At 33.2% G+C, this 60,948-nt stretch overlaps 3 long non-coding RNA genes across 3 annotated transcripts; 1 reads left to right on the top strand and 2 right to left on the bottom strand.

The window, feature by feature from the left end:
* Positions 1 to 236: 236 nt before the first annotated feature.
* On the bottom strand, positions 237 to 39,076 carry LOC127732111 (uncharacterized). The gene is made up of 4 exons (XR_007996064.1): positions 38,850 to 39,076; positions 8,010 to 8,085; positions 3,670 to 3,693; positions 237 to 314 (listed from the first exon to the last, which is right to left on the bottom strand). It is a non-coding gene; the product is annotated as an uncharacterized LOC127732111 (long non-coding RNA).
* On the top strand, positions 21,501 to 25,982 carry LOC127732112 (uncharacterized). The gene is made up of 2 exons (XR_007996065.1): positions 21,501 to 21,891; positions 25,338 to 25,982. It is a non-coding gene; the product is annotated as an uncharacterized LOC127732112 (long non-coding RNA).
* Positions 39,077 to 43,566: 4,490 nt separating the features above from the next.
* LOC127732105 (uncharacterized) lies at positions 43,567 to 55,808 on the bottom strand. The gene is made up of 3 exons (XR_007996057.1): positions 55,752 to 55,808; positions 47,496 to 47,802; positions 43,567 to 46,330 (listed from the first exon to the last, which is right to left on the bottom strand). It is a non-coding gene; the product is annotated as an uncharacterized LOC127732105 (long non-coding RNA).
* Positions 55,809 to 60,948: the final 5,140 nt, after the last annotated feature.

The following is a 60,948-nucleotide window of genomic DNA, read 5'->3' as shown; positions in this document are numbered from 1 at the left end:
ATTATATTCAACTGACAGGTTTTGAAGTAGCATGCAATTGTATTTCATTCTATTATAATTTGCTGTATTTTGAAGTAACATGTAGTTATGTGATTTATATTGCTCAAGTAAGATCTACTATGTTCTGAAGTTATCTATAGTTGTATGTTATTTTTTTACTGTACATAATTAATTTCCTCTAGTACTGATTTGGATATTACTACTGTACCTAATGAGACTATTTTACCTACCCCTTGATAATTAATGCCTGCTTTATTCTCTAGGCAAATTTTCACATCTTTTACATTTCCAGTCTTAGAGGCTGTAAGAAGTTTCTGCAAGTAAAACATAGGTTTTACATTTAAATGATTGTAATGAAAAATGAATGAAATAACTGTTAAATAAAGCAATAATTATTTATTCTCCTGCATGGCAAATAACTATATAAATCGGGGGTATCCTCACCTCAAATAACATCCATGGAGAGAGGATTTGTACCGATTATCCGGTTGTCTATGTATTGATATTGTTAAATATCAGCTGTGAGTCACAATATGAAGCTTTTTTTCAAGGGAGCACAGTGAATGAGTTCAAAAAGGCTTCATTCGTTCATTGTGTGTTAATTTACGTTTTTTGATTGAGTTAAGCCTTCCAATTGATATTGAATAGTGTGTTTTTCTATGTTGTGATGTTATACTATTGTTTCAGAAAAGGGAGAAGGTTTGGCACCATTAAAACGTTTAATCCCCCTGCAAATATTTGCACCTGTCCTAAGTCAGGAATCTGATTACAGTAGTTGTCGTCTGTTTATGTAGTTCATACGTGTTTCTCGTTTCTCGTTTTTATATAGATTAGACCGTTGGTTCTTCCGTTTGAATGGTTTTACACTAGTAATTTTTTAGGGCCCTTTATAGCTTGCTGTTCGGTGTGAGCCAATGCTCCGTGTTGAAGGCCGTACCTTGACCTATAATGGTTTACTTTTATAAATTGTAACTTGGATGGAGAGTTGTCTCATTGGCACCCATACCACATCTTCCTATATCTATTCATATTGTATAAAACAGCTGATATTTTACAATATAAATATGATGACAATCTGATAATTGATTTACTGGATTGTATTTCTGTATTTTCTTTGTTTCACCAGCAAATAGGGAAATGACTTGATAAGTTCAGGTTAAACTTATCAAAGTCGGTTCATTTATTAAGCATTGTTATGATATTGGTGCTATGTAGTTGTTTTTGTCATTCATTAACGCCTTTAGTTGTCCCCTTTGTATTTCTCCTCATTTTTCTTACTAATTCTATATCAGATAGTAGAACTTCCACCATGCTTACTTAAAAATAAAATTATTTATGTAGACTGAATAAAAAGAGATGTTGATAATACAATAAAGAGACAGTAGACAAAGTGGTGTCTCCACACGCCACTCTGAAGTAACTGTATTAAAACAAAGTCAATGTAGGACTTTCCTGGAGATATTATGGTGTCTGGGAGACACAAATGATGTCCCCACAGATGCAAAGTGTTATTTTAAACTACACAAAGTTGAGCATGGGAGCACATAGGTCTATGGTTCACTGTAGGAGGAGTTATCTGGAAACGCTAAGCACCTCTTAAATATGCAAGTATATACCAGGCCTCTACAATAACTTTTTTTCCAACTTGTCCAGTAGGACAAGTACATACCAAAACTTACTTGTCCGAATGAAATTGTAACTTGTCCAACAAAAATCTTAATAATAACCTTTTTTGCATTTTAAGTTGATTCAAGGAACAAAATGAATTAAAACAATAGAACAGAATTCGATTTATATCTTTTGAAATACCTTTTAAAAATATGAGTCGAGAACAACTGAATCTAGTCATGTCACAGGACTTATGTTCTAGTTTTCATCAATGCCAAAGTCTCATCAGACTCTACACATGAGGCACCGTCTGATAGGCCTGTCAATTTCCACTCATTGGATTTGTATCCTGGGTTTTTAAGTTGAACAGAGTTTCTTCAAATTCAATCAATAAAAAAAAAGAAGATGAGGTATGATTGCCAATGAGACAACTCTCTGCAAGAGACCAAATGACACAGAAATTAATAACTATAGGTCACCGTATTGCAAGTATTGTTTTTTTCTTCTATATATGATCAAATATGATTTGGGAATTTTATGGTAAATAATTTCTTCATTTTTATTTAAAAAATATTTTTGTTAAAAAAAATACGGTATGGTATTTATTATAAAGGAACAGAATAAGGTAGGAAAACGAGGTACTGATTTGTCTTGGTCCCGAAATGTCTCCTGCGTTGCCAAACTGTCTATTAATCATGTCTATTAAATATGTCTCCTACGGTGCCAAACTGTCTATTAAACTTGGAGCCGAATCGTTTCCGAGCTGGTGACGAACTGTCTTGTAAAGTTACCTTATCTACAAAGCGCATCGCTGATTCGGATCAGTAAGACTGGTTTCCGAGAATAGTACATGTATGTCTTTTACCTGTTAAAAAGTACCTGACAAAGAACCAGTTTTAAATTATCGATTGCAAGTAAACATGTCAAATTAATACTTGTGTTTATCTTCTTTTCTTGTTTTTTGTTTATAATTACTTTGTTCATCAAAGTTGGATTAAATTTATTTGTCTGCATAATAATTTAACTTGTCCCGACGGACAAGCTTGATATAGCTTTTACTTGTCCGACCTTTTTTTCCTCTGGTACCGGACAATCGGACAAGCGTTATTGTCGAGCCCTGTATACTCCAAAAATGACAAAGTTCAACTATCTCCCAAAAGAGCAAAATATTAATAAAAATCAAAACCCTGACGACATGCACACCTTCAATATATGTACAAACAGCCAGCAAAGTGAAAACTTCCTAGCATTCAAACTGTAGGAGGAGTTATCTGGAATAACTATATACCAATAATGGGACAGAAGGACAGACAGGGGTAAAACAATATGCCCCAAACTTTCAGTTGCAGGGGCATAAAAAAACTTTTGGATAGAAATGGTGTGTTGTGTCAGTTTACACTTTATATCCTAAAATAGATATGTTTTTTTTCAACTAACATGAACTTAACAATGGCAAGCTTAAGGGGAGAGAACTTCTGCATTTTTTATTTATTAAAAATTGTCCAATATTTTCTCTAATAACTCAATAGGGTTATGTATTTGACATTGTAAACAAGCATTCTGAAGGTACTAGATATAGAATAAACTTTATACACTTTATATTTGAAAAACGTTAAATTTGTTAGAATCGCATTCATTTTATCACAGAATGGTACAGAATTCAAACAGGGAAATTAATTGTGGTGCCGATTGCATTCCTTAATTCAAAAACATTATAAAACACTTCACATCAAATAAATCACATTTATTTTGGTAATTTTATATGACAAAATATATCTACTTTATGATAAAACTTGTATTTATTTGCGATTAGAATTTATATGTGGTTAATTTATTGAGCAGTTCCCATAGTTTTTCAGTCAGACGCCACCAAAATCCATAAATCTCGCGAATTGTCTCATGGAGTCCGAGATTTTATCAATTTTATACTGAAAAGCCTATCAGATTCATTTCCCATTAGATATATTGTTCCAAGATTTCAAGTATCACATACTTGTATTTTCTGTCAGAAAATGGAAAACAAAAGGTCACATGACAATTGGACTTAAAAGTAAATCTTACCTCATTCCAGCTTTCCATTATATCCTAAAAATAGAAAAAACAAAAATTCAAATATTTACTGTTGCATTATGATTGAGTTGTCATTGTTACTGCTAATTGCATGAATTGAAAATACATGATACTTATGGACTTGAAATTAACTGACCTAATATTTTAATCTAATTGAAATACATGTATCGGTAATACTAACATTTAAAAAGACTTATCTCAAATTTTTTGCACTATTTGAAATTAAATGAAGAGGTGCACACCTATGCCTGTATTGCTCACCTTGTGAAAACTTCGCCAGTTTGCAAATTATGATTTTTATATGCACATACTAAAGTAAGTCTTTGTGTTGCTGATATTTTTTGCAATTACATGTTTAACCTAGCTTCTATAAGTTTTTAGATAACAGCCCAAACTGATACACCTGTAAAAACCAACATTTCAGAGGCAATGACTCCAAAACCAGTTGTCAAAAATATCTGAGTAAAAAAATCTTGTCATGCTGATCATTTAATTTACACTTTTAACCTTTAGCTAGCTCCTGTAGTTTTCCAGATAACCGGAAAATTGCAAAAAAATATGAAAAAAATGTAAATTTCAGGGGCAATAACTCAAAAACACAGGTTGACATATTTGTTTTTTTTTTTTACATTTCTAGGGTTAATAGATCTTGTCAAGCTGGTCATTTTTACAATTTACACTTTTAATCTAGCTCCTGCATGATTATCAATAACAGCAAAAACTTTGAAACAAGAATATTTCAGGGGCAATAACTCAAAAACAGGTTGACAAGATTTTTCTCAAATTTTTAGGGAAGATACATCTTGTTGAAATGTTGTGCTGAACCTTTATGTACTTTATCATGTTTATACTTTTAACCTAGCTCTATAGTTTTTATGATATCAGCCAGCATCTGTGAAACTAGAGGCTCTAAAGAGCTTGTGTCGCTCACCCTGGTCTATGTGCATATTTAACGAAGGAAAATCTCCAACATTGTTCATGAGAATAGAATTCATGACAAAAATTTATGTTTTGTTGATCTTGTATTACTGATCCTTTAGTCTGTTTAGTTTCTCTCTATCTTCTTTTGTTTTTGCGCAAAACACAAAAGAGGGTAAAAAAAAATCCTCATTTAAGGGCAACAACTTCTTTAAAGAGTGACAGTCTACTAACTATATCGGAATGATTTGACTTGTTGGTAGATCTTGCCTTCCAGATCATTTTTGTGATTTAAAGTGTCTATCTATTATAATTTTTATCATACAAGGCAAAACATGGTCAAAATCATCATTAAAGGATAATAATTCTAATATGGAGTCGACTGACGATTTAGACCATGCAGACTTATTTGTAGAACTTGTCTTGCTGATCATTTTCGCAACTTAAAGTTTCTCTCTATCTGTCATAGTTTTCAAGACAAAAGGCAAAAAATGAAAAAAATGGTAAAATTAGTCATTTAAGGACAATAACTCCTAGAATTTTCAATAGTTTATAATGAAATAAAAATAAAGTGTAATTCTAACATGATAAAGAAGTTTTATTCAGAGAAAATGAAAAAAATGACCAATCTCAAGATGAATAAAATGCTCCGCGGGGCGCAGCTTGATACGACCGCAGAGGTCGAACCCTGAACAGTTGGGGCAAGTATGGACACAACATTCAAGCTTGATACAGCTCTGAATTTGGATTGTGATTAAATATTTGACACAGCATAGGTTTCTGACACAGAATGAATGTGGTCTAAGAACTTTAAGTTTAATTTTGGACCCTTTGGACCTTAATGTAGACCAATTTAAAAAATGGGACCCAAAATTAAAAATCTAAATACACGGTTAGATTTGGCATATCAAAGAACCCCAATAATTCAATTTATGATGAAATCAAACAAAGTTTAATTTTGGACCCTTTTAACCTCAATATGAACCAATTTGATAGCGGGGCCCACAAATAAAAAATCTAAATACATGGTTAGATTCAGCATATCAAAGACCCTCATATATTCAATTTTTGTTGAAATCAAACAAAGTTTAATTTTGGACCCCAATTTGGACCAACTTGAAAACTGGGCCCAAAATCAAAAATCTATATACATGTTTAGATTCAGCATATCAAAGAACACCATATAATCAATTTTTGTTAAAATCAAACTAAGTTTAATTTTGGACCCTTTGGACCTTAATGTAGACCAATTTGAAAACTGGACCCAAAATTAAAAATCTAAATACATGGTTAGATTCGGCATAACAAAGAAATAAATGTGGTCAAAGATTTTACAAATCTAATGCGCCATATACTGTGCAATTAAAGATTTCTCTCCATGTTTTTGCGTTTTCATAACGATAGAATTTGTTGGAAACAACGGGGTTTGATTTTAATCCAACCTTTATTTGTACTAGACGGTAACATGTTGTTTTTCATCCGTATCAATTGAAGGCCTCAATACATAACACAAATTGTCCTGTGATAAAGCGCGGTCAATTTGGATCAGGTTATTCTATGCAACAAACTGAAGACAGATACGGATACGACAAAACTCAGCAAAAAAAAAAAACATCACGAATTTTGATTAAAAAAAGATTTTGACTCGGGTGCTTTTATATGGGTCGGTTGGGTTAGAGCAAAACAACCTATTCTTTTTTATGGCCTTATTGACGGTCAGAGTTGTCTTCATAGACGGTCCAAGTTGTATAGGGCCGACTTGTCTAGCACCCATTTCAGATAATCAAAACTGTATGAATTTCATAGATTTTTACTTAGTCTTTAAACAAATCTCGCTTCAGGGTAGGTTCTCCTGCTTCGAAAAGAGCTACAGTAGATACAAAAAAGTTTTCAATTTTCACTACCAAAAAAACAGGAACTTTACAGTGTTGTCTCCCCTTAAAACATGTATATATATATATATATATATATATATATTCAATCTAATCTATGAAATTATTTTAATCATTCAGCCTGTTTTAATTGAAAAATTGAAAGCTAATCAACTAATTTTTACCATCAAATACAAAAAGCATGATACTGTTTCACCAGTTATGTAAATAAAAAGGAATTTCCCTCCATCGCTTTTTTTAGTCAGGGAATAACCCCTAGTTTTTTATATGAAACTGTTTATAGCACCTGTTAACCTAATTTCTATAATATTTAAACAATGGCAAGGAAATGCCAAACAAGGGAAATAACTCCTACAAAAGATATCACAGGGATATTCAAACTCTTAAGAGGTCGATTGACAATTTCAACCATGTTGACTTATTTGTAGGTCTAACATTGCTAAACATCTTTGCCATTTAACGTTTATTGGTATCTATTATAGAGTCTACAAAAAACAAAAACAAGTTTGGTACAAATAATCTTTCAAGGGAAATACCTGCTATAAATTTAAAGGATCAATCGCCATTTTGATCATGGTAACATTTTCGTACATCTTACTCTGTGGAACATTTTTGCCACTTAATGTTTCTCTCTATCTATCACAGTTTCTGCAAAAAACTTGAAAATTTATCAAAAAGTGTCTCTTAAGGGCAACAACTCCTTTAAGGGATCAATTTACAATTTTGGTAAGTAAACTTATATGTAGATCTTGACTTGCTGAATATTGCTGTTGCAATTTTTCTTTATTTATAACAGTTTTCAAGATTTTAACCAAAAACAGAAAAGTTCATTTTTTCAGGGCCAACAACTCCAAATAGGGTTGTACAATTGGTCTTAAAATTTCATGGCAGATAAATAATTACATGCTTATTTTAGTCTTAGATACATGATTTTTTTTATTAGTTGTTATTGGCTTTGAACTAGCTGTCAGTAACTGTGAGTACTCTCAGATCTGTACTTAGTGTCTTTTTGTTGTGAGGATGTATAAGTACCCTGACACATCCGCTCTGTGGTTTTGTTACTTGTTTTTGCTTTGTATCTGTCTGATGAGTTAAGCCCTTTTTAATTGATAGTTATAGTCATAGTTTGTTCATATGTTGTACTTTTACACCACTGTCCCATGTTAGGGGGAGGGTTGGGTGCCCGCTAACATGTTTAACCCCGCCACATTCTGTATGTGCCTGTTTGAAGTCAGAAGCCTGTAATCCAGTGGTTGTCGTTTGTCGCTGTAGATCATATTTGTTATTCGTTCATAATTTTGTACGTAAATCAGGCCGTTAGTTTTCTCATTTGAATAGTTTTACATTTGTCATTTCGGGGCCTTTTATAGCTGACTATGGGGTATGGGCTTTGCTCATTGTTGAAGGCCATACATGACCTATAGTTGTTAATTTCTGTGTCATTTGGTCTCTTGTGGATGACAAAAGCTCACATGGCTAGAAACTAAACTCAAAACCTTGTATATTTGTCTGATTACATACCTAAATGAACTTATCTACAAACAGGGTGTGATCTTTTTCCATCAAACACCAAAACATCAATTGCACTTCCGCAGACCTAAAAATTATAAGTTTTATATACAAGTATTAAGACAAACATATATATGTACAATATTAAATTCATTAATTTTCAGCCTCTAAAAACTGTCCACAAACAAGCAGGACAATCATATTAAACAATTATTTGTGACTTTAATGCAAGTTTCTTTAAAATAATTAACTTATTTGAAATAATTTAGATTTCTTGTCCCTAAATTTGTTTTCTTGTCACTAAATTATTTATTTAAAAGAAGAGTGCACACGCTTAAATGTCTCGCCTGCCTAACTAACAATAATTGATTTTATGTTGATCATGTTGATAGTCCGTTGATAGTCCTAGAGAGAAAGTTTTACTACATGTACCACATAAACTTAACATTATCAATGATCCATGAAAATGAGGCTAAGGTCAGATAAACCAAGCCAGACAGACATTTACACCTTACAATCATTCAATGCATCAAATGTAGTTGACCATATTGCTTATAGTACATGTAACTAAGAAGCAGACTTAAACAGAAAAACTTAACACTGACCAATGAACCATGAAAATGAGGTCAAGGTCTGATGAACTCTGCCAGACAGATTAATACAGCTTATAATCATATCATACACCAAACATAATTGACATATTGCTTATACTACATGTACTTTAAGTGATTTTGCTAGTGCTCGTCATTTTCGCCATTTACGAAACAATTTTCGAAATGACAAAGTATTTCTAATCAATTTCGTCACTTATACATGCATATATATGCTTTGCATACCTTTATTTAAACAACATACCATTCTATATGTGCCTGTCCCAAGTCAGGAGCCTGTAGTTCACTGGTTGTCATTGGTTCATGTCGGTCATATTTGTTTATCATAAACTGTTTTGTTATAAATTAGGCCGTTAGTTCTCTCAATTGAAATGTTTCATATTTTTCATGTCAGGGCCTTTTATAGCCAACTGTACGGTATGGGCTTTCTCATTGTTGAAGGCTGTATGTTGCCTATAATTGCATACATCCACTTCATTTGAACCTTGTTGGATAGTTGCCTCATTGGCTATCATACCACATTTCCTTATTTTTATATCACATCAATTATAACTTACATCAAGCATGGATGCCTGCCTGTTTAAAGCTGTTGGACTTTTCCATGTTCAGGCAGAATCTTTATTTGAGCAGACTACACGAGGTTGTAGGTTTTGCTACTAGTTAATCTTATTTGTACTGGAAATGTTGTGAAAAGAATTCAACAGGGTGTCACAGAACAAATTGATAAGCAAAGTAGGGTAATATAAGAACTAGGATATATATATAATAAAATGCTCCGCTGGGCGCAGCTTGATACAACCGCAGAGGTCGAACCCTGAACAGTTGGGGCAAGTATGGACACAACATTCAAGCTTGATACAGCTCTGAATTTGGATTGTGATTAAATATTTGACACAGCATAGGTTTCTGACACAGAATGAATGTGGTCTAAGAACTTAAAAATTTTGAATTTACCTATTATGGTCCAATATCCAAAATCTAAATACATACACGGTTAGATTCAGCATATCAAAGAACCCCAAGAATTCAATTTTTGTTAAAATTAAACTAAGTTTAATTTTGGACCCTTTGGACCTTAATGTAGACCAATTTGAAAACAGGACCAAAAATTAAGAATCTAAATACACGGTTAGATTCAGCATATCAAAGAACCCCAATATTTCAATTTTTGATGAAATCAAACCATATCATTATTATTTGCTTGTATATATAAATAAAAAATAACCAACTTAAAATGGAAAATTTTAAAGAAAAAAAAAAGGAAAAAAAGGAAAAAAAAATCCCAACCTCCAATTCTTTGAACCCCCTTATGATTCATCTACCCCAAACTCAATCCCAGCTTTCCCTTTGGGGTATGGTACATTGCAGTACAATTTCAGAGAGATCCATACACTTGAACACAAGTTATTGTCTTGAAACTGTAAAAATGCTTGTTTTTTTATCCCTGTTTGGCCCCAAACTCCTAAACATTTAGGGCAATTACCCCCAAACTCAAACCCAGCTTTCCCTTTGTGATATGGAACCTTGTAGTACAATTTCATAAAGATCCATAAACTTACACACAAGTTATTGTCCTGAAACTAGAAAAATGCTTGTTTATTTACCCTTTTTGGCCCCTAATTCCTTAAATTTTGAGGCAATTACCCCCAAAATCAATCCCAGCCTTCCCTTTGTAGTATGGCACCTTGCAGTACAATTTCAGAGAGATCCATACACTTGAACACAAGTTATTGTCTGGAAACTAGAAAAATGCTTATTTTTGGCCCCTTATTCCTAAATGTTTTGGGCAATTACCCCCAAACTCAATTCCAGCTTTTTCTTTGTGATATGGAACCTTGTAGTACAATTTCAGAAAGATCCATACACTTACATACAAGTTATTGTCATGAAACTAGAAAAATGCTTGTTTTTTGCCCCCTAATTCCTAAAATTTTGAGGCAATTACCCCCAAATTCAATCCCAGCATTCCATTTGTGATATGGAACCTTATGGTACAATGTCAGAGAGATCCATAAACTAACACACAAGTTATTGTCTGGAAGTTACAAAAATGCTTATTTTTGGCCCCTAATTCCTTAACTGTTGGTACCATAACCCCCAAAATCAATCCCAACCTTCCTTTTGTGGTATTGAACCTTATGGTAAAATTTCATAGAGATCCATTCACTTTAACTAAAGTTATTTTGCGAAAACCAATGTGTCTTCGGACGACAACGATGCCGCCAACGTCATACCAATATACGACCGCAAAAATTTATTGCAGTCGCATTAAAACATGAAGCACCAAAACAGTGTAAATTTCTGACCGCTCGCTTGCATAAAATGCTTTTAATGGATTTTTTTTTATATATGAAAAATAAAAGCGCTCGCTAGTGAAAAATTCTTTCGCCTGATAAAAATCAAATTTGAAAAAAAACAAATAAAATAATTTCGCTCGATCGCTACTCTTTTTGAAAAGAAATAAACTGTTAACACAGAGATATGTCTTGCCTTTTTGTACTTTTGATAATGCAAATGTTGAAATTAAAATAGCAAAACTTTAACATGTAAGTTGTGCAAATATTCAAAGTCAATGAACCATGACTGAAGGTACTCAATGGAAATGAGATGTGCCAATGCTAATACAACTGCATACCAAATACCATTGACTTATCATAAGTCGTTCCCTTTAAACAAACCTAAACACAAACATTAACTTGTAAACTATGTAAAAGTTTCAAAGTCAATGAACCATGATCAGGGGTGGGGCTATATAATCCATGGAAACGAGACTTGCAAATGCCAATGCATTTGCATACCAAATATCACTGACTTAACATTAGCGGTTCATCTCAAACTGATCTAATCACAAACTAATACATGTAAACTAAGCAAAAGTTTCAAAGTCAATAGACCATGACTGAGGGGGCGGGACCAAATATTCTCCATGGAAATGAGATGTGCTAATGCTTATACAACTGAACACCAATTATCATTGACCTACCACTAACAGTTCCCCTTGAACTGACCTAATCTGATGACGGTGACGGTGACAAACTAATACATGAAAACGAAGCAAAAGTTTCAAAGTCAATAGACCATGAATGAGGGGGCGGGACCAAATAATCTCAATGGAAATGAGATGTGCCAATGCTTATACAACTGCATACCAAATATCATTGACCTACCACTAGTGGTTCCCCATAAACTGACCTAATCACAAACTAATACATGTAAACAAAGCAAAGTTTCAAAGTCAATAGACCTTGACTGAGGGGGCAGGGCCAAATAATCTCCATGGTAATGAGATGTGCCAATGCTAATACAACTGCATACCAAATATCATTGACCTACCACAAGTGGTTCACCATGAACTAGACCTAATCACAAACTAATACATGTAAACAAAGCAAAGTTCAAAGTCAATAGACCTTGACTGACGGGGCAGGGCCAAGTAATCTCCAAAGTAATGAGATGTGCCAATGCTAATACAACTGCATACCAAATACCATTGACCTACCACTAGTGGTTCACCATGAACTAGACCTAATCACAAACTAATACATTTAAACCAAGCAAAGTTTCAAAGTCAATAGACCTTGACTGAGGGGGCGAGCCAAGTAATCTCCATGGTAATGAGATGTGCCAATGCTAATACAACTGCATACCAAATATCATTGACCTACCACTAGTGGTTCACCATGAACTAGACCTAATCACAAACTAATACATGTAAACGAAGCAAAGTTCAAAGTCAATAGACCTTGACTGACGAGGCGGGGCCAAATAATCTCTATGGTAATGAGATGTGCCAATGCTAATACAACTGCATACCAAATATCATTGACCTACCACTAGTGGTTCACCATGAACTAGACCTAATCACAAACTAATACATTGTTGACGCTGCCGTCGGCGCCGACACCGGAAACAGCATAACTATGTCTCGCTTTTTGACTCCGTCAAGGCGAGACAAAAATCCGAAGAACTAGAAATTAATTTGGTGTGGCCTAATAAGGATTGTGGCCAAGTTTGATTCTATTTGGCCCAGTAGTTTCAGAGGAGAAGATTTTTGTAAAAGATAACAAAAATTTACGAAAAAATTGTTAAAAATTTACTATAAAGGCCAATAACTCCTTAAGGGGTCAATTGACCATTTTGGTCATGTGTAACTTTTCTGTAGATATTACTTTGCTGAACATTATCGCTGTTTACGGTTTATCTCTTTCTATAAAAAATTCAAGATAACTACCAAAAACTGCAAAATTTCCTTAAAATTACCAATTCAGGGCCGGGGCAGCAACCCAACAACGGGTTGTCTGATTCGTCTGAAAATTTCAGGGCAGATAGTTCTTCACCTGATAAACATTTTCAGCCCAGTCAGATTTGCTCTGAATGCTTTAGTTTCAGAGATATATGCCAGAAACTGCATTTTACCCCTATGTTCTATTTTTAGCCATATCAGCCATGTTGGTTGGCAGGCGGGGTCATCGGACACATTTCTGAAACTAGATACCCTAACGATGATTGTGGCCAAGTTTGATTAAATTTGGCATAGATAGTAGTTTCAGAGGAAAATTTTTGTAAAAGTTAACAACAGACAACGACGGACGCCAAGTGATGAGAAGAACTCACTTTGCTCTTTGGGCCAGGTGAGCTAAAAATAAATTGTGCATGTATGTCAAGTTGACAACCCCAAGCTACATGTAATCAACAGACACAACAGAGATCATACTTTGCGGTTTCAGGCAATCCGCTTATCTGATGGGTCATTAATTAATGATCATCAAAATTAATTCATACGTCTAGGTTAGTCTATGAAAAGGTATATACTATGAAATTTAGAGCAAGGGGCTTGCCCCTAGCTCTTAATTTCATAGTATATACCTTTTCATAGACTATCCAATTTAGCACATATTTACAACTGGAGCATTCTTTTAATTGGTCTATTGATAGTTTATTTTGGCTGACTACTTGTATCACAGGTGTTTGTAAAACGGGGCTCATTAACGATGTTTTGTAAATCTACTCACTAGTATCATTGTAAAATATGTGATTTCAAAAGGCCCTTGACTCCAGAATGAAAAGATGGTAGCTGCTGGTGTTAGTATGTTTATTGATAAAAAGCGATGTTTTACTCTACATGTACTTCTTTACATGGTAAGATGACAAAATAAATTGACCAAAAGCAGGCAATAATTAAATTGCAGTGGAAGCTTTTCAATTTCACAGTAAAACTAAAGCTATAATAAATTTGAAACATATAGATAGTATGCAAGGGTGGATCCAGGGGGGGTTGGAAAACCCTCTTTTTTGGAGGATCAATGCTTTTGAATGGGGACATATGGTTGGAACCCCCTTTTAAAAATGGCTGGATCCGCCCCTGGTATGTCCCAATAGGTAGTCTAGCGGATAGTCATTAAAAAGCAACTACCAATAGATCAAAGATACTAGGGTTTATGTTTTTTTTTATTTCAAAGTAAAAACTAAGATTTATCAGAAAATGTATATATATATATTGGTGGCACATTCTCTTCAGACATTATCACGGTTTTTCAATTCATGACATCGTCCTGAACATGCATGAAATATTTGCCACTCGACATTAAGCAACCAATAATCAATCAATCAATCAATCAATTCATGAGGAAATAGATCAAGTTGCCTTAATTTCCCTTCACAAGGTTTCATAGTACAGACTTTTTTGTGTACAAAGTTATTGCATGGATGATAAATTATCACAATTTTAAGATGGCGTTGTACTCTAATCAAGGTATAAAGAACCATATTTGTTACTCTTTATTTAAGTGAAAGAAACTTGCAATCGTCAAAAACATTTTTTAGATCCAAAGATTTTAATAGCAGGATATTTAAAAATCAATGTGAAAACTAATTACAAACTATTTAATTTAATCTGGAACACAGCATTTTATTTCAAAATAGCCAGTGGCAATTTTTGTTTTAATATCTTGATTACGATACAATGAAATCTTACCCTTGTGGTCATTCATGCATAGTTACTTAGTACACGGAAAAAGTATGTACTATGAAAATTAGAAGGCAAATTCGAGCAATTTGATTGGACGAGAGGTTGTAAGTATGTGCTAAAAATATCATAGAATTGGTCATTTCGTATGAATTGTTCATTACACACTTTTACCGTAGTTTCATAAAGAAAACGTAATTGACAGAAAGACGAAAACCATAATGAACCTATTCAAACACATTGTTTTTCTTGAGTTCCCTTAAAAATGTTAAATTCAGACGTATTTCGTCTTAGCCTGCCCTCACTTTTAATATCTATTCTATGTAGAATAACAAAACATGCGGCCATTTTAACTTTATGTGCCTCTACTGTGTATATTCCTCGGAAGAGTGGAAGCACATCGAATACAAGAAAGATAACTCAATTATATGTTTCCTAGTATTGAAATACATGTACCTTCTCCTGATCCGTCTTTTGAGTTATGGTGCAAATTAGGGTGTTAGGGGAGGGGGCTTGGGTCATCATTTTCTGGATTCTTTATTTTTCTTACAAATTTTCCCTATTCTAAATATTTCTAAAGCACCCATTATTCTCTCTGTTTCATTTTTTGCCCATTTTTCTCTATTCTTTATTTCTAATATTAAAACATTTTCTCTTTCTGTATTTTCTCTTTCAAGGATTTTCTTTTTTTTTTCACGTCCAAGCCTTTTCCTGGCTGGGAGAATTTCAAATAAAATTCCCTGCTATATCCTGTGTTCTAGGGTGCATGGCAACCCTGGGACAGTGTATTACTTCCTATTTTTTTTTAATACCCCTTCCAAATTAATTTTTTCCTTCCAAATTAATTTTTTCATGTTTTATTCTTCAAATAGCAAGTAGGGGGATGAAATTACACTGTAACAAAATTTGGATCATGAACTGTAACAGTTGTAAAGTAGAGATTTAGTCCAGCTAAAAAAGGTAAAAAATTATTATGTCTGAAGCTGTCAAAAGAATTCAAGAACCTCTTAGCATAAAATTGTCCATAGTTAGTGTTAGACTTAGAGCTGATGAAGTTTTCTACAATTTTGAAATTACTTGTCCCAAAAGTAGTACACATATGGTCAGATCATGTTTTCGTTCATCATACATGTCATATGAATTCGTACTACGCATGCCTTTTCAATGGAAATTGTGACGTCACAATGCATTCTTACAAAATGTAATAGCATGAAAACCCAGGAGACGAGGATATCCTTGCTCATGGGTTTTCATGCTATTAAGAATGGCCCAATACATTGTGACGTCACAATTTCCATTGAAAAAGCATGCATAGTACGAATTCATATGACGTACGAAAACATATCAGACCATACCTCTTGCATACTCTAATTTGTAAAAAAATTATAAGAGCAAGCGCAGGTGTGATGTTTTTTAAATTTTCATTTATTGTCTAAAAGAAATGCACTACGAAATAACTGTGATTTTGGCAGGGACTTTCTATACCTGTACTAAGTCCCTGTCTTGGGTCAGTAAAAAAAAACTTCATCAGTCATCACCCTTATGGAGAGACAACTCATATAAATGTAGTCTATTGATGAGGGTATGAATGCGCTTAACCGTCAGGCGTCAAACGATCAAGTTAAGACTACCGTTAGCGTCAAATTGGTTAAAATTTTATCGTGAATCGTCAAAATATCCTTATCGTGATTCGTCAGAGGTCTCAAATAATTAACCCTTATCGTTATTTTTGGCAAGAATTTAAAGTGATTCGTCAAAATCAGTCGACTTTTTTATCGTCATAAATGAAGTGTACATTTTATCGTCATGCACCAAAAATTATCGTTAACGTCATTTGGCAAAATTTTTTACCGTTATTCGTCATGAAGGTACCCCCATTACGACCCTCATTGATATCAGATATGAAAACTTCTCGCACATTAAAGTCATTTTGTGCCTATCTGAGATATCTCTAGCCTGGCATCCCGGCCCGATCTAGCTGCGCGTCGCAAGGGCCAGGTGGGGAACAAATACCACATGATCGATTCAGTGCCAGTTGACTCTGAATCTAAAGTGAGGATGAATAAATATTTGCATAAATTTTGATGTTTGATGTAAACCAGAGATTTCAAACCAATGATTAAGAAACATTGCTTCTGATTCAATACATTTTGCTCTCAGATTGACGAGTCCCCATTGTCAGTAATATAATAAAATAAATATATATTAAACAGTATAAATAAATACTAGTATGTGTAATCAAAAGAAACTTTGAAAAATGTTGTACATTTAATATATATTTTATCAGGAAGGATTATATGGGGTAAGAGTCAACGAAACAACTCTTTATTTATAAAAATCAAATTTAATAAATATTGTAATTGTCTAATGTAATTATAATTTAAAATAGATGTACGATGGTGTATCTTCGCACATGTACACATCATTTGAAATGTAACCCCTCTCCCAAAAAAAAAATAACTGCAATTTTTGTTGGCCTTTACTTTTTATGTTTTTTTTCCATATATATTTTGCCCTTTGAGATACATGTGTACATGTAAATTAGGTCGTAAAAGTAAAATCCAATTCACACCTTGTCCTTGGTCATGTGAAATCTTAAACTTTTAACTTTCTCACCAGTTGATTACGGATAAGAATTAACCCTTTTCTGCTTACCAATTATCATCATACTAACAATTAGATATGATAACACTGTACATCAATTCATAAAGAAAAATAAATACAGTCTAATTTTTACTAATTGATGTTAAACAAAAATTGATTGGATACAGATGTAAAACAAACATTGCGCGACAAAATTAGTATTAACTAATCATTGACATGCAGGACATTGATACACGCCTGGCTATACTGACAGATTAGCAAGGACCCCAGGCTAAGATATCTCTGGTCATATACTGGTAAATCATGATATTTTCAAAATGCACGTCTTACTTTGTTTATGTAGTCACAACATCTTGGATATATTTCTGAGTGTGTTTCACTGAAACCGTATGTTTTTGCCATTTCTTATGTAATCATTACAGGCCTACAGGAAACATATTTTGAAAGGGCGGGAAACTAATGCACATAACATTCAAATAGTTTCAGGACTTGTTTCCGGATTTTTTTTATGAGAAAAGTCAGATATAAGGTTGCAGCCACAGTGGCGGATGCAGGGCAACGCCGAGGGCGTACGCCGACCATTAATTGTCAAAACATTTCCAATTTCTAACATTTCGTGTTTCTCACGATTTAGATGATTTTTTAACATAAAATCGTTAAAAAAATGTCGGCTCTTAATTTCCGCGGTAAAAAAATCCTAGGTCCGCCGCTTAGTCTTGTAAGAGGGTCTGGATTGTGGGGGTGGGGGGTCCTTCATTTCTGTATTCTGTAATTTTCTATACCATTTTTCTCTATTCTTTATAAATTTGCCTGATATTCTCTTTTCTCAGTTATCTATAAGCACCCCATTATTCTCTATTCTTAATTTATTTGGCCTATGTTTCTCTATTCTTAATTATATTTTTGGCCCTTAATTCTGCACGTTTTGTCCATTATTCTCTATTCTGTAACCCTATCCACATCCCCTTGTATATTGAATGCTCCACTAGTAAACAGCTAATCTTCAAAAACAAATAAAAGAATCTTCATATCAAATATCCATAATTTACAAATCGTAATGTACCGTGATGATGTCTACTAACAGAGACATATTGGTTTTTTTTCTCTCAAAAAATGTCCACTTTCCCTGTCCAGGGGTTAAATTGTGGTAAAATCATATATATATTTATTTTTTTATTTTTTTCTATTTTTTTTTTTATCTCAGTCTATAAATTGTACTTATTTAGAGACAACGAAAACACTTTTTGTCTGCTTTTTGGGACCGTGACTCAGAAAATACCAGACCAAAGGGCTCAAAAACAGCAAACACACTATGTCCACATTTGAACGTTTATTTAAATTTTCCAATTTTTTTTTGTTCCTTTTACAATGTTTTTTCATAGAGCTACATCTGAACATTACGTAACAAAACGTATTCAAATATTTAGATAAGTTCAAATAGATTTGTGCTAGTAACTTTTTAGATGGCGTCCATTAAAAAATGTCCACTTCGCAACAGCAACAAACAATTGGCAAACATGTGACCTCTGTGGTACGGGAAAAAAAGTGCCACCAGCCACGAAGATGACAAAGTTATAAAAACTACTGTATGCTGTTTTTACTGGTCTGCACCGCAGCCAGTAAAAAAGATACCCTTCCCCGGGCGCTTTCCTGATATTATCTTCCCAAATAGTGCATCTTTTTTTTACAAAAAAATTTAACCAAGCTGAACATATTGAGTTGAGAAAAAAAAATCTGAACAAATGGAGTATTTCATTTCACTCCATGCATCGCAAACTGCAATTGTAATACAAGACTGGTACCATAAGGTACCATATGAAGGCAGACAACAATATAATATAAAGATGTCATAGACATATGGCAAGTCATAACCACTTTTATTATTAATCCTAGTTTGTCTGACTTAAAATAGGATTTTTCTCTGTTTGATCCCGGATTATATTACTATCTTTCATTAAATTTAGATAATCCAGAAATTTGGAAATTTGTTAATGATGCAGGATATTTTTTGAAATATCAATAATTGCAGATAAACCGGGATAGTCTCTACTACTACGTTTTATCAGTAACTGCTGTGGATAGTAAACTAGCAATTGATAACAATGCTGTTTCTAGTATATTTATGTAAGTAAAAGACAGAAGCTTTCGAAAAAAATCGAAATTAAAAGAAAACAAGAAAATAACGAATTTGGGAAAAGGGGGGGGGGGGAACAAAAAATTTCCTGTCCCCAAATACATATGATAAGATTAATGACATATAACACTCTGAGTGCTGATTTTCTAAACATCTTTACTAAGCATACTATGTTGTTTCTTTGTTGTTTACTTTAATCATTTTGTTAAACAAACTTTTTTTTCATACCTCACTCTCAGAAAGAAACGAATGATTTGTGCCGAAAGTTTTGATCAGTTTTACTTGTTGTCTAATGCAGGTGTTTTGTCATGCATAAAAAGTTTATAATTTATATCTATGCGACGTGACTGGATCATTTAAATGTGTCCAAGGCGAATATGCGCCACCCACTCTAGTAACTCTTTAAATGGCGTCCATTAAAAAATGTCCACTTCGCAACTACAACAAAACAATTGGTAAACATGTGACCTCTATGATACTGTGATTTAATTGCGGGAAATAAGTGCCACGAGCCAAGCAGATTACAAAGTTATGAAAACTACTGATTGTTGTTTTTACTGGTCAGCACCGCTTTCCTAAAATTATCCTCCCAAAAAAATGCATTTTTTTTTTACATTTGATAGATAGATATTTCAATTCACCAAAAGCTTTTAATTAAGCTGAACATATTGAGTACAAGAAAAAAATCTGAACAAATGGAGTATTGCCTTTCACTCCATGCATCGCAAACTGCAATTGTAATACAAGTCTGGTACCATAAGGTACCATATGACGGCAGACAACAATATAATATAAAGATGTCATACACATGACACGTCATAGCTACTTTTATCAATAATTCTAGTTTGTCGGACTTAAAATGTAATTTATCCCTGTTTGATCCCGGATTATATTGCTATCTTTCATTAAACTTAGATAATCAAGTGTTTATTTAGAAATGTGTTGATGATGCAGGATATGTTTCGGAAATATTAATGATTGCAGATAAACCGGGAAAAAACTTGTCTAATTCCTTATTGATCCTATTTTTTTTATTCATATCATGGAACTTACATTTTTAATTCAATCCATAATTTTTTATGGTAATGTATTATTCTGACTTTGAGTACTAACACATTGTTGATCCAAATAGTAACAAACACAAATGTACTAAGTATAAATATTGAATATTACATTTATAAAGTTGGTACTTCGGATGCGATTTTCTGGATTTACCTTTACCACGTTTACCAGGAACGCCCAGACCTTAACATGTAAGGCCAATAATTCGTGATCAACAAACCTGACCTTTAAAAGTACATTGTTCTTCTCAATTGGAGGTCTAAAGATAGGAGATACAATGAGATAAGTGTATATAAAATAGTTTTACAGAATAAAAATATTAAAAAGTACATATCTCTTTAACAACCGATTTTTATTGTGAGCATATAGCGCTGTTATATAATAATTCCCTAGAACCATCGAAAGAAAATGTTTGAAATCTTAAGATGTAAAAATGAAGACAAAAGGACAAAAAGTATTGTTTTCAACAAGCCAATCAAAATAAGTTCATAATGTGATCGCATATTGATTACTAAATAAATAGATCGCACCAATAACCAATGGGGTTCGGGTGGGGGAGGGGAACGTCAAAAGTGAAGGGGTTCGAGGGATACTCCGAACTCACTGAAATATGTTTGTTATTAAAGTCGAGATTCAGATTTAGGTTTTAGTATTAAAGTAATAGTGTCATGGCTAAAATTACCCCATCAGACACATCCTGGTTACGGGCATGTTATACTAGTCATCATTACTTTAAAACAATATTGTTGAATACGCGTATGTGGAATGCATTTTTTGTGAATGTCATACATTTGTATTTTGAATAATTTCGATTGTTTTTGTAGTTTTATTAATTTATTCAAAAGGTGTATGATCCTGATTTCTCATGTGCCCCTTTATTACTAGCTTCGGGAATCATTAAGATATGACTATGAACCAACAAAATCTAAAATGACGCACAACAACCGATTTCTAATTTATGTTTGGACCAAAGAAGAAACATCTTACATGTATAAATAGTTTACCACAAAAAAGAATTCTTAAAAGAACATAAAATTGGTCAAAGATTAACCAAATTAAGTCCACGCCAAACGAAGTTAAGATAATCTGTTCTTGAGGAAAATAGATTCTCCCATCATTACTAGAAATTACCACTATTCCAAGTTCCCCCTTCGGTACCTCGAATGTATAAGATTGCACCCTCACTCTTAGTCTCATCGTCGCTCGATTGAAGGTCATACGATCGTGCAGACGCATAATGGATCTCCTAAAAATAATTAAGTGATATCGATCGGACAAGGATCCTAAACTTCAAAAATTTTACGGGAAGTCAGTAGAGAAGTCTTATTGCAAGTACCCACTAATATAAAGTTGCATTTAAATGACATTCTAGTGCTTCTTGATATAGACGACTCCAGAGAGAATTTATGCAAAGTTGTGAGTTTTGCATTGGAGCAGAAAGACGAATTGAAGGAAGATACGGTTACACAGGAACTTCGTAAGAAGAAAGCTAAAACATCAGAAAACAAATCGTCAGGGGTGAGTTTTCGAATCTTATTTGATATAGCAACGGTTCATGAGAAGAGAATACGATGAGTGTAAAAGTTAATTAATACAGATATTAACGTATTATGCAGTCATAGTATATGGGTATATATTGTGTATATAAATGGCATATATTTTAGTTAATTTTGAGTTTGAAATACAAATTATGAAAGTGTTAGAGGAAATTTCCCGGAACGCCAGTTGTACGTCTGTGGTATTTTCATACTGAATATGGGACGGAAATGTTACATATTAATTAAATAATTTGTTCACATTTGAACGGGCACATATAGGCCTATTTTACGGTTTAAATGTTTGTTTAGAAAAATGAGAACGGAAGAATGGAAAGTTCTTTAAGTTAGGCTAAAAAAATGTTTGTTTGGATACTTGAATCTGAAGACAAAGAAAATCTAGTAATTTATTATATTTTTATGTTTCTATAAATTTTAAGATTCAATGCAATTTGTCTAGAGTTTGGGTTAAATGCTCGAACGTGAATAGAAAAGATAAAAGAAAAGTGTTCAAGTTTTTGAAATATAATAAGGAAAGAAAACATATAAGTTTTGGATATTTTATTTTTTATATAACGATTATTGTTCGAGTTTTTATGCCGAATGTAATTTATTGTGTCTTGGCATGCTGCTTGGATGTAAAAAAAAATGATGTAGATAGTATTAGAAGAAAAATGTTAAAGTTTTGAACGTGTAAAAGTATTTGCGGTGAAATTATAATACGAAAAGAAAACATATGATTTAAGATATTTTCATTTTTCATATAACGACTATTGTTCGGGCTTTTACGCCTTAACGTGAATATTGTGCGTGCTTTGATGCCGAACGTGAAAATTGTCCAAGCTTTGTACTGGACGTTAATATTGTTCGTGCTTTTATGCCAAACGTGGAAATTGTTCTAGCTTTTATACTGTACATGAATATTGTTCGTGCTTTTATGCCGAACGTGGAAATTGTTCTAGCTTTTGTGCTGAACGTGAATATTGTTCAGGCTTTTATGCTGGACGTGAATATTGTTCAGGCTTTTATGCTGAACGTGAATATGGTTCAGGCTTTTATGCTGAACGTGAATACTGCTCAGGCTTTTATGCTGAACGTGAAAATAGTTCAGTCTTTTTTGCTGAACGTGAATATGGCTCAGGCTTTTATGCTGAACGTGAATATTGTTCAGGCTTTTATGCCAAACGTGGAAATTGTTCAAGCTTTTATGCTGAACGTGAATATTGTTTGTGCTTTTATGCCGAACGTGGAAATTGTTCAAGCTTTTATGCTGAACGTGAATATTGTTCGTGCTTTTATGCCGAACGTGGAAATTGTTCAAGCTTTTATGCTGAACGTGAATATTGTTCAGGCTTTTATGCTGAACGTGAATATGGTTCAGGCTTTTATGCTGAACGTGATGTTGTTCGGGCTTTTATGCTGAACGTAAATATTGTTCGGGCTTTTATGTCGAACGTGAATAGAGAGACAGATAGAAAACATATTTTGATTTATTTTGTTTGGGCATGGTGCTTGGGAGCAGGGACAGACTATAGTATAGACTGTCCCTGTTGGGAGTGAAAGGAAAAAGGATGACGAAGTTGTTAGTAATTTTTCAAGATTATTGTTTCTGTACGTGTACGGATTATTTGTAAAAGGTTAAGATAAAATGATCGGGAATGAGAAAAAAAATGTTTTCTATAGAGAATTACACAATTACACACATTTGTGGGTTCAGGATTCGTGTTTAAACGTGACAAGGAAGAATTTACTTGGTTGTATTATGTAAAGTAGAGAATATCACAAAAGAAATTTTTTCAGGATCATGTTTGAATGTCAATAGAGAACATGATTTTTCAAATGTTCGTCTACATGATGTTTGTACTTTAGAAAGGGGTTATCTTTTAACTAATAATGAGAATTTAAAAAATGCTAAATATAAAGTTGGGACACTGTTATCGGGGTAAAATAAAAATAGAAAGTAAGATAAGTGAAAGAAAAAAAAAACATAAAAAAAACTAAAGAATAAAAGCTTTGATGATAAGGGACAATTTACATGTTTAAAAAGTAACCCCCCTTAAGTTGATTAATGGTTGATTTATATAGCAATATAATAATTGATATCATAATTGTTCTGTTTATTTACATTAAGGATAAACAATTTGTACACTATTTTGTAATGCGTGTAGGTGGGAACAAATGTCCGAAACTAAAAAGTTAGAAAATAATTACAATTTGGCTACAGAGCTTGAGATTGTATCAAGTTGTTAATGACGCTAAAAGAAGAATTTATAATTACAAAATTAAAAAAAAGAAAAAAAAAAAGAAATAAAAATCAGAATAGTCTATAAATTAGAGTATATTTAATTTATTTAAATATAGATGTATATCTTGTATATATAACTTACAATTTAGCTCTTAAGAAAAAAAAGAAGATATAGAGAGAAAAAAAAGACAAAAAGAAATAATAAACAACACATGTTAATTTTTGACACATAATAATTTACTGATTGAACATGTTGATAATGATAGTGGTAATAATAAATTGTTTACAAAAAAAACAACTTTCTAGTTCAGACACTAATTGGATGTTGTTTGATGATCAGCTGTGGATCAATAATCTGAATATTATGTTCGAAGTTCACATCAGCAGGGTGTATGTTTAAACATGCGGTCAAACATAGACACTTGACAGTTACATGTTTTCAAAGATATCAATATTTTATTAGCACCAGGTTTCAGTAACATGATTGCAATAAAATTAAGCCCTTGGGTTGCATTAAAGGTTAATTTGCGTGGGAAGGTGGCATTTGTTAATATGTTTCATTTGAAGATTTATAAACTTGTTATTTACGTTTAATTATTAATAAAGGAAATTAAAGGAAAAGAAAAGAAAAGATAAATAAAATATTAATATAAAACAAATACATGATAGTACATACACTAATGTACGTATGCATGTTTCATTAATTTAAATCACTGCCTCAATACTAATTAACAGGCATGTGCAGTTTCAAGTTTAGATGTGTGTGATGTCACCACAAATACTAGTAATGTGTTTAAGATTTTAAATCTTAAGCAAGATCATTGCATGTTTTATTACAAGTCATGTCAATGGACGTGAAGCAAAGGGCTCTTATGATCAATTAAGCTAATTGATAATTATTTCTTGATAAATATGTGATTTATTTGTGTAAACTAGTTCATTTGAGTGGAGTGGGGTATATATGATCATAAATTTATATAAAAAAATAAGCATGCCTAAAGGAAACGGTTATGAGAAACTCGATATGTGTGTTACTAGAAGGTATGAAATATTAGTTTATTCAAAATATGATATGTAAAGAAATGTTATTAATAGTTCGAGGTGATTTTTGCGTGTTGAATATAAACCATGTGTTAGATCAATGCTTGAAATTAAAAAAAGATAACTTTGATTTATTTGTTTAGATGAAAACTTTAGAAGATAAAATAGCAGATCTTGAGAAAAAGTTAGAGAAGAAGCAAGCTGATGACGAATTATCTGAATTTGAAAGGGTCAAGAGAGATGTTAAAGATATGAGGCTGCCAAAGGAAAGTTGGATATTGATGTCTTACATGAAAAATTAATATTGCTAGACAATTTAGCGCGAAAGCAAAATCATGATTTGAAGGAAAAAAATAAATTTGATTTTAAGTAGATTTCATATTCACAAAAATAGACCGAATTTTGCAGCAGCGTTAGTACTAAAACTTGTGTGCAACAAAGAAGAGGAAGCGGTGCTTGATAAAGAACAGAAGTTACTCAAGACATTTGGTTTACATGCCAAAAAATCCTCGCTAAAAATTCCGGTCGACCTCCTACGGCACCCATTAGTAGTTAAAGATTTGATTTCTTTCAACAAATTAATTTATGACCTGCATATACGTGTCGCTTAGAACACAGCCATATACCAAATGGTCAATATTAATCACCCGTGTAATTTGCTCTATGGGATGTTTGCAAAATTTCAACGGAGGCAATTTCTTGGCATAGGAGAAAGGAAGAAAGACCATTCACAATTTGTTTAACATTTTTTTCTCTCTTTTAATTAAATTAAAAAAACAAAAAATAAATCTTTCAAATGTAGAGCTCATAAATAAAATTATTCCCTGTGAAACCCCCCTCCCCCCTTTACTTTTTTTGGCGTTCTCCATTTTGAACACTCGATTTAAGCTTACCAATCTAATTAAAATTAAAACCTTGCTTTCTAACTGATCTATTCATGTACCGGACCGGCAACTATCTTTATTTAATAAGAAAATCTACAGTTCCGTTATACACGTGAATGTTGTCTGCTTGGAGTCCCCGCCTAAAAGAAGGAAATAGCCTAACTCCAAGATAATGTATTCCTGCATCACGTGATTTTTACCACGTGGAGCTTACATTAGAATAAATACCGAATATGGAAAATGAAACTACAATTCAAAACTTAAAGTCTGAAATCACAATGAAGAAAAAGTTCGTTTTATTTTTGCAAAGGGTGCCTGGGTAATCCTCTCTGTGTTCAAACTATATATGAAATATTTGCCACTGCCCCTTGTCTGTTCTATGAATTCTAACCCTGAGTTTTTTTATCTGTTACATGCCAAGAAATCCTCGCTAAAAATTCCGGTCGACCTCCTACGGCACCCATTAGTAGTTAAAGATTTGATTTCTTTCAACAAATTAATTTATGACCTGCATATACGTGTCGCTTAGAACACAGCCATATACCAAATGGTCAATATTAATCATCCGTGTAATTTGCTCTATGGGATGTTTGCAAAATTTCAACGGAGGCAATTTCTTGGCATGAATGATGTTCATAGTTACAATTATTATATGCAGTCACATAATTTTAATTTGCATGGGCCTGGTTTTATGGGAGGTTCTTTTGGACAAACACAAGGTCACACTTACGGAATGCCTCCTCGTTTTTCAGGCTTACCTCGTCGCGGTAGGCCTCGTGGTAATAATCACAATCTGTGTTTTAAATATAATAAGCCTGGTCATTTTGTTCGTGATTGTACAGCTACACTGGTTCCCACAAGTTTAAATTAAATCGTTTAACGTAATTAGCAATTTACAATAACCACCTTTCATTCTGTTAGTTAACAAATTCCTATTTATTTCATTTCAGGATAAATTTCGTTTAAAACCATGGGAATTTGATATTAATTTGGGAACAGATCCTACGTCAGTTACAGTTAGACAACCGACTTTCGTTAATTTTGAAAACACAACAATTGTTAATGATAGGGAGGTAAATTCAGCAGAGGAGGTTTATTCAAAAGCTACGGATGGTGTATCTTCAGATATACGAAACGTGAATAAAATTCTTTAATCCGAACCCTTTGGTAGCCGGACAAATTAACACTAGGTTGCATCCATGGCAAAAAATATTACCTTGTTCACATTCTTCAGATGAAATTTTGGACTGGCTAGTTCAAAGTATAAATATTAATAACTATATTGTACATTTTAAAGGAGATTTATGGGGGCATTTTTATGATGATAAGTTCCCACCTTGCAGAATATTCAATAATTCGAATAAATGCAAAAAGTTTTCTACTTTCATAACAGAAACAGTTGTGGAAAGATTGAAAATGGTTCCATTGAATGTATAGGAAAAGTAGGTTTACATTTAGTAAAACCACCCCACATTGTCGCACCGTTAACCGTAAAGCCGACAAAACCTAGACTTTGCATTAATCTAATGTATTTGAATAATTGGATCAAAGATATACCTTTCAGTTTAGACACTTTAAAAAATGTACCTCGATCTCTCAGGTTTTGATAATGTTTCGTTATCCGAGGATTCTCGAAGGCTAGTGGGTTTCAAGTGGGGTGGCTTTTATTTTATTTTCAAAACGTAACCGTTTGGTTTCAAACTATCTAGCTACATTTATCAAACTTTAAATCTGCAAGTAACATCTTATATTAGAAGGAAATGTTTGATTCCTGTACATTTGTATATAGATGATCGTCTTAAAGAGGATGTAAGAAAACCTGGTTTAAAGGCAGGGTTCAGTTGCGCTTAATTGGCAAATTACATCGTTTGTGAAGTGGTATCTAGATTAGGATATTGCATTAATTTAGACAAAACCGTGTTCCTCCCGACACAATCAGTAGTATTTTTTGGATTTGTAGTTGATTCTGTAGCTAGATGTTTCAGAATAACTGAGTCGAAAAAACCAAAATACATTATTTTACGCGAGAATTGTTTAGAAAAAAGTGTTGGTACGGTGCTAGATTTACAAAAAATAGTGGGTCGCTGTATTTCTTTTATGTTAGCTGTTCCGGCAGCAAAACTTTACACTCGAGAGATGAACAATGCAATCTCATTAGGAATCCGCAAACAAACAAGTATTCCAATGACAAAAGATTTAAAAGACGAGATTATCAATTGTCGATTTTTGGATTCATGGACAGGAAAGCTGGAATGGATAAAAGAACGGCATTTAGTTGTAAACATTTATACAATTGCTTCTATGTACAAATGGGGTGGATATTTCAAAATAAACGACAGAGAGCACAAAGTCGGCGATTCGTGGGCACAGGAAATGTTATCGCTTCCTATTATGGTACTAGAGGCTAAAGCTTTGTTAAATGCATTAAGGTCAATACGGGAAGACATAAAAGGTAGTCGGGTTGACGCAAACGTAGACAATCAGGCCTTGATAGGTGCTTGGAATAACGAAGGTTCCATATCTATGATATTGAATACTACTCTCAAAGACATTTTTCAATTGACTTTAGATTTAGATGTAATGCTTAATTTACATTTTGTACCATCTAAATATTATTTCGCTGATGAGCCATCGAGAAAACTTATCAGACGCGACTTTAGAGAACGAGATATGGAATAAAATACAAGAGTATTTTGGTGGAAATACAGGACATACGATCGACTTGATGGCTTTAGATTCTAATAGCATTACAGACAGAAACGGTGGGATTCTAAAACATTTCCCGCCATGTTTTTCTCCTTTGTCAGCAGGTGTAAATTTGTTTGCTCAAACTGTGGATACAAATAAAAACTGTTATGTATTTCCTCCTTTTGCGTTATTATTACCGGTGTTATCTTTTATCAGGGAGAATATGTTAAATTGTACTGTGATACTGCGTGTCGATGGAGTAATATCCGCATGGGTTCCAACATATTATGAATTTATACAAGATGCTTTTGTTTATATAATAACCCAATGGTAAATGTTTCTTCACAAAGTGGTGCTCTACTGTGTGAAATTGCACCAAAACTTGAGAGGCTTATTAGGACACACCCGCCTAGGCTTATTTTCATTCATATAGGTGTTAATAATGTTAGCAAATATATCTTGTTTAAGAATGAGTTCAACCAGTTATTGATAACAACACAAGAATTTGAACATTTAGCGCAAATATATACATGTACAGTGTATTAATACTGCAAGTCCAGAAGATATTAGAAAATTTCTCATTTTCAAAGAAAAGGGTGGGAAAACGCAGTTACATGTAACCAACTGTCCTTTGCGCACTATACACGGCCTTCAAGTATGCAAATGCCCAAGGACGTTGGCATCAAAGTCTGTTGATTCTTTACTAGGCAAAATCAGAGCATTATTCAGAGATGAGGGTCGATCAGGCGAGTGGAATCCTATGCTTCTTACGGGTAACCCGGCTGCCTCACATTTGTTAAAAAAACATTTGCAGGTCATAAATCAGGAACAGGCTAACGCTAGCATTTCTGTAAAACAAGCTACTCCATTAATGTTTAGTAAGTTAGGAAAGCTATGCAGACATTTATCATATCGAGTTTCAGTAGAGGTAGATCCTATTTCGAAATTTCTGTATGCAAGAGACCTGGCTTATTTTTCAATTCTTTGTCATTCTGGTAGTAGAGGGGGAGATCTTGGTTTATTGACTGCAGATATATGTTTTCAAATACCCGACTCGGATGGGATTTTTGTGTCCCAACCGGCTGGTAAAGTCGCTACTTTAGATAATCCAAGAAATTTCAGTCCTTCCTTCAAAGGACTCTGATATTTGTCCGGTCAAAAACTTTAAAAAGTACATTACCAACGCTAAGGAGTTAAGCAATACTCTTATGGAAGGATATGTTTTCCGTATACGAGACAAAGGGTCCCGCAAAATTGTAAATGAACCAGTTACTTCATCTTGCATGACAGAGAGACTTAAATTGCATTTAAATGTGTTAAAATTATACGAAGGGGAAACTTCCCACAGCAGTAGAAGAGGATGTGCAATTACATTACGTATGATAGGGGTTAATGATGAAGCAACTTATCAACACGTAGGGTGGGGCACAAAACATATGGTTGATCATTATGCCAATGTAGGGAAACTGATAAGTCCTAAATCAGAAGGTCATTGTATTTGTTCTTGTTTAGCGGTGTTCGGACGTTATGGGATATACAAATTATATATTCATTAGATATCAATATAGTCAGTTTTGTCGCAATCTGCGGAAAATTTGGATAAGGGAAATTCTTCGTTTGATAAAGTTGCAAATCAATATACTGATTTGAGCAAATTGAAAAGTTTCAGTTTCAATTAATGATGTTTATGTTGAAACAGTGAGGGCAATATAGCAAATGTTCTGACATTGGAACATACTTCTATTTATAAATATTGGATATGTTTTAGAATGAGTATTGTTGTATGATAATGAAGTTTGAACATTAAATACGGTTTTGTATTTGGTCAGTTATGCAATAATATTTCACCGAGCTCCGTTTTACACATCGTTGGTTTGTTGAATCCAATATCTTATATATGAGAGGAACCGTTGTGAACTTGTAATATTCCACTATTCAAGTTCCCCCTTCGGTACCTCGAATATATAAGATTGCACCACCACTCTTAGTCTCATCGTCACTCGATTGGAGGTAAGAAGTAGAGCATGATCGCTATGTGGATCGAATACACTTGCATTGTCCATTTAGTGGTTATTATATAAAAAAAAAAGAAAATAACAAACAAACAACAAAATCAAAAACAAAACAAATAAGCAGAAAACGGAATGAAAAAAAAATAGTTTGTTACTAGTTGTTAGTTGTCTCATTGGATATTTACCATATCCTTTAATTTATGCGGGGTCGTACTAGGGAAGATGCAGTTAAGAAAAGGTACCAAAGACATGCACATATAAGTATGATGAAGGTGTTGTCCATGTAAAACATTTAGGTTAGCCCCGCCACAATGAACAACAATGGTTTTCAACAGAAGGTCATTGTATTTGTTCTTGTTTAGCAGTGTTCGGACGTTATGGGATATACAAATTATATATTCATTAGATATCAATATAGTCAGTACTTGATCTATTCGTTGGGTGTGACTTTTGCTACTGCTTGTCTTAATAGATGGTAAAATTGCTTAACATAGTCATTTTGCTCGAATACATAAACGTGTTTTATTTTTTCAAAACATGATGGACTGAAATGTTCATCACGAACTTTTGAACAAGTCAAGTTGTTGTACCCATGTATATAGTATATTTTGTCTCTTTTTATGGTTGAGGATATATGATTTGAAGTACAGTTACATCTATAATTATTTGAACATTTAGAAATGTTGTTTAGGCACGAAGTTGCAGTATGTAACTAAAATACGTATGCAATATATTCATACACGTACATGTAAGTGGCAGGTTGTAAGGAAACAGATGCAAACGGGAAATGTGATTTAACGCAGATGCGAGGCAATTGAAACATTTATTTGGTTGATAGATATCTGGAAACCTGTTAATAGTCTGTATCAATTAGATCACTTGATTCCTTTCATCCCTTTTCAGACCTCTTATGGTTTGTTGAATCCAATATCTTATATATGAGAGGAACCGTTGTGAACTTGTAATATTCCACTATACTTCATCAATTTGGATTACAAAATTTACTTATCAAAAATAATAACCCAATCCACATGCCAGCTAGAAAGCGGTTTTGTTTTAGCAATTATAGTCTTTAAAAGTATCAAAACTATAAGTCTTAATTCAAAACATCCAGACCCTGTACAAATTATTTTTGTCTCAGGAAGTTGTAACTTAAGTTTTATATATTTTCCTTATTTCTTTACACTACTTTCATGAATCTGTTCCTCTCGATTTAGTAATCATCCCCGCGTGCTTTGTGTTTTAAGGTTTAGTTAAACGTTTAGTTATAACCTTCCCGTTACCCTTACTTATATTTCAAATTTTTTATAATACATGTAAAATGTCAAATATAAATGTTGAGGTAAAATGATCTAAAATCTCTTTCTAATACGGATCAGTAAGTAACATTGTTTTTCAAAAACATCCCGATTTTTAAATCAAAACTACACAAATCTTGAGACTTTTCAAAACAATAAAAATTCAAGTTCTTCATATATGTCTTAAGTGCACGTAATACTACAGTGTCTCTTCGTACTGAATGGTTGATGAACAGTGTAAATTAATGTCTTTCTTTAAACTATATGACTGTGCGCTTGGGTAGATATAAATGCCACTTGTTTATCCTGAGGCATTTAACATATCTTCGACATTGTCTGTGAGACAAATGATGGGTAAATTTACATGTCGTTGCTTGACAAATGTTGACATAACAAAAAATGATATTACAAATCAGAATATCTAAATATTTATATTACAAAACAAAAAATTAAAATATTGACTACAAACAGAAAAATTCAATGTTGATATAACAAACAGAAAAATTACATGTTGATCTAAAAGTATTTCGACTAAAAATACGAAAACCTTTGCTTTGAGAAATAAAGCTACTTAAGAATCTCTTAAAAATATAAGAATTGAATGCTTCTTTTAAAATTGTTCTTGTGATATTAATTATTTGCCCGAAGTACATTGTGTATGATGCATGGAAGAGCTTGATACAAATAATGTGCTCACGGTCAACGCTTTAACAACCATAAATAAAATTACATAAAACATTTTATAATTACATTTTTATATTGTAACCATGAATTAACGAGTGATATCAAGCTTTCGTTTGTTTTCCAACGCTTTGTTGTGACTGTGTCATGTGAAACACATGAAGTCATGACAGGAATGTAGCATTTTATATTAATCTTAATTTCATATCGAAAGGACGTTGCTAACCAAAACTCATGAATTTGTATCGGATTGCACATTGTTTTACTTCCAACATCACTTGGGTTTGAGTTGACGATCGATTGATTGATTGAAAGCTGTTTAACGCCACTTTCAGCACTATTGTGCTTCATGTATTTCGTGGCGTGAAGTTTTTATTGGTGGAGGAAAACGGATTGCCCGGAGAGGAACACCAACATTCGATAGGAACACTGATCCAAGTCAATTAAGATTTGAGTCGAGCGCACCTGTCACGTGCGGATTCAAACTCACAACCTCAGTATTGACAGAGTAGTGATATAGTGTTTCGACTACTTACACCAATCAGACAACCAGGCCACTTTTGCTTAACAATAAGCTTCAGTTAAATGTTTGAATAAATACAATAAATGTGTCAACATTTAGGTTTCAGCCTATCTTCAGGCGTTTATAAATTGGTACTAGTAATCTGGCAATCATATTTAAGAACTAAAAAAGATTGAAAGACTTTCTTTAAATTGCCCTGATGTGAAATTAGTTAAAAAGTATTTGCAGTGTAGAAAGTCAAAAAGTCTTAATGTTCAATGAAGACCATTTACTAAGATATGGCAATGATGAGTTTGATTACTACTAGTATTTGTCAGGAGATGAAGAATAACTTGCAATCAGTGAAGTACATCGCATTAATCCTTTCACACTTGTTTGTTGGCTGCTTTGTCAGTCGATACGAACTCAATACAATTTCTAAGTACTTGAAGGTTAGGACAAACCTAATGAGTATATTTATATGCATGTAAGTCATGATCAGCTCAAGTTATATGGAACAGAGCCTTTACTGTAGAATTTGTTTTACTAGAGGCATTGCGAGCAAAGCTAAAAGAAATATTACCGCTTTTGCAAAGTCAATGATTTGCTCATGGAACAAAACAATGTTATGATATATAGGAGGGTGAACAATAGCAGTATATGGTTGAAACTATGAGAAAGTTACAGTAAATAATGATAAAAGGTTAACGAGAAGATATGGGTCACCAAAACTGATACCCCTATTCTCACCTGTCTCAATTCAAACAAAAGCAAAGTCTATATTTTAGTAAGGAAAAACCCTAAAAAAAATTCCGATCAAAAGAAAATAGGAGAAATATTTTACATATCGATTTAAACGGTAAACATATTAGAACGTTTCAACTAATCTAAGAAGGATGTTTTGAGGAGTACGGATCCTAAATGTTTACCCGACAATTCAAACAGTCAAAGTCCAATCAAAACATAATGGGAGGTGAACAAAAGCCTTATATAATATAGATGCTAAAAAATTTACATTTATCTTCAAAAGATACACCATGAGAGTACAATCTATAAAATATTCACTAAATTAAGAGTTCTGTCAAGCGTTTTTTTGTAGCAGACGCGGATATTAAGATCGAACAGAAGGTTTGACGGACTCATTACAACTATATTCCGCTCGTATTAGAAAGAAGGTAGGTGGAGGTGGAGTATAATAAAAAAAAAACACGGATCCAATTGAAACGTAAAGTTATGTTTGAAATTTATATATTTGATGTCTTGGGGTTAAAGTAAGAAAACAAAAGGTTCGAAACCACACTGGAATGTTCATTTTTGAATTGTCAAAACATTACACGGAGACAATTTGAACCTGCCGAAACAAAAGAAAATGATTTAAATTTCTTGTGATCATTATTGTAAAGTTTAACTGTTTGACGTTGACAAGCTTGATTTAGTTCAGGAGATCCAAGCTGGGATTTCTATAATTGTTTATTAAATATGCCCTGGTTAAATGTGTATCCTATCACAACAATCTTTTGAATTCAAACAATATACTTAAACTAATCGTAAACTAAACACTTGTTAAAATGCCGATATATCACTATCAACTTATCATGCTTTGTGTGGACAAATGAAAATTTTGTCTGGTATACAACCAGTCTCCATTTGACAAAGGGAAGTAATTTGTTTTAAAAGTGTGCAATAACTGAATCATATGGGTAATTGGCAAATGGAATATTGAATTGAAAAATTTAATGTTTTTTTTTTAATTTCATAGGGGTTTGAAAGCGTTGACCGAATCACTTTGTGTATGAAGCGCTTACACTTAAAATGTACAAACGCGCGTACGATCGACGTTTTTTAACCATATAGAATACAAGAAGAAGCAGTCAACCCCATTCTTGAACTGTCATATCAGTCTATAATTGTCTTGAAATGCTTCTCTTTTGTATACATGTGGGTGACATATTTAATTATAAATAAAGCATATGAGGATGAAAGATTTGTCCTCAATCTAACAGTCGATGTACAGTCCTGAAATATTATGTATATTACTTCCTGTACACTTCTAGGTTTATCATTTGATAAAAGCGAACACTTGGAAATCGTGCATAGTTGAAGTATTCACGGTCAGTGTTGTGTTCAAATTGGTAGATCAAGGTTCTTTGATACTAGTATTCAATTGTTATTGTTGGCATATGTTTATGTATAAACATATGCCAACATATCTATCTAATACAATTTAAGTCATTGACTTCAACTTTAACATTGAACCATGAAGAGTCACATATTATAAAGCTGTAAAAAGAGCTGGAGTTGAAGGCGATAATGTGAATAAAAAAATCATTAACCAGATACAAAACAGTAAAATCACAAAAATACTGAACTCCGAGGAAAATTAAAAAAACGGAAAATCCCTAATCAAATGGCAAAATTAAAAGATCAAAAACATCAAACGAATGGACAACAACTGTCATATTCCTGACTTGGTACAGGCATTTTCTTCTGAGAAAATGGTGGATTAAATTTTTTTAGCCATGACGTTGTCAGTTTATTTTTGATCTAATATTATGAGTTTGAATTTCCCTCTTTCATCTTTCTCCCCTCTTTAAACTAATTAGTTTGAAATCATGGTCTGGTGGTGAGAAAAGAGAATCTTCAAGAAAATGAACCAACGTTAAACTAGTTTAACTATTTTTTTGTCACATTTTCCTTTTATCCCTTATCCGTGACCTTCACAACGGAGCTTATAGGTCGATTTTGTATCATATTTCTAAGAATAATGCAATTGAAATGCAAATCAAATCCGAAAAAGATATAAAATAATAAATATTTAGAAAAAAAAAATACATACAGTATAAATAGAGCCTGACATTAATTTATGATACTGCAAAACACTCAATACGTTTTTAGAAAAGATCAAACTTATTATATATTTGCAATAACATGTTTGCTTGATAATGATCCATACTTTTTATTGGCTGACAACAATTGCGAGGCATTCCAAAATTATATTTTATTTCTTAATAAAATACAAAATTCATGACGACATTTGCTTTACACGACAACGTCATAATAATGCAGAGGAAACTAGCGAAAGGCTTGATGTTACTTGTTATTTAAGTTTTATAGCCCTCATTTTTATCGCTTGGGGCAAAAGGGAAATAATTGAATCTTAGAATGTCTTGTTGCCGTTGACAGACAAATTCCCGATTGTCATGCTTTATCAGCATTTGTTGATTAATCACTTGTTTGGACATATAATTGGTACAAGAATTAACATTACTAAATCAAAACAATTATGTCGAAAGTCATTTGATAACGAATAAGCAGTATTTCTATAATTCTTTGGCAATTTAATTCTTTGTGGATATGTATGTGTTTTTAAAGATAACCATCTATTGGTTACTCATTATCTCAGTAGATGGTTGACTGTGTTAAAAGGTCAAAACCTTAATCAGTTCTCGAGATGAATAGAAATATGCTGACATGTGTTAGAGAAGTTCACAACTTTATAAAACGTTTACACAGCTGAAACAGTTCGACCTGCAAATAGTGTTGTTGAAGTTGTTTACTATTACATACGAATACATGAATAAATAAATGCAAAGTTCATGCTTGAGTCGGTCTTCTTGTTTTCATGTTATCCAGAGTTGCATAAATCATGTTTTTGTGCATCAAATTCGTAATTATATGACGCGAAAATCAAGAATATCGAAAGCACTCGAAGGGGATTTTCATTTTTAAAAAAGTTATTTGATAATCACTAGAAAAACAGATTCTTACATAGTTACTCGTGGATTACCAGATTTATCCAATATCGATTGATAAATTAAGGAATTTTAACGTTCTCGACGATCCTCTTTTCAGAAAGCGGGGCGGAGAGGGTAGAGTATGATAAATTACACTAATCTCATTTAAACGTAAATTTTTTAAATAGTTGACGTTTTAGGTCTATAGTTCAAAAATGTAAAAGATTAAAAAATCTTTTGAAATATTAATTTTTGAATTGTTAAAATACTACACGGACACAATTTAAACCTTTGTTCAAACTTATTCTCACAGACAATCTAAACAGATATCTCAGAGAGATACTATAAAAATTACTAAAGACACACAGTTTTGTCTCTTGAATATGTTTTAAACGCCTCACAAATCTTTGTTATCAAAATACCTTCCAAAACAAAAGAAACAGATTTAAAGATTACTCTTGTGAACATACTAGACTTTTATTGTAAAGTTTAGATGTTAGACTTTGACAAGCTTGAATTAATTAAGGAAACACCAGGTGGTATTTCTATCGATGTTTTTTAAGGGAGCCTTTGTTCATAAAGTATCGTATTTAAAATATCTTTTGAATTCAAACAATATACGTAAGCTTATCGTATATTGTTCTTATATGATTCAATTAGAATATGCACTGAAGATCACAACAAAAGTTTATAAAGGGGACGCATGGGACGGGAGGGTGACATGTATGTACTCATTTTTCTTAAAGGGAATGGTCAATCTAAATTATGTAAATACTGATGTCCAGACTATTTTGTTGTAGTGTTTACGTAATACAAAGCAAAAGCCAAAAGAATTATAAGAAGATAAGTAAGCAGCCAAAAAAATAATAATCTCCAAGTTCTACAGAGACAGACGAACTCGTCATTAAAAGAAAAGTAGACAAACAACATTCCAGAAATATTTGTGCGCTTTGATATAAATATCTATTTGAAAAAGATTGAAACAGAAACGTTATACATCTAAACATATATAGATGTAAACAAAAGGGTCAAAAGTATTCCTTAAAACGAACAGGTACTGTCGGGAAACTAGTGAACCATACAAACTTTGATATCATCAGTTCTTGACAGTTTTTATGATCAGGTTATCTGACAAACATATTGTGTATCAAAATATATTCACAATATGGAAGCCAATTCTAAATTATGGAAATTAATGATTCTCCTTTACTCCCTTTTAACAACATGAGCATGATGAGTGGATACGCGTACTATGTCATATACCATTTGTGTGTTACAATATGATAGCCTTACATATTTAGTGTTTTTTTGACTATTCATTACTGTGCATGGGCAACAATCTTCAATCTACAGATATGAGTATAAAGCAACGAAATAATTAAACAATAAATTAAAAAAAGAACAAAATATCTAGAAACACAACAAAGACCTTCTAAAAAGAGCACACCAATGTGTTTAAGATCAAGCAACTTAAATCAATGACAAAAGGAATAACCTAATTGAGGTTATTTATTTCACCATTAGAATATACTACATGTATTTCATTTGTTGAAAATGCAAAACTTTGAAAATACAAATAACGGAAATATCAAACACCCTCTAGTAAGCAGGAGTTTTGTAGCAATTAATCTGTTTGAAAGAATCAAAGCTATCAAATCATATTCCTAAACAGCCTACCATGTAACAGTTGTTTTTGTCTGAGACAATCTATCAACACTACTTTCATGAATCCGTTTCTCCCGATTAAGTAAATGTCCTTGTTTTAAGCTTAAGGGACAAAACTAATATACCCTTCTGTCACTCTTATTCATATTTACAAATTATTTACAATACATGAAAAGAAAAAAACAACTTACCTCACGGCATAGAATACCAGCTAGCAATTCGGAGTTGTAAGTAGCAAATCTTGAAATTGTTTGATAACTCTCCGAGTTTAATATCTAAACTACACGTCAAAAAATCAGAATTTTCAAAACCATTTTGAATATTTAAAGTCTCTCAAATAATTCCGAGTAACACTTCAGGGTGTCTTGTTATTAAATGATCGATACACAGAGTATTTGTCTTGTTTAAACTATATGTTCGCTTGGGTAGATACAAATGCCACTTGGTATCATTAGGTATTTAACATATCTTCAATATTGTTTGTAAGTCAAATTGTTTGTAATTCTATACGTCTGATCCTTCTACCCTTGTGTAATTTAAATGTTGAAAATACAGAACAGAGACCAAAACTGTGATATTATAAATCAACAAATTTAAATGCTGATATAACAAATAGAAAAATCAAATGGTTATCCTCATGAGTCTGCACTAAAAATACAAAACGCAAGGAAATGCTTTCAGAATTATTTCAACTATAAAGATCTCTTTTACAATCTACAAAATGTAATGAAATTAATTTACGGTGACATACAGTACCCGTTTCAGATTTGTTGAAATTGGAAAAAGATGAAAAACAATGACGACTCTTTTCCAACGATTGACTTATCACGAGTGCAGAAGTGATATATGGACTATTTTACAATAATCCTAATTTTCTTTTTTAAGCAAATAATTTGACTTCTGGCGTAAGCTTGAGTACGTACTTTCATATAGAAATAATGAGGTGTGGTATAATTTTCAAATGAGAAAACTATAAACCAGAGTTCAAATGTGGTAGGGTTAATCAGCACCGCCCTCATTCATGGTCTACTGACGTTAAAACCTTTGCATAGTTTACATTTTGAAGTTTTTGATAGTTATGTCAGTGGTAGGGGAACTAATTATGATAAGTAAATGATATTTGCTATTCAGATGTATTAATATTGCATATCTTATTTACATGAAGATTATTTCCCCTTTACTTTCAGTCATGTTTCATAGACTTTTAGACTTGCATAATTACATGGTGAAGTATTGCTATTCTAATTTTCAGAACTTTACATACTTCTATCAACTTTCATACAGGTGAGACATATTTCTGTGTCAACAATTTTGTACTTGTTTTAAAAAAAAACATGAGAAACATTGAGAGATTAGTTTAAAGTTTTTTTATAATTGGGAATTTACGATACAGTTCAAGTTGCTGGATCTTGTTAACTGAACTGCTATCTCCGGGAAGCGCACTCAAATGTTACATTAAATTTAGTATAAACATTGACTGCAGTATCTCTTCTTATTCATGTTATTTGTCCAGGTATTGTCAAATTAATTGTATTTTTGTAAATAACCTATTGGATTCTAGTTTAAACTTAACACATATTGTTTCCTTTTTACAATTATAGACTGGCCCTAGACCAAACAAAATTGGTGGCTGCACATGCAATTAGGAGTTACACTTATACAAGTTATGTTTATTCATTTAATCGTCTTCAAACATTTAGTTACACAAGTAATTTAATACATGCCAGTCTTTCATTGTCAAGGAACATTAATGTGTTTCCTAAGGGTAGTAACTAAACAATGGATTTCTAAATACAAGGCTACTGTGTCAATTTTGGAATTGGCAACAAAGCCTATTCTACTAATCAAACAAACATACATGTGGTCTGTTGTGTATAAAGAATGAATTAGGGCTTTTGTAGAATTAATGGTATGGGTTATTGATATTAGATTTTGATGGGTGGCGATCATTTACGAACGATAGTCTATGGGGTGTTGGTATCAAACGTTGACGGTGGTGATTATTTTCAAAATATAGCCTAACAGTTATTATAAAACTGAGAATGGAAATGGGGAATGTGTCAAAGAGACAACAACCCGACCAAACAGCAGAAAACAGCTGACGGCCACCAATGGGTCTTTAACACAGCGAAAAAATCCCGCACCCGGAGGCGGGCTTCAGCTGGCCCCTCAACAAAATGTGTACTAGTTTAATGAAAATGGACATCACACTAAACTCCAAAACATATAAATGAACTAAAATTAAAAAACATACAAGACTAACAAAGGTCAGAGGCTCCTGACTTGGGACAGGCGCAACAATGCGGCGGGGTTAAACATGTTTTGTGAGATCTCAACCCTCCCCCTATACCTCTAGCCAATGTAGAATAAACAAACACACAGTAATACGCACAGTAAAACACAGTTTAGAAGAAGTCCGAGTCCGATGTCAGAAAAGGTAACAGAAGAAACTAAACAAAATAACAACGATACATAAACTAACAAGGGACTACTAGCAGATACTGACATGCCAGCTCCAGACCTCTATTAAACTGATTGAAAGATTATGTCTTCATCATATGAAAATCAAGCACAATCCCTCCCGTTAGGGGTTTAGAATCATACCATCGTAAAATATACGAGAAGAACATAACCTGTATCATGCCAACAACTGGGTTTAGAATAAATGTGTTTATTTCAGATGCAAAGACCCTGTGAGTGAATCAATATTAATACCAAAGTATGCCATCTTTAATGAACTGACAACAGTATCATAACAATATCCCTCCTGAATAAGTCTGCTTAAAGGTTTGGTTAGCTTTTTTTAGTAAATGTTTTGACTAGTTTGTGATATCGAAAACCCTGGTGTAATAATTTTTCAGTAATACAGAGATTTCTTTCGTTTAATTCAAATACTTTGTTACATACACGAGCGATCGAACAAGTTGAGATATATAAACACCATAAGATTGTGACAAGGTCACATCACCATCTAGAAATGGATAATTAACAATAGGAAATGAAAAATCATCTCTTTTATCATAAATTTTGGTATTAAGCTTCCCGTTAAAGATATAGATATCAAGATCCAGGAAAGGGCAGTGTTCATTGTTAGTATTAGCTTTATTTCAAGTTAGTTCAGCAGCATATATCTCTTTAGTGTACATACTGAAGTCGCCATTATTGAGAGCCAATATATCATCCAAATATCTAAAAGTGTTATTAAATTTTTTTATCAGATATCGTTTCGATGGGTCTTTGCTAATTTTAGTCAAAAATTTAACTCATAACAATACAGAAACAGTTCCGCAATAAGTGGTGCACAGATAGTCCCCAAGGGAATACCCATAACTTGACGATATAAAGAATCTCCATAGCTAACAGAAATATTATCTAGTGAAAACTCAAGGACAGTTATAGTATCAAAGCAGGTCTAATTGACATAGTTATTTTGTTTGTCGTTACTAAACATTGACCTAAAAGAATTTGAACATATATATTTGCATTCTGACTTTTTAAATACCCATTGAATTAGGTGTGTGAATTTTTTCTTAATAAGATTATGAGGCAAAGTGGTGTATAGAGTAGAAAAATCAAAACTTTGAACAGATTCGAAATCACCAATATAAGCATGCAATTTATCAAGTACTTCCAACGAATTTTTGACACTCCAAAAGTAAATAATTCCACTATTTTCAAAAGCCTTATTTGAACAATTTATTATCAGGTTTTTGATTGTACCAAGTGTACTTGTAAGTTTTACGTCAAACAATAATGATATTATTAGCAGCCTTATCAGCCGGGACAAAATCAAATTCCTTGGCGAGTTCTTTTAGCTTAAGTTTGATACGAGAAATAGGGCTATTATGGTTGTTGTTGGGAGTGAAATGTTCGTTAAAAAAAGAGGGACGAAAAATACCAGAGGGACAGTCAAACTCATAGATCGAAAACAAACTGACAACACCATGGCCAAAAATAAAAAAGACAAACAGACAAATAATAGTACAGATGACACAACATAGAAAAACTAAAGACTAAGCAACACGAACCCCACCAAAAACTGGGGGTGATCTCAGGTGCTCCGGAAGGGTAAGCAGATCCTGCTCCACATGTGGCACCCGTCGTGTTGCTTATGTTATTACAAATCCGGTAAATAGTCTAATTCGGTAGGTCACATTCGTGAAAAGGAAAGGGTATTGTAGTTACGACATAAGGAACATATCCGATATCATCTGTGAAACGGTTATTCCATAACGGTCAACCAACTCGTGATGGCGTCTGTAAAATTTAAAATGTTGAATACGAATATCAACTATGTTCATTACACAGGCAAAAGTGCCACGCATGATATACGCACGAAGGCCAATACATGCGAAAGTCATGCGTGAATCATGCGTAAATCATGCGATATATAAAGTATGCGTAAATCGCATGATCCTCACGTGCGGTTTTCGCACGTATTTCACATGCGTGTATCGCATACTTTTTTAAACGCATGATTTACGCATGAAGGCTATTACAGGCGTAAATCATGTGTGAATCATGCGTAAATTGTGCGTTTTTTGAACTAATGGTTAAACGCATGATCTTCACATGCGCTTTTCGCACGTTTTGTTACATGCGTGTATCGCATAATTGTAAACGCATGATAAACGCATGAAGGCTAATTCTTGCGTTAGTCATGCGTCAAATATGCTCAATTTATGTAATTTCTGTACTTACTTCAATTTGATGATTATGGGTTCTGTTTTTTGCATGTATTTCAACATGTGTGTTATAACATATTGCAAATGAACAAATAACCTATGTTTATTAAACAATGCTTCAGTCATGTCTAAATAATGATTTTGGGTGTAAACTTACTAGCAACTTAAGGCATGATGTTGGAATGTATGTAATTGTCAGAGAAATTTTCAATTAAAATTCCAATTTGATGTTTATATACTAAGATTCAAACCTTTTAATAAATAAAATCATTCTTGACCATCATTATGTGGCAATTTTATAGCATATTGCTTCATCTAAGATTTTTTTTACCGATTGACTACAAAATGTTTGTCTCAGGGTGAACCTGAAAATGGTTAACAATGAAAAGCAGATTTTGTGACCCCCTAACAGAATCACTAGACATAATAAATTTTTAACCAGCAATATTTCATCTTAAATTTAGGAAGAACAATAATGAACATTTTTGATGATTCAGACTGTAAAACTTTAATTGTTCTTCAACTCTTTCTTTACAATATTTTACTTCAATGACAATAAATTGCATATAGAATTATGGTTTAAAAATGTTAATTATGATAATCATTGTAAGAAAATAAGTAATTCATTTGCAGAATTTTACAATACAAAATATTCAACTATATATTACTTTTTTATTTACCTGTAAAAACTATCAAACCTCAAATTCACTGAAACTATGAACTAATATTTATTTTGAAATATTCCAAATTAACTATTCAACCATAATTTTGGGTGACCAAATAAACATGTTATTTTCATAAATCAAAAAAAAAATACACCAAGTTCCAGGGATTTCATTTAGCATTTGTAATTTCCTATTAATAATTGCAGTCAAAGTTTGTTAATGTACATTTCTGTTTTTGAAAATATGTTATAAAAATATGAATACTATATAAAAGCCTTTCAGGTAACTTACACCTAAGATGTGACTAAGCTTTCATATAAAAAAAAATGTCTGAATGTCATGCCATAAAAGGCAATAAATAATCACAATTTGTAGATTTCACAAAATGAGAGTTTGGTGTCATAGAAAAGCATTTGCATGATGTGTTAATGGTACAACTTCAAAAGTGTTAAAAATCCCATAATAAAGTAAGAATTGTTTACTCAAAATGTTGTTATATAGTTTTCTGATATGATCATTACAGGTGAATAAAACATCTACAAGGTGTAATAATAATACAAAAATACTCAAATTCCACTATGTTTAAAGACTGTCAATTCAGCAATAAAACATCTCCAAATAAATAATTACATTTCATCCCTGTACATTTTGCAAGTATTTAGTTCAGCCATAATGAAAAAAAAAATGTTTGTATTCTTAATTAACATAAGCATTGCATACAGGTAGACTCACAAAGAATATGCAGTTTTTTCAAATTTAAATTTGTAAGTCTCATGAAGTGTAATAAATGTATAAACACTTTTCTTAAATATATGCATACCAAAAGTGGTATATAGTAATAAAATCTACACCTCACAATACACTTTTATCATTGTCCACCATTAAACATTTATACGCAATAATTCATGAATATCAGTCATAAGGCTGTTCAATTAAAATTACTTTTTAATTATTTTTAAAATGGGACACTATGTTGCTTCTGCTTGCAAAAGAAAAGAGGGTGCACTTTCATCCTGAATAGAATAATTGCAGGATTCATAAAACCGACATTAAGTAATGATTTCTAATAATTTGTAACAATTCCTTTCCATGGTTTACTAAAGTCTCATATCTCAACAAGTACAATCTATATTATAAATGAGAACATTCTATACAGAATTAAAATGCATTGATATAACATATGGAATAAAGTACAATTTACACGAAATAAAATGTCTACTTAAAATTAAATAACTGGATTTTGGAACACACATGTATCATATTTACATCTGAGAATAAAAACACTAATTTTTTGATGTCATTTTAAGTATTAGATTTTGAGTTAAAGTGTCAGCAACATAATATAAATGTTTTCTAAATTCGTCATAAAGAGGACATCTTGATTTAGCCAATTAAACCCGTAATACACTATCCGTTAAGCTTTGATTTTAGTTGACAAGAGTATTTTAATAGTCTAAGAAAAGTATTAAAAACACGAAATTAAACAAAAAAGTTAAAATCAGAGATCTATACAGTCTACTTGTAAAATTGACAAATATATAATCAGTTAAGGTAGATCAGGGTTCTCTTTACCAAAAAAAAAAACACAATAGAATTTTTACTATTTTGTCAATACATTTTTTATTGTCATTCCTTTTTGAATAAATATAATAAAAAATGTGGGTCACTTACATTTTTTCAAGCTTCAGGTTTAGAAAATTTTTCAGATTATCTTATTTATCTCCACTTAAATTACAAAGTTGGGCTAAACTTGAATCAAACCATAAAATATTCTGTTTTTTGTGAAATCATTTATCTGATATCATATAAAACACATAGTGTTCTTCATAAAAACAAGCAAAGTCTTGCAAATAAAATATCATCCCCTATAAGATGTGCATATAACAAAATATAATAAAGTCTTGCTGGGCTAATTTTTTTTCTGATTTTTAACAATCCAAGATAGAGGAAGACACCCAATCTACCTTAACATATTTTAACATCATGTGAAAATCTAAACTTGTTCAAATAATAGATCATATTAAAAGGAGAGTGATACCCAATTAATTTTTTTATATCTGTTTTCGCCTGCTCAAAAATTACTGTCTGAACACACTCTTTCTTGTGGCTTCCACCAGACAAACAGTCATGTATAATGCATATTTTTTGCAATACATTCTCTACTTTAATAAATTTGAAGTTATTTGATAATTTCAGTTTTACAGCTTGAAATCCCATCCTTTCATCCATTGAAAGTATTTCAAATAGTTGTACCTTCACAATTTGGAATATTTCCTGATCTCCTTTGATATGGTACCCCTCATTAAAAAGACCAATATATATCTGTAACAAAAAAAATTACATGATATCAAAACATACTAATGCTATATCTGTATCATAACCAACAATTCGATTTCACAATTACTAGGTAACACACATTTTTAAAGGTGAAAAAAATATACTGTTTTTAAATAATTCAGATGATTGTTATGTACAAAAGTTTTAGGAAAGGTGTTTTATTTTATCAACAAGCACTGAAAATGTAATGGTGTAAGTATTCTCCCTGCTGTCTGTGTAGAATATTCCCAAAGTATCCAAATGTATTCAGATTTGAAATTTTACAGTTTATTGACACACTGAAATTCAGTTTTACCTGAGTATACATTTCTTGTTACAATATGTTTCATTGATTCATTGATGTATACACCGACATTTCATTTTTCTGTAATATTATACAAGTATTGACTTTTGATTAAGTTGATACAATGATTTATCAACCCCAGAGATATGATATTCACCGAGGCCAACTGAAATCAAAAGTCAACAATTGTTTTATTTTATGACTTTTTATTCTTCTCCAATTTTCAAGTATTTGCTCAAGATAATGTTTAAACTGCTCCTTGTTTTTATACTAAATATTTCATGTACTTTTGCAGTTGCTAATTTTCATAAGTTGAAATATTCAATAAAGTTTATTAAAAACAAATGCACGAAAATCTAGAAGAGAAAAAATACATTGAAAACAAGAAGAAAAGAAAAAAAACTGGAATTTACTTGAAGACATAAAACTACGTCATTGACGTTGCCTTGGAATATCTATATTAAGGTACACTGACGCTGTTCCAAATCTTATATCAACCTCTCGTGTTTTTTGCCTCGGTGAATAAAACGTTTTATCACAGAGGATTTTATATGCTTTTAGCCAATGAGAAAAGAGAAAATTTATAGTCATATAATAACAGAATATTATTGCATGCATTTGTTATTGCAAATCCTTGACCTTTATCAAAATTTGAGAAATAATTAAAGTGATTGCAAAAATTTTATGAAGGAAAATTCACTACTGAAATGTAAATGCAAGATATTATTATTGTGAAATTTGTACTTACACATTTTATGAATTGATAAAAAAAAAACAACATCACAATAATTTCTGAATTAACAGTATTAATATCTGTATAAAACATACATATCATATCACTCAGTCTCATCTCCTTATTTTTATTACCTTAGCACTGTCATTTTCATCTTGGCAGTAGACAGGGTTACCCTGGTTAATTACTTCCCCATTCTGGCATTTTACAGCATGATATGATGTCATTACTAATTTACTGCTAGTCTCAATGCTGTAAACTAAAGCTGCATTCAGAATTTCATCATCAGTTATCTCCCTTATAACCACTTTTCTGTTTTCTGATCTTTCAGCCTTTATTAATGTAGCTTTCTTTATTTCTGTCCCATCTGTTCTTTGGCCTAAAAACGATTTAACCTCATTCTTGACAGACAAATTCCTAACACTGGATGAGGCTTGAACCCTGTGAGAATAATTGTCCTATTAATAACATTTAGTTTTGGAATTTCCATTCATAAAATCTTCTTTTTAAAATTTAATGACAAGTTGCTGGTGCATTTTTTTCCCTGATATAGTTTCCACATTCAATAATACTTCTATCTATGTTAGGTGACAAATGGATAGCTCATTTAGTGTTGATTGGTGCTGTAGAAAAAACATGACATAGCACTTTTGCATGATGAGGCATTACTACAGATCGTTAGAAAGATATTCATATTTTCTTTTATTGTAGTTAGTTATTAAATTTTATCCATTTTTGTGCTGCATCATTGAAAATATCCATTGTTGACCAATGAAGAGGAAGGAAATTATAGGATTTTTTTTTACATATGAAATAATTGGTTATTACATGTATCTGATTCTAACTAGGTAATGATGTATTTATCGGCAATTTGTACATTTTCCCTTTGATCTTACTGCCTATTATTTTCAAGATTATGGACAGGATTTGATACTCAAAATTCTAATGCAACATCGTTTGTAAGTTACATTTGATTGGATAACATCACCAATGTATATGGCATTAATTCACATACTAGAGACGCTTTCTAAATATTAGGCAACAACGTCATGTAACTAAGCATGCTACTTATATCTAGCTATAATTTCTCATGTTTCTGTCATCAAATGTTGATACCTTATAACTGTTTTCGTATGGCAATATCAAAAGCTGTACTATCTCGTCTTTTTACCAAAACCTGAACTGTTTGCTGATAAATGATAAGACTTCTATGTAAGTGTAGCTGTTTTATGTATAGGCTGGTGCGATTTAGAGCTTTAAAAATACTAGTGTCAAGCTATCCAGCAATTCTCATCCTGCAATTCTTTTTATAAAAAGCTATCCTGCAAATCGTCATCCTGCAATTGCGTTTGGAAAACTACTTGGGCGACCATTTTATTTTTCTTTAAAATCATAGTTTTTGACTTTTTTGTTCGAAAACAAGATTTATATAGAAAATCAAAGATTTTTATATCCCATAACAAAATTCTAACTTTAGTTTGAAGATTTCTAACTCATATTTACGGTTTTGTAATTACCATTTACAATAAATAAAATCATGATGACGATTCAAACAAAGTATTATCTGTTAAGTCCAGGATGTGATTCGTATTTACGCATGTTTTATCCACATTTGCAATTTTCAAAAACTCATATTAACGACTAAAAATGTAGAATTTGATATAAAATAAATTTTTTCATGGTAAACCGACAATATAACTTCTATTTGAAACTTCATAACTCACGTTTCCGACCCATTGCCTCGACAGTTCTGTGGCTAGGGATTATAGAGACTGCCCTAAAAAATAGCTATTAGATAGTACTACAGCGGGAGGGTAAAGAATTTCTGGGGTAAGCATTCTTAAAGGCCGAAAATGTCGTCCGAAACATGGAAATAAAGCCAAATTCGATAAAATACGCATTGGGGAAACCCACTTTCCGACCCATTGTCTCTGTAGTTCTTTATGGCTAGGGATTATAAACGCTGCCCTAACGTATAGCTATTGGATAGAACTACAACGTGAGGGTAAATAATTTCTGGGGTAAGCATTCTTAAAGACCGAAAATTTCGTCCGTAACACGAAAAAAAAGTCAAATTTGATAAAATACGCATTTGGGGTCATCCACTTTCTAACTCATCGCCTTGGCAGTTCTGTATGGCTAGGGATTATAGATTCTGCTCTAATAAATAGCTATTGGATAGTACTACAGCGGGAGGGTAAAGAACTTCTGGGGTAAGCATTCTTAAAGGCCGAAAATGTCGTCCGAAACATGGAAATAAAGCCAAATTCGATAAAATACGCATTGGGGAAACCCACTTTCCGACCCATTGTCTCTGTAGTTTTTTATGGCTAGGGATTATAAACGCTGCCCTAACGTATAGCTATTGGATAGAACTACAACGTGAGGGTAAAGAATTTCTGGGGTAAGCATTCTTAAAGACCGAAAATTTCGTCCGTAACACGAAAAAAAAAAGTCAAATTTGATAAAATACGCATTTGGGGTCATCCACTTTCTAACTCATTGCCTTGGCAGTTCTGTATGGCTAGGGATTATAGATTCTGCTCTAATAAATAGCTATTTAATAGTACTACATCGGGGGGGGGGGGTAAAGAATTTCTGGGGTAAGCATTCTTAAAGGCCGAAAATGTTGTCCGAAACATAGAAATAAAGCCAAATTCGATAAAATACGGATTGGGGAAACCCACTTTCCGACCCATTGTCTCTGTAGTTCTTTATGGCTAGGGATTATAAACGCTGTCCTAACGTAAAGCTATTGGATAGTACTACAACGTAAGGGAATGAATGTCTGGGGTAAGCATTCTTAAAGACCGAAAATTTCGTCCGTAACACGAAAAAAAAAGTCAAATTTGATAAAATACGCATTGGGGGTCATCCACTTTTAAACTCATTGCCTTGGCAGTTCTGAATGGCTAGGGATTATAGATTCTGCTCTAATAAATAGCTATTTGATAGTACTACAGCGGGAGGGTAAAGAATTTCTGGGGTAATTATTCGTTAAGGCCGAAAATGTCGTCCGAAACATGGAAATAAAGCCAAATTCGATAAAATACGCAATTGGGAAACCCACTTTCCGACCCATTGTCTCTGTAGTTCTTTATGGCTAGGGATTATAAACGCTACCCTCACGTACAGCCATTGGATAGTACTACAACGTGAGGGTAAAGAATTTCTGCGGTAAGCATTCTTAAAGACCGAAAATTTCGCCCGTAACACGAAAAAAAAAAGTCAAATTTGATAAAATACGCATTTGGGGTCATCCACTTTCTAACTCATTGCCTTGGCAGTTCTGTATGGCTAGCGATTATAGATTCTGCTCTAATAAATAGCTATTTCATAGTACTACAGTGGGAGGGTAAAGAATTTCTTGGGTAAGCATTCTTAAAGGCCGAAAAAGTTGTCCGAAGCATAGAAATAAAGCCAAATTCGATAAAATACGGATTGGGGAAACCCACTTTCCGACCCATTGTCTCTGTAGTTCTTTATGGCTAGAGATTATGAACGCTGTCCTAACGTAAAAATATTGGATATTACTACAAAGTGAGGGAATGAATGTCTGGGGTCAGCATTCTTAAAGACCGAAAATTTCGTCCGTAACACGAAAAAAAAAGTCAAATTTGATAAAATACGCATTGGGGGTCATCCACTTTTAAACTCATTGCCTTGGCAGTTCTGAATGGCTAGGGATTATAGATTCTGCTCTAATAAATAGCTATTTGATAGTACTACAGCGGGAGGGTAAAGAATTTCTGGGGTAAGCATTCGTTAAGGCCGAAAATGTCGTCCGAAACATGGAAATAAAGCCAAATTCGATAAAATACGCAATTGGGAAACCCACTGTCCGACCCATTGTCTCGGTAGATCTTTATGGCTAGGGATTATAAACGCTACCCTACAGTACAGCCATTGGATAGTACTACAACGTGAGGGTAAAGAATTTCTGCGGTAAGCATTCTTAAAGACCGAAAATGTCGCCCGTAACACGAAAAAAAAGAGTCAAATTTGATAAAATATGCATTGGGGGGTCATCCACTTTCCAACTCATTGCCTTGGCAGTTCTGCATGGCTAGGCATTATAGATTCTGCTCTAATAAATAGCTATTTGATAGTACTACAGCGGGAGGGTAAATAATTTTCTGGGGTAAGCATTCTTAAAGGTCGAAAATGTCGTCCGAAGCATGGAAATAAAGCCAAATTCGATTAAATACGCATTGGGGAAACCCACTTTCCAACCCATTGTCTCTGTAGTTCTTTATGGCTAGGGATTATAAACACTGCCTAACGTATAGCTAATGGAGAGTACTACAACGTGAGGGTAAAGAATTTCTGGGGTAAGCATTCTTAAAGACCGAAAATTTCGCCCGTAACACGAAAAATAAAAATTAAGTTTTATAAAATACGCATCGGGGGTCAACCACTTTCCAACTCAATGCCTTGGCAGTTCTGTATGGCTAGGGATTATAGATTCTACTCTTATAAATAGTTATTTGATAGTACTACAGCGGGAGGGTAAAGAATTTCTGGGTTTAACATTCTTAAAGACCGAAAATGTCGTCCGAAACATGGAAATAAAGCCAAATTCGATAAAATACGCATTGGGGAAACCCACTTTCCGACCCATTGTCTCGGTAGATCTTTATGGGTAGGGATTATAAACGCTGCCCTAACGTATAGCTATTGGATAGTACTACAACGGGAGGGTAAAGAATTTCTGGGGTAAGCATTCTTAAAGACCGAAAATGTCGTCCGAAACATGGAAATAAAGCCAAATTCGATAAAATACGCATTTGGGTCACCCACTTTCCGACCCATTGTCTCTGTAGTTCTTTATGGCTAGGGATTATAGACGCTGCCATAACGTATAGCTATTGGATAGTACTACAAAGTGAGGGTAAAGAATTTCTGGGGTAAGCATTCTAAAAGACCGAAAATTTCGTCCGTAACACGAAAAAAAAATGTCAAATTTGATAAAATACGCATTGGGGGTCATCCACTTTCCAACTCATTGTCTTGGCAGTTCTGCATGGCTAGGAATTATAGATTCTGCTCTAATAAATAGCTATTTGATAGTACTACAGCGGGAGGGTAAAGAAATTCTGGAGTAAGCATTCTTAAAGGCCGAAAATGTCGTCCGAAACATGGAAATAAAGCCAAATTCGATAAAATACGCATTGGGGAAACCCACTTTCCGACCCATTGTCTCTGTAGTTCTTTATGGCTAGGGATTATAAGCGCTGCCCTAATTAGTGACCATAATTTACTCATAGAAAAGGGTAGATATCTGAAAATACATCGAGTCCAAAGAACATGTATAACTTGTAAAACCTTAGAGGACGAAAACCAGTTTCTCCTCTACTGTCAAATTAATAATTTATTACGTATAAAACTTTTTCAGGACATCGCAATAAATAATCCTATATTTCCGAATCTGTCTGATACTGAAAAACTAGTAGTCCTGTTAGATCCTTCGAATACAAACCAAGTGAAAAAACAGGTTCCTTTATAAAACAGTCTTTAGGTCTGAGGACAAGGGACTCTTAGTTATTTTTGCGTGTTATATATATATATATATATATATATATATGTGTGTTCAACTCAGTTATTTTTTGTTGTTGTTATTTTTTGTTTTATGTCACAAGTATCATTTTACTTATATGACAATAAAAAATTATCATTATTTATATTTCAAAGAATCGAATGCTCGCATCTTAGGATGTTTACGCCAAAAAATCTATTACTAGTATATCTAAATCTAGTGTTATCTAATAACTTTTTCACGATATTCATTTTGACAGTCATACTGTGAAATGGCCGTCCATACTCTCGGCATCCTGTAAAGTAGTTCCTAACAAATAACAATATGTCTATGTTAAATGAGTTACTGATATTATCTGTATTATAGCAGATGTCTTGTGAAACAAAACTAAAAGAGTGTACTACGCATTTTTCGTGCAAGTGGCTTGCGCTTGAATATAATAAGATGGTGGGTTTATTTTTTGTAATCAATGTATGGCAAGCAAACAAAACATAAAATTAATTTAACCTATGGCGTACTATCACGTTGTAGTTGAACCCAATGCGTATTTTATCCCTAGCTATAAAGAACTACCGAGACAATGGGTCGTAAAGTGGGTGCCCGCAATGCGTATTTTATCGAATTTGGCTTTATTTCCATGTTTCGTACGAAATTTTCGGCCTTTAGGAATGCTTACCCTAGAAATTCTTTGCCCTCTTGGCGTAGAACTATCCAATAGCTATTTATTAAAGCAAAGTCTATAATCCCTAGCCATAAAGAACTGCCGAGGCAATGGGTTTGAACAAGTGGGTGACCCCAATGCGGATTTTATCAAATTTGACTTTTTTTCCGTGATACGGGCGAAATTTTCGACCTTTAAGAATGCTTACCCCAGAAATTCTTTACCCTCACGTTGTAGTACTATCCAATAGCTATTCATTAGGGCAGCGTCTATAATCCCTAGCCATAAAGAACTACCGAGACAATGGGTCGTAAAGTGGGTGCCCCCAATGCGTATTTTATCGAATTTGGCTTTATTTCCATGTTTCGTACGAAATTTTCGGCCTTTAGGAATGCTTACCCTAGAAATTCTTTGCCCTCTTGGCGTAGAACTATCCAATAGCTATTTATTAAAGCAAAGTCTATAATCCCTAGCCATAAAGAACTGCCGAGGCAATGGGTTTGAACAAGTGGGTGACCCCAATGCGTATTTTATCGAATTTGGCTTTATTTCCATGTTTCGTACGAAATTTTCGGCCTTTAGGAATGCTTACCCTAGAAATTCTTTGCCCTCTCTGCGTAGAACTATCCAATAGCTATTTATTAAAGCAAAGTCTATAATCCCTAGCCATAAAGAACTGCCGAGGCAATGGGTTTGAACAAGTGGGTGACCCCAATGCGGATTTTATCAAATTTGACTTTTTTTCCATGATACGGGCGAAATTTTCGACCTTTAAGAATGCTTACCCCAGAAATTCTTTACCCTCACGTTGTAATACTATCCAATAGCTATTCATTAGGGCAGCGTCTATAATCCCTAGCCATAAAAATGGAACTACCGAGACAATGGGTCGTAAAGTGGGTGCCCCCTATGCGTATTTTATCGAATTTGGCTTTATTTCCATGTTTCGTACGAAATTTTCGGCCTTTAGGAATGCTTACCCCAGAAATTCTTTGCCCTCTCGGCGTAGAAATATCCAATAGCTATTTTTTAAAGCAAAGTCTATAATCCCTAGCCATAAAGAACTGCCGAGGCAATGGGTTTCAACAAGTGGGTGACCCCAATGCGGATTTTATCAAATTTGACTTTTTTTCCGTGATACGGGCGAAATTTTCGACCTTTAAGAATGCTTACCCCAGAAATTCTTTACCCTTACGTTGTAGTACTATCCAATAGCTATTCATTAGGGCAGCGTTTATAATCCCTAGACATAAAGAACTACCGAGGCAATGGGTTTGAAAGTGGGTGACCCAGTTTCAAATAGAAGTTGTATTGTCGGGTATACCATGAAAAAATTATTTTACATCAAAATTCTTTATTTTAAGTCTTTAATATTAGTTTCGAAAGTCGCAAATGTGGGTTAAACATGCGTTAATACGAATCACATCCTGGACTTAACAGATAATACTTTGTTTGGATCTTCATCATAATTTTTTTATTGTAAATGCTAATTACAAAACCGTAAATATGAGTTAGAAATCTGCAAACTAAATTTAGAATTTTGTTAATTGGATATAAAAAACTTTGATTTTCTGTATAAATATTGTTTTCGAATATGATTTTAAAGAAAAATAAAATTGTCGCTCAAGTAGTTATCCAAACGCAATTGCAGGATGACGAATTGCAGGATAGCTTTTTATAAAGAGAATTGCAGGATGGGAATTGCTGGATAGCTTGACACTAGTTTTAAAAATGATATATACACTTGTTTAGTTGTGTAATAAGTGTATGTGTGTGCATGTGTGTGTCATCGGTGTGTGCTGTATACGATTGAACGTTTTTATTTTATTATGATAAATCATTTTTTACATACAACATGTACAATTATATTCGCTGATTTGATCATGTCCCATATTTAAAATCTTACCTAACTAAAACCAATATGGGACCAATATGGTCTTTGTCGATAAATATAAACATTTAAATGTCCTATATTGTAAAAATTCCACGAAGCATTGAAATTGAGATGCAGTTTTATATTAAAAAATACATGTGACCACTTTCAGAAAGTGGATGAAAATTACAATGTCTATATTTATACTATAGTTTATAGCTGTATGTGTCTATAAATATAAACTGGGGAAATGGAAAATATGAAGAGATCTTATACAATGTAGGCATAACATTAAAAATAGTTAAATTTTGCACACTTACGCAATTTCAATTAAGATGAAATCATCACTGGAAGACAACGAAACAACAGATCTGTGAACAAGGGGAGATAAATCAATCACAAACTGACAAGGAAAAAAAAAGAAAGTAAGAATGTGAGGATAAATTATTGCGCGGATCGACGGTCGATCGCATTATTCTCAAATAATAAAAAAAAAAAAACTCGCAATAATTCCTGAATTTACAGTAAATCAGAGATGGTCAATTAACGGCCAGCGGCACACACTACATGCATATTCAGGCACTTATAAAAGGTTCTTCGGTAGCCAAGTGGTCATGGTGGTGTAGATGTACTTCATCAGCAAACACTGGCCTGTCAACACAGAGGTTGAGAGTTCGGACCCCGCTCATAGCAAGTGCGTTCGTTTCCTATCTTAATTGGTCGGTGGTTCTCTCTCCGAGTACTCCGACTTTCTCCACCAATAACGAAAGAATGAAAAATATTCGCATAGAAGCTACATTTTTTATATAAACAGAAAAAAATCGAGGCTTGTTACGCTCATCCGTATTAATTGACATGTTCTCTGTAAACTGACCAAACGGAACATTTACGGATATTCAGAAGTTGCTTAGGATACAGTGATTATTTGTATAAAATGCTTTTAAGCTCACCTCATTAGATATTGCTATCGCTTCGCGTCCGTCGTCGTCAGTGGAATGTTTTCAAAAGTATTGCCCTCTAAAACAATTTCTAACAAACTTGGGCTGAATGATTTTTCGGTATTCGTGAACAAAATTTGTGTTGTTTAGTTCTGCGGGGCAGCCCCGTTATTCCGACGCCCCTTTAGTCCGACACCCCATTAGTCCGACACCTCATTTGTCCGACGCCCCAATAGTCCGACACCCCAATAGTCCGACACGGAATAACTGAACAACATTTTATATATTTTTAAATTAAAAGGCCTGGTGACGTGTTCATTTAATATAATAATTGATTGATTCATGTTTAAGTAAATGAATAAATAATCTTTAGTTCAAGAAGATAATCCCATTAGTTAAAACTAATCTTATTCCTGAGAGTCCTCAAAATATGATAATGACATATTCATAAAAAACATAAAATATTATAATGATATATACACAATATACACTTTCATGTAAATATTAATGAAAAAGCATGTGTTTGCTTAACGTCCAGTGGCAAATATTACATGTATGTTCAGGACCAGAACAATTTAACAATAAATACAATAGGTAGGTCCTGTAATAGAGGCCATCCGGGATGAAAAAAGGTCAAGGAAATTTGGACTGCCACTGTACAAAGAGAGTATATTGGATAGGGACATACATTTTGCCTTGCAACAGGATCAGACAACAGGCACTCTCTCTACACGAGGCATCGGATTGAACGTCCTCACTCTGACAGTTGTTGAAAATAATACATCCCGCACAGCCAAACGGACGCCCAACTTTGGCAAGGGTCTACTGCCAGTCGAAAGAAGACCAAAGTGACCATATTTTTATTCCCACTTCACCATTTAGTTCATTTTATATTAAAACTCACTTGGCCTTGTCGATCGAATAATTAAGAACAGGTAATGCAATTTATCAAGGTAGGTTGGCAGACATGTATTAGTGAAAAAGGTGGATATATTTACCCAAACAACATATAGAAGATAGAGACGCGGACCTCATGTCTTGTGTGACTAAACACGAGTATCAATCTAACTGTATTGAACATTTTGTCAAACTAAATATACGTTGTGAAGTTTTATTGAATTACTAACACGAAGATACGCGGATCTGTGTATCTCTTCAACAGCAGAGAATTAAGAAAGTTAAGGCTCCTATTAGGCTTTACTGTCTACACGATTGTGTGTGTGGTGCTTGGTTCAGCCTACAGAATTATTTTGAGAAGAACGTCAGTTTAGTTTGTCTTTATGCAATAATGTTTGTACTTAATTGAAAATTGATTTATTTAAAGTTAATTCCATGAACTCTTAAGACATTGGGAAAACAGGTAAACCTAATAGAACTTCGCTGAACTAGTATACATTTTTTTAAGGGCCGGCAAAAGCCTGCCTCTGTGTGCGGGATTTTCTTGCTGTGTTGAAGACCAATTGGTGGCCTTTGGCTGTTTTCTGCTCTTTGGTCGGATTGTTGTCTCTTTGGCACATTCCCCATTTCCATTCTCAGTTATTTGTAAAGTTTGGTGCCTTCTCCGTAAGGAAGCTGTTTTGAGTATACGAGTTCACAACAACAACAAAAACGTGCTGGTAAATAATAATAAGAAAAACAGGTACATTCCTGTGTCAACGTCACGAGAAGTGGCGTGGGTTGCTAGTGTTATTTTCATATCGCATGTTTGCTTGTGTATTGATCTTACTGAATCATAGGTCATTATGTAGTTTGGTGTATTGCTGTCAAATTTAAGGATTAAATTAATCTAGGTCAAAAAAGCTTGAAATTGCTGTTCGGACTATATTCAGATAGTTCACTTTAATTCTTTTTATAACTTTTTCAAATCAACTTAGATTTTCACCTTACTGTACAGCTACCTTGGTAATATATTAATCGCATCAAAAGACAACCGATACGTTTTGTTTTAAAAGAGACAACAAAGAAAACGAATGAAAATACATACTTAGTATGTACAGAAAAAAAAGCTTTGTTGTTTTATGAATATGCAATTACAAATATTATCGCTTATGTATACAGTACATGCACATGGCTATTTGTACATGATTGTTATTCATTCGATTGTCTAATAGGATTAAAAACAAAATTCAAGTACTCACAAAAGGGTTTTGTGTTCGTACCGGACGACAAAGCTCTAACCAATGTGGTGGTGGTATGACATAAATACTACACATTTAAGTCCTTATGAATGAAATTATACATCCAACTACATTCGTTTGAATTCAATGCCGTACGCTCAACAGAGAGTCATATAGTAAATAATCATGCCACAACCACAGCTCAGCTTAAGGCCTCTTCTGAACATTTGAAGGTCCCCACTATGTATTGGTTACCTAAACTACACAAAAAAAAACTTGGTTACCTAAACTACACAAAAAAAAAACCCGTAAAATATCGTTTGATTTCGGCCTCTAGTATGTGTTCTACTACTAGAAGTTCAGTGCTTTTAACGAGTTCCTTAACTACTATCAAAGAACTGATCATTAATGTTTGTAATAAGGGACCATTTGATTTTTTTTTCACTCTATTCGGTTCTGCTTTTTTATTAGTATATCCTGACTTTTTTTACATAAATTATCATCCTGCCTTTTTTTTTTTGCAAAGTGTCTCATCCTGCCTTTTTTTTAACTCAAAACTCCTGTCCTGCCTTTTTTTTAAATTTCATCCTAGCCCCCCCCCCCCCCCCCCCCCCCCCCCCCCCCCCCACCCCCCTAAAATTAAATTGGTAGCTCCCTAAAACATATGAAAAAAGTGGAATTAACCATTTTTTTAGTGTAAAAAATGTCTTGGATGTTTTAGATAAATCACGTGCATGTGATGGACTTTTTGATTCGGTTGACAGTTTTGACTTTTCCACTCTTTCTACTACACTTCCACACAATGTTATCAATCAAAAGTTTTCCTATTTAATTAAATTGGCGTTCGGTAAATCTAATTGCAAATTTATTTGCTGCTACTCATATAAAGCCTTTTTCTCAAACGAGAAAGGTAAATATGCTTCATATACTTACTGGAGGTGAGATGAGATGATTACAGCCATAAATGTTCTCCTTGTCAACATTTATGTACATTTCGGCAATATAGTTTATCGACAGATTGTAGGTATTCCTATGGGAACCAAGTGTGCCCCTTTAATAGCAGACTTGTTCCTGCACTGTTATGAATCACAATTTATGGCCAAACTCAGTAAAGACCCGTCTAAATTCCATTTAATTGATAAATTCAAAAACACTTACCGTTACCTTGATGGTCTTTTTTCGTTAAATAATCAAGAATTCTCTAAACATACTGCCGAAATTTACCCACAGCAACTTACTTTTAATAAATCAAATATTAACAGCAATAAGTGTCCTTTCCTAGACTATTCCAATTTTACACCAGAAACTCTACACAAACATTTACGACAAAAGGGGGGATTTTTCTTTCCATTTAATTGTTCATTTTCCTTTTTTGGACGGTGATGTTCCTCTGGCATCATCTTATCTCGTTCGTTATGACCGTGTCTGTAGTGACGTTTTGGATTTCAATGAGCGTAATCTATGTATTACTGGTAAATCATTGAGTCAGGGATTTCGGTACCACAAATCATTTAAAACCTTTACTAAATTCTTCCATAGATACAAAGATTTGGTTTGCAAGTTTTGGCTGCACCTGCAAAAAACTTATTTCAGACGGAACAGCACATCTTAAATTTTACGGTGATGTTGTTTACCGAGCCCAATAAATTTATATACGATCCGGGTAAACTTATCAATCCTTTAAATAAACTTATTCTAAAATGTTACCAATTCAACACTGTAATTATATCTTTGAATATTGTTTTTATTGGTATAAATATTGATTTTGTTATCAGACAATCAAAATAATACTAAATAGTTTTGTTATACACATATGCACTTTAACGGTACTACAATCTGTCGATACCTTTATTTTGGTATTGCACAAGGTCACGTTATTCTCTGACTGTTAATGACGTCTTTACACTAAATCCATTGGATGGTGGATGTGTACTGATTGATATTTTAGTCTAAGATCTAGTAATTGATTTTGTTATTAGTTGTTATTGGCTTTGAACTAGCTGTCGGTAACCGTGAGTACTCTCAGATCTGTAATTTATGTCCTTTTTGTTGTTAGGGATGAGGGATGAAAAAATACCCTTCCACGTCCGGTCTGTGTTTATTTTTGATGTATTTCTGCTTTGTATCGATCTGATGAGTTAAGCCCTTTTCAACTGATTTTTAAAATTTGTGCTGTTACACCACTGTCCCACCTTAGGGGATGGTTGAGCGCTCACAAACATGTTTAACCCCGCCACATTCTTTAATTGCCTGTCCCAAGTCAGGAGTCTGTACTTCAGTAGTTGTCGTTGGTTCATAGATATAAGAAGATGCGGTATGAGTTGCAAATGAGACAACTCTCCATCCAACCATGTCTGTTGCATTTGTTTCTCGTTAATTGTTTAGTTATAATTAGACCGTGAGTTTTCTCAATTGAATTTTTTAATATTTTTCCTGTCGGGGCCTTTTATAACCGACTTTAC

Source organism: Mytilus californianus, unplaced genomic scaffold (genome assembly GCF_021869535.1).
Source record: "Mytilus californianus isolate M0D057914Y unplaced genomic scaffold, xbMytCali1.0.p SCAF_22, whole genome shotgun sequence".
In the NCBI taxonomy this organism is placed as follows: domain Eukaryota; kingdom Metazoa; phylum Mollusca; class Bivalvia; order Mytilida; family Mytilidae; genus Mytilus; species Mytilus californianus.
This window is presented reverse-complemented; position numbering and strand designations above follow the sequence as displayed.